Here is a 63,689-nt window from a genome sequence, read left to right as displayed (position 1 = left end):
ATTGACTCCGCCATCCCTTCGGGATGGCGCAGTCCAAAACCTTGATGTTCTAACCCTGACCCCGTGCATTGCCTTTGGCTCCCTATCCAAACTGTTTCGGTTATTTTGCTGATTCAGGGGGAGTCATCGAGAAAAGACGCCAATCCCTAACACCCCCCTTTTTTCACTAAACCTAACCCCAAGGGACCTAAATTACACTCACAAAAGGAAAAACAAACAGAAAAACAAAGGACAACAACAGAACTGAAACAGAAAAACAAAGGACAAGAACGGAACTGAAACAGAAAGAACACAAGGAAAACTTCAAAGAAAGAACATGGAGAGAAAAGAAAAAACAGTACAAAAATGTAAATGAACACAAGGAAAAATGGAAAATAACTGAAAAACTAAAATGGAAATACACACTCTGCCTTTGCCTGATGAAGGACAAATAGAATCCGAAACATTGCAACAATAGGCAAGAGTGTTAAACCAAAATTGGTATATAAAAACAAAAATTGATTCGGAATTGGGGTCACTTTGTTGGGACGTGAGAGCCCAATTTTCATAGGCCATAGAGCCCAAGTTCGGGACAGTGAGCCAATGTTGGAAGGCCAATCATGGCTCAGGGCGTGCTTGGTGGTGACTGGCCCCTCCCTAGGCTCAGAGCCAGTTTCGAGGACAGTGCACTACTCCTACCACCTTCTTGGTGGTGGGAGCTCTTTCCTCTTTCCCTTACCCCCCGAGCCTTACACATTTCCTCTCTCCCTAACATCTCACCATGACACTTGCTCTCTCCTATTGATCACTTACACTTGGTCACTCACATGACACTTGGTCGCTTGTATGACACTTGGTCACTTGTATGACACTTGGTCACTCACATGACACTTGGTCACTCATATGACACTTGGTCACTCACATGACACTTGGTCACTTGTATGACACTTGGTCACTCCCATGACACATGGTCACTCACACTGTCTCTCACAACTAGGATTCAAGTGCCTAGGGGTCAGGTGGTTAGGGGTGAAGCACTTAGGGTTCGAGGCCTTAGGTTTAGGCACTCAGGCCTATGGTTAGGTTTAGGGAAAGATAGAGGGTGAGGGTGCAATGCCATTGAGTGCAGAAGTGGGCGTTCCCTCCTCCATTTGGCCACTCCCACTTTGACTTTGGCCACTCCCCCTTACTCTTGGCCACTCCCACTTACTCATAGGCCACTCCCACTATGACTTTGGCCACTCCCACTGACTTTTTGCCACTCCCACTTACTTATAGGCCACTCCCACTTACTTATAGGCCACTCCCACTTACTCATAGGCCACTCCCACACACTCATAGGCCACTCCCACTTACCTTCTGGCCAAGACCGCCCCCAACCTCCCAACTGACCCCGCCCCAACAAGGCCGCCCCGCCCCTTTCGAATAAGCCCCGCCCCCGGGACCACACTCACTTCCGGGACAAAAGTTGCCCCCCCCATGTGTGGGGTGTCTATCAACTCGCCACCCCGCCCCCGACTCGCCCCGCCCACTTTCCCGGAGAGGCCACGCCCCCAAACACTAGCGATTTTTTCCAATCCCGGGAAATTTTTCCTCATCCTCTGTTGGGTGTCTGGAAGGACCGCCTCATCGCCCTGAACGCGGGGGTGCAGGTCCCGTGGCGATCGGATGCTCCTGTCCAGACTTATTCCCGTTTTTCCCGATCCTTTTTGCCCATTTTTGATGTATCTCGGGAACCCTATTATATCGACATGTGGAGAAACTTCAAACAGTGCTGTATGTCTGTATATAAATAACTCTGTAAATTTCATATTAATGTTATACAAGAATACCCTTGTTCTAGAATATAACAAACCACTACCATTACTATTATTATTATATATTTTTTTATATCCATGCTCTACTGAGGAGTGGGAGCGGATGTGATGGCTGCCCGGGCCCTGGATGGGGCTTACTGTGATGGAGCGTGCATTCCAAAACCTTGATGTTCTAACCCCTAACCCCCTTTGGCCACTCCCTTTACTTATAGGCCACTCCCACTTTGAATTTGGTCACTCCCCCTTACTTACTAGTCACTCCCACTTTGATGTTGGCCACTCCCACTTATCGGCAGGCCGCTCCCACCTGGCCCCGCCCCGGCCACTTTGCTAAAACCCTTTGAATTACAATTGATTTTAAGAACAAGAAAACACTGAAAAAAACTGTCACAAAGGGATTGCGAAGATCGGGAAGAAGAGGGGGGGGGCGGAGCAGAGTCCATAAAAGGGACTGACACAGGAGGGAGAGCTCATTCTAGCTCTGACACTTGTTGTGACAACATCTCCCATTTGTAAAAGCAGACAGCCAGCTTTTTTTCTTTTTTTTGTGCCTCACAGACCTGAGGAAGACCGTTTGCAGTCGAAACATTGCATGAGGCACGTATAAAGATTTGATTTGATTAAAACAATTACATTTTTTTATTTTTCAAAAAAACACAGCTTTATTTTGCTTTACTTTTCATTTTAATTTCATATTGATTTCATTTAACTTTAAAAACACTCAAACTTGATATACGTTCATACAACAAATACAATCACACTATACATAAATATTACTATAAATATAACAAAACTTACCTGATCTGAAGAATAAAAACAGCATGGGGGATCAGTGGCAGACGGTGCATTATGGGAGGAGACGCCAGCGTCCTACCTACCGTAACCAAGGTTGGGATGGTGGTTTGCGCCGAGGGACGGACCGTGCACAGCCCAACCTCTTCGGAGGAAGGGCCGGAACTCTTCGCCCCATCCTAATCAGTGTATCAACTCCTAATAAATGGAGACCCATTAACCGGTACATCTCATTAGGAGATTATTGAATTTCCAAAAATCAATTTATGGCATCCTCATCGATTTAAGCATAAATAAAAGATTAAACCAATGATTACAGTATATCAATTATTATATTTTTATTTTGGGATTCTTAACAAAATTTAAAATAAAAGTTTTTCATGTTGTAAAAAAGTGTGTCTGTATATTGATGGTTTCTTACCTGGATCCTGTTTTTAGATCTCGGCACTGCTGTGGAAAGGCTCTGTCACCTTTGGTTTTCAGCCATGTTTGCTTCACAACCAGCAGACTCTGCTCACGTGATCCCAGGGACCTGCTACAAACCTAAGACTGCAAAAGGTCACTTTTATAAACTGGTGCTTGATCATTTAAAGCTTTATATGTTAAAACCTCATTTTTAAACAACTCTGTAATGAACAGAGTGCCAGTGCAGCTGGATTAGTATAGGGGTGAAACATGACATGGAAGATTTTATTAGCCTTGCGCAGCGTTCTGGACAACCTGAAGACATTCCTGAGATTTTTTTTTTTACTTAAATGTGAAAGTAGTTACAAAAGTAAAGATGTGATAAAATGAAGGCATAGTCATATGTAGTCCCCGAAATACACTCACTAAAAAATATGGTTTCCCCACATTATCTTAAATCTAATGTAGTGCTACCATAGAACTAGATTAGGACTCTTATGTAGCAACCTTACATTACATTAGTAGCTGTATCTGAACAGGAACTAAATCTCCTCTGGAAATATGTAACGACGTGTCAGTATTTCTAAAAAAAATCAATAATTAGTAAATTTAGTTTACACTGCTGTAGTGATACTGGTGATCCATGCAGGTCTGGAAAGATGTTTGTTCTCTTCCAATGACTTGCTACTCAGGCCCCTCCTGTAGCTCTGCCCCAGAAGTGAAGCACGGTGGTGGCAGCATCATAGGACGGAGTGGATCTCAACAGCAGTAATGCGCAGATTGAAGGAAAAAGAGATGTAATGCTTAAATGTGATAAGAAATAAAATGAAGTTTCTGAAGCTACTGTTAATCGGGTCGTTCAAAGAACCCATGACTGCCATAAAAATGATCTGATTCAGTATTTATTAAAATGTATCACTGTTCTCAAATTCTTTAATCCATTAAAAAGATTCTAAATGATTTTCTCATGTGGATATTTAAAAAATAAATAGTTGTGGACATCAACAATTAAAGCACAACTGAACTTTTAATATCAACCATGAAGTCAGGGACAGAACAAACTTTAAAAGAAACAACCAAAACACATTTTATGAAAAAAAATGACAAAAATACATTAAATGTTTCGAAGAGTTGGGCTGTTACAAACGACCTTGTAGGACCACAGAATAGCATTTATCAGAGAAATTGGGAATAATGGAGCAGTCCTGAGGTGTACCCATTGGCATATTATTACATAATAGTCATCCTCTGAAAATAATGGCATTAGTCATTGCTGCAAGTTCTGGAAAAACAAAACTAAACCAAATATTTATAGATATGGTTTGATCTGTTTTGATAAAACCTTAGGAAAAAATCCTTAAGCAACTATTTTAAGTAGAAGACAAGAAAGTATATTTATTATTGGGAAAAGGATTTTCTGAAAAAGAAAGTTCTCTATTAAAAGGTTGTTAGTACATTTTCTGACTTCTATTTCTGAAGACATAAAAAGCAATAAAAGAAAAGCCACCAAGGAGCCTCTAGTGGATAATAGACATTTGGATTTCCATCATGACCAGATCAGTATTTCAGGTTCTGAAGGTGAAAGATTTTCCCTTTAACATTTTGCTTTAAATTTTATATGAACAGTTGAACTACTGCCCCACAGAAAATGACAGATTAATTAAAAGCCACTTAACCAAAGTACAACAGATTTTATTTCTTCAACCGTACATAGAGTATCATTAATATCATATGAAAATAAAACATTACAACTCTGAGGAAGAACAATAAAGGTTCAACTGCATGAACAATATTCTTTATGACCGGTTAGCTGAAGGTAGTGTTTATACATATTTTGACAGTTTGGCCCAAAAAAGAAAGAAGTAGAAACACCTGGACATCAGAGCTCACGTCAGTGACGACACCATCAGGTACGTCACAACATAAAACACATTAGGTTTTAGTTTCAGACACCGAAGAGGCTTCGCATACGTCTACCGAGCACTCAGCCAGTGTGACACATTTTACCTCCGTTAGTTTCCAATGAAACAGACTCGCCGCAGCCCACACGGACTGCTCGTGTAAATCTTCCCTGCTCGACAATTTTATTCATGTAGCAGTTTGTAAATGTTGGAAACATTTTTATTAGCAAATTTATCATTAAAAAAGACCCTTTTTAACCCTTCAACTTTATTCCAAATATACATTTTCTAAAAAGACATTTTTAATCAAATGATGTATTAGCCAACACAAATAACTTTATTAAACTTAACGCCGATTCCAAGCCTGCTCGCCAGACAGCTTCACAAAAATGTTCACACTTGAAGAAAATTTGACTTAAATCATATTTATTGAGACAAGATTGCAAGAAAATTTTATTTTTGTGAAGATGTTATTGACACATTTAATAAGTTCATTGACTGATAAAATTAAAAAATCCTGAGAATGACTTAATTCTGAGGCTAGCGTATGCTAAACAGTATTAGCATGTTCCTTGCTGGCAAGCATTTAGCCAGCAGGCTACGTTAGCACGTCAGGCAGCTCTACAAGCAGCTCTGTGATGTTTCTGATGTGTCCTGGCCTCCTTTCCACCCGACCTTCTTCTATCTGATTAAATTACTCTCGCTCACTTCACGCTCTCTTCTCCTGCCGTGCTATCGAGGAGATCTGTGTGTTTTATTGTGTTTTAAGTCTTGACAGCAATAAAAGAAACAGTTTATCTGCAGCTGTGGACACCTGGAGAGCAAACAGCTAGAACATGTAGAAACGTTGACACTGCTGTCAGCTCAAAGGAACTTGGCTTCACCTCTTTGTCAGGAAAACAGGAAACAGAATTCTACAAACATGCATTCCCCATGAAAATGAAACACTTTCCACAGATGCGGTAAAACCTGCAGCGAGGAGATTGTATACTTGGGTCGAGTTATGGGGGTTGTTATGGCATGACTTGAAGGTTATTTCTGGTTGTGTGTGTTCGGAGGACCACTCTACAGAGGGGATGAAGAGGAAAAGGAGTTTGTGTAAAACTGAAGCAAGATGTTGGGTCCCTCTTCAGAAGATTTTCCCTTTCTTCTTGTTCTTTTCCATCGTCCTGTAAGAAAAGAAAAACAGAATCGTTTACAGTTCCAACATCTATTCTGCCGTGTTGACGTCTCATATCTCCAGTTTCTGTGCACGCTGGTGTTATTTCGTGTTTTTGGTGTATGTCTGTGGCAGTGTTGCAGGTCTGCTGCATTTTTAGTTTCTATGTAGACACATTTCTTTATGGAAAGCTTTTTAAAAACTACATCTGCTCCGTTGCCTGAAACTCAGCTTCTGATTTCTGCTTTGGAGGAAGCAGCAAAAACCAAACGAGTTGTAGAAGCAGCTTTGAATAATTTCAAGTCATTTTCAGGTTGATTTTATGACAAGTCAGAACATAAATAAGTAAATTATGACTTTCTGCAACAGCAACATTCATAAAACTGGGTTTAATAAAAAAGAGATATATTTTAGCTTGTTGATACATTATTTAATCTGCCTTTAATCCATCATCATTAATTACTAATTTATGCAACTAATGGGTAAAACATATTGCTGTAAATACTGAATGAGACGTAAACTAATGCTTGACGAGTATCTTGCTGCAAAAACAATGCGTTTAAAGAATAACATGCTCATAATAATAAAAAGCACCAGCTTCAAATGTTGATAAAATATTTACCAAAAGCTCAATTTTGGTTAGGTTTAGTAGAAAATCTTGTGATTTCTGAGATTAACTTTGATAACGTTTTTCATTAGTTAAAACTGTGTTCAGATGAGCCGACAGCAGCAAAACGCGACGTTAAGCTTCAAGTTAATGTTACTGACTTGGAGGCGTCCAGTTTCTGCTGCTCCAGGATCCTCTGCTGAGCCTCCCAACTGTTTTTCTCCTCCTCAAACACCCGCCGCTTCTCCTCCAGCTCTTTATACTGCGCCTCCAAGTTTCTCTTCATCTGCTCGTGTCGTCGTTCAAGCTGAGGATCAAAATATCACAGTTACTCAAACTCATCAGAGCTGACCTCACCACAAGACTAACTGCCTATAACCCGCAGTTATCCGGTGGGATGTGCCCGGAACACCTCACCAGGGAGACGTCCAGGAGGCATCCTAACCAAATGCCTGAGCCACCTCATCTGGCTCCTCTCAATGTGGAGGAGCAGCGGCTCTACTCTGATCCCGTCCCGGATCACCGAGCTTCTCACCCTATCTCTAAGGGAGAGCTTTACCTTTTGGCTCAGCTCCTTCTTCACCACGACAGACCGATGCAGAGTCTGCATCACTGCAGACGCCGCACCGATCTGCAAAGAGCAGAGACCCAATCCTGAGGCCACCAAATCGGATCCCCTCAACACCTCGGCTGCACCTAGAAATTATGTCCATAAAAGTTAAGAACAGAATCGGTGACAAAGGGCAGCCTTGGCGGAGCCCAACCCTCACTGGAAATGATTCTGATTTACTGCTGGCAATGCAGACCAAGCTCTGACACTGGTCGTACAGGGACCGGACAGCTCGTACAAGTGGGTCTGGCACTCCATTCTCCCGGAGGGGGACACGGTCGAATGTGTCCACAATCTACATGTCCACAAAGCACATGTAGATTGGGTGGGCAAACTCCCATGCCCCCTCAAAGAACCTGAAGAGGGTGTGGAGCTGGTCCACTGTTCCACGACCGAGACGAAAACCACACTTCTCCTCCTCAATCCGAGGTTCGACTATCCGACAGACCCTCCTCTCCAGCACCCCCGAATAGACCTTACCGGGGAGGCTGAGGAGTGTGATCCCCCTGTAGTTGGAGCACACCCTCCGGTCCCCCTTTTTGAAGAGGGGGACCACCACCCCAGTCTGCCAGTCCAGAGGAACTGTCCCCAATGTCCACGCGATGCTGCAGAGGCTTGCCAACCAAGACAGCCCTACAGCATCTAGAGCCCTAAGGAACTCTAGGCGGACCTCATCCACCCCCGGGGCCTTGCCACCGAGGAGCTTTTTAACCACCTCAGCGACCTCAGCCCCAGAGATGGGAGGGCCAACACCAGCTACCCCAGACTCTGCTTCCTCATCGGAAGATGTGTTGGTGGGATTGAGAAGGTCTTCGAAGTATTCCCTCCACCGCCTCACAACGTCCCGAGTCGAGGTCAGCAGCACCCCATCCCAACTGTACACAGTGTTGACGGAGCACTGCTTTCCCCTCCTCAGCTGCCGGATGGTGGACCAGAATCTCCTTGAAGTTCTCCAGAAGTCATTCTCCATGGCTTCTCCAAACTCCTCCCACGCCGGAGTTTTTGCCTTAGCGACCGCCGAAGCCGTGCTCCACTTAGCTCGCCAATACCCATCAGCTGCCTCTGGAGTCCCACAGGCCAAAAAGGCCCGATAGGACTCCTTCAGTTGACGGCATCCCTTACTGCCGGTGTCCACCAACGAGTTTGGGGGTTACTGCCACAACAGGCACCGATGACCGATGACTTACGGACACAGCTGCAGCTGGCCGCCTCGACAATAGAGGCACGGAACACACCCCATTCGGACTCAATGTCCCCCGTCTCACCCGGGACATGGTTGAAGCTCTGCTGGAGATGGGAGTTGAAACTCTTTCAGATGGGATTCCGCCAGACGTTCCCAGCAGACCCTCACAACACGCTTGGGTTTGCCAGGCCTGACCGGCATCCTCTCCCATCCTCTGAGCCAACTCACCACCAGGTAGTGATCAGTTGACAGCTCTGCCCCTCTCTTCACCCGAGTGTCCAGGACATGCGGCCGTAAGCCTGACGACACGACTACAAAGTCGATTATCAAACTGCGGCCTAGAGTGTCCTGGTGCCAAGTGCACATGTGGGCACTCTTATGTCTGAACAAAGTGTTTGTTTTGGACAGTCCATAATGAGCACAGAAGTCCAACATCAAAACACCACTCGGATTTAGATTAGGGGGGCCGTTCCTCCCAACCACGTCCCTCGAGGTCTAGCTGTCATTGCCCACATGAGCATTGAAATGCCCCAGCAGAACGAGGGAGTCCCCGTAAGGAGTGCTCTCCAACACCCCCTCCAAGGACTCTAAAAAGGGTGGGTACTCTGAACTGCTATTTGGTGCATAAGCACAAACAACAGTCAGGACCCGTCCCCCCACCCGAAGGCGGAGGGAGGCTACCCTTTCGTCTACCAGGGTAAACCCCAACGTACAGGCGCCAAGTGGGGGGCAATGAGCATGCCCACACCTGCTCGGCGCCTCTCACCGGGAGCAACTCCTGAATGGAAGAGGGTCCAGCCCCTCTCAAGGACAGTGGTTCCAGAGCCCAAGCCGTGCGTCGAGGTGAGTCCAACTATATCTAGCCGGAACTGCTCAACCTCACGCACCAGCTCAGGCTCCTTTCCCCCCAGAGAGGTGACATTCCACGTCCCTAGAGCTAGCTTTTGCAGATGAGGATCAGACCGTCAGGGTACCCGCCTCTGGCAGCCGCCCAGCTCACACTGCAACCGACACCTATGGCCCCTCCTGCAGGTGGTGAGCCCACGTGAGGGGAGGCCCATGTCACCCTTTCGGGCTGAGCCAGACCGGGCCCCATGGGCAAAGGCCCGGCCACCAAGGGCTCGCCTGTGTGCCCCACCTCCTGGCCTGGCTCCAGAGGGGGGCCCCGGTGACCCACGTCCGGGCAAGGGAAACCTTGTTCCTTGTTTTTTTCATCATCATAAAGGTGATTTGAGCCCTAACCAGTTTCATCTGGTCCCTCCCATAGACACCTGTTTGCCATAAGTGACCCTACCAGGGGCATGAGCCCCCGACAACATAGCCGCTAGGATCATCAGGATGCACAAACTCTTCCACCACGATAAGGTGGCAGCTCAGGGAGGCGTAACCCGCCAATAACCCAACCTAACTGCCCAGAACCCACCCATAACCCACCCTAACCACCCATAACACTCCCTTAACCGCCTATAACCCACCCTAACCACTACCAGCGTTATTATGTGAAGCTCCAGGGATATGAAGCTGACTATCTGTTTTGAGCTGATGTTCCTTTATCTTTAATACTTTGATATAATTGAAAAATACTTAAGAAAAACATAATGGGGGGAAATGTGATACAAACAGCGTCAATAATTGCTCATTTTCTAAACAACCATTTAGTCCCTCCATGAGTCCGAGAAGCTCCTCCTGCTGCTGTCCATCACTTAGCATTTCCTCGTTTACGGAGATCTTTTCTCCGCCTAGTCTGCCACATCTCTGGTGATGTTTCATTTGTTGGCTTGTGTACAGCCTCATCAAACATGCCTCACACATTAATTTAACATTATTTCTTTACCTTAGAAATTTAAAATATTAGCTTTTGATAGAAGGGTGTTTAACTAAAACAGCAGATGTTGCTGACTTCCCGAAATCTGCATCAGTCATGCACCAACCTCGGCTTCTGAATCCTTCAGTTTCTGCTTCTTCTCTTTAACTTTCATTTCAAAGACTTGCTCCATTTCTGCCTCCATTTTCTTCATCTTCATCACATGCTCCCTGCGCTCCTCCTCCATCTGAGCCAGCGGACTCCTGCGGATCATGGAAACAAAGTTAAAGACCGGCATCAAACTGCTCTCATGCTGCATTCTGGCACAGAAACGCATGAAAATGCTAAAAGCTACGAGGACACAGGTTAGTTCTAGCTGAATGTCGGAAAACGGAGAAAACAAATGATTTACCATCAGTCTGATTGTGATCATTGAGGCCTTACTTGGTGAGTTGTCCCTTAGTCTTGGAGGTATCTACGCCATTGCAGGTGACGGCAGCAAGTTTCTTACTGCGGTAGTTCTCGTAGTGAACGTTGTTGGTGACGTCTTTTAGATCCTGCATGTGGGTGCTACGGTACAGGAACAAATGTTTTACACAACAAACCAGAACCGTGGTAAATATACACAGCAGGAGGATGACAGCAGAATTTAGGAATTTTGATTATTTCAGGGGTGTCCACGGTGGGTCCTGGAGGACCACAGCTGGACACCCCTGCTCTATATGCACCATCTGAACCAATGCTGAGGTTAAAGCAACTTTCACATGTAAGTCGCTTTGGATAAAAGCGTATGCTACATGACAGTAGAATAGTAGAACAGAATCAAATGCAGGAGAAAGAAGTTCAGCTTAGCTGTTACAGCTACGCCACCTGAGAAGTAATGATTGTAAAATATTACTGCGGCTGGAAGCATGAACTACTCTGAGTCCGTGGTTGGACTGGAAAACAAGCGTAGCTGGTGTGAAATGGCGCTGGCGGCGTCTCACCGGATCAACATGTTGCGTAACACGGTGAAGTCGCAGTGCTCTCCGTTCTCCACTGTAATAGGAGCAGAGGGAGACAAACATGCATCATGACAACTCATCGTCACAACGATTTAGTCTTGAAGGAAACTGAGCTACAAACTGAATGGACAGCATAACGCCTACAATTGCGTCTGTGGTGCAAAGGCAGCCCAGCAGAGAAGCAACACGACTTAGGGTGTTATTTACAGTATATAAAACACAACAATGTGTAAACGAACAACAGACAGACGTTATAAAAGGAAGGAGAATTTATTTTCAAGTGCTTAAACAAACAATCTGAGCCGTGGAAGCAGATTAATAGAAAACAAAGAGCAACGGACATGAGGCTTTGATCTGATAGGATCGTTTCAGTCCGAACTTTAACTTGCAGTGCTAACAGCAGAAACTAAATGTACGACTGCTGCGTTATTTATGCTGCTTAACTTCTATCAATACACTTTATGTACTTCTTGTTTAGCCAAATCAGTGAAGAGTCCCAATGAAATAAATCTGTCATGAACTGTCATCAGTAGTGCTGGACACGTAGGACATGGTGGATTTATTGAGAATAATTGGTAAAGAAAAAAAATCTGTTACACTGGCTGACAAACAGACTAAGCTGTATGATGAAAACTGAAAACAACTAAAAGATCATGAAACGCGTCACAGACATGAAGCTAATTCAGGAATGAACAACTTCAGTTCGGCCAGCAGGACCTGCAGCTTCAGCTAGCCGAGTCATACGGGAATAAATAACATCCCGTTAACAGTGAAACCTCCTATCCAATCACAGCCCTCTCTGCTGGACCTACAGATGCTAGAACAAAGAGGACATGGTACAGTTAGAAGCTTGTGAGTTTTCACTGAGACAACAAACACAAGGTTACGGGGTCAGATGGGATTCTGGAAAAGGACTGCAGATAAACTGCTGCTGAGGTTGCAGGTGGGAGATCTCCAGCCTTCTTCATCAAAAATGCTGTTCCTTTCAGATTAACCTCCGACCAACTCAGCAGTCAACCATCACCAGGGAACGAAGGAGGAGGACGGACACCTTACCATTGATGAAACTTAGGCTGTCCGGCCCCTTGGCATCCCAAGCCAGCCACTGACCTCCTGTCTCTTCTAGAGGAGGGAGCTCTGACGGGGGGAGGGTATGGTTTTTCAGTTACTGTCTGCACCCAGCAGAGGCTTAAATCTGGGTCTGGAGCAGCTGGGTTAGTCACGGCCCAGACTTGGCCCAGAACCGGACTGTCTTTGGCCCAGATTCAGCCTGGATCAACATTATAACCTGCATGTGTCCAAGCCGACTGACTAACAGCGCAGGGCTTGTAGAGGGATGGGTGGGGATGAGGGTTTATATCTATGCATGACCAGCTGGGGGCGCAAGCCTCGATGAGGGAAGAGGTGGAGGAGCTCGGTGGGGTCAGAGGTCAAAGGGAAAAAAAGATCAGGTTGGAACTAAGCTTACATCTTATGCTTTTATAAATGGCACAACACCTGATTCATTCCGATTTCTTATTTTTAATTTATCATGTTTTATTAATTTAAATATTTTTAATTAACAAATTACGGATCCATAAAGGTCAACTGTCTTAGCAAATCAGGTGTTTTGCTTCTATGTACTAGCAGAGTTTCTTTAGGCCGTGATGATGAACCTTTATTTAAACATGCATACGTGTTGTTGTGCAAGATGTTTGTCTAACAGGAAAATTCCACGTATGAGTGAGAATTCATGATTCAAGCCACCAAAACAACTTCAATGAGCTGCTACATGCCCTTCTGGAAAGTTCCAACTCACCATTAACTGTTTAATGAAGCTATGAGCAAAGCGTTAGGATGGTGGATCCCAGTCCTTGGTCCGGTGAGACCTGTGCATCGTCCTCGCCCTGCACCCCCATTCAGCCGAGCTTAGCTGCTTGGCGAAGTAGGGCGGACATTTTAACTGTGTTTTACACCACGGGAGCAAAGAAGGGAACCCCAGAGTTAGAGTGCAGCTTTTGCTGGAGCTCAGCCTCCAGTTCTCTCCATGACTATCAGACCTGGGACAAAACTTCTAATCTCTGAGCAGATTGTGGACGGAAATCTCTTAAAATGTCCTAAAAAAGAAACTCCTGCTTTTATAGGCTTGGTCTTACTTTTATCACCATGTTTTAATCGCTATTAAAGCTGACGGCTCAGATCTGGAAACACCAGAGTTGCACTGATTAAGATTAAAATCAGCGTTTCTCAAACGTTTTTTCTACACAAAGCGTTTATCTCCCCATTCCAGAAATAAAACCAACATGGAAATATGACTCATGATCTGGGTTAAACTCCAGATACGGACCCCTGGACTATCAGAATGAGCCGGCTCACGGCTCGGGTCTGAAATAAAACGTCCTGTTTCCAGATCTTACTGATAAAAGTAAAACTAAAGCTAAATTTTTATCACACTGATATAACGATTCTAGAAGTAATCCTTCATGTGAACCTAAAAGATCTTTGGCCCCAAGTTTCCTTTGAAAACTGAGAGAGTATAACCTGAACAAGCTGCATCATGTTGGTTTACCTGAACGAGAACTCCCACCTGGCGGTGCATCCTCTGTTTTAGCTCCACATAAACAACGTTTAAATTCGGACCTCCTCCATTTCTTTTGGGTTAGTTAATGAAGAAGTCGGCAATGATAAGAAACTTCAGGTTAGGGCTGGAGGCTACACCTGGGGCTACACCTGAGGCTACACCTGGGGCTACACCTGGGGCTACACCTGGGGCTACACCTGAGGCTACACCTGAGGCTGAGGTATATCAGGTTCACATGAAGGATTTAGGTTTATGTTTTTTTAAACACCTAAATAATGCTCCACATTGGCCCATTTTGGAGCCTGGGAGACTGGAAGCGAAGCCCAGGTCTGACTGGTTTGACCATCAGCCGAATGATGAGACAGCACAGCAACAAAAAGGTGAAGGGAAGGCGGGATGGGGGGTCCTGACAGGAGGGGCTGGATTAACCTCCGGGAGGGATGGAGTGGGGGAGAAAATGAGGTTGAAATAAAGTGAAAGATGGTTTTGTTTACCAAAAATGCCCTCTGTCAGTCATGGAACAGAATAAACAAAGAAAAATAAAGACAAAAGGAAAAAAGAGAGAAAAGAATGAAATAGTGAAAGACTGATAACCGGTCAACCACAGAGCAACAGAAAGGCTGTTTAGAGGACAGAAACAGTTTACCACCTTCCAAACGAACATCCTAAGAGCAGGAACGATGAAAATCATCCTTTTCCAGAATCCCGATCGGGATTAGACCCATGGCTCCAGAAGGAGGGGGTTCGGAAAGAAGGGGTGGGTGCATCACACGAGCAACCGGATAACATCATACTTGTCAAAATGCAAAAGCTCACCCGTCATCCGCCTGGCTTCATTAGGACACGTGGTTAGAATGACTTATAAACTGTATTATGCTGCATGGATACCGGTGGGAGGAACAGGATTCCATCAGAATGTGAGCACGCTCAAAAAAAGACTCACCAATAACACACAATGTCCACAGGGTCTCTCCAGTCTTATAAAAACTAAATCAATCACCAAAATCCACATAAAATGTCATGAAATGCATCTTTTTAAAAGGCCATATTTCATCTCAGATAATCCTATTCTGTAAGGACTTGCAGTCAGGAACAGCTCTCCTGTCGCCACCTTCCATCCAAAGTTCCCAGAACCTTTTGTTCAGCCCATGGTTAATGGTTTCCTCTGAAACAAGGCCTTATTGTGTTGTTTTTGGCTGATTTGAAGCAAAAGAAGAACAATCTCACCAACATCTACCGTACTTTTTCTGGCAGATTAAAAATGCTGCAGTTGTATTAACCCTTTCAGTCAAGTTAAGCCCCTTTTCCCTCTAAATACACCCCTGAGCAATTAGGAAGGTTCTTAAAAAGTCCTTAACAAGTTAACCTGAACTCTATTTCATCCTGAACCGGTTTGCATTTCATCTGATACTGACATATAAATGTTTCCCTACTTTACATTTTGACAAGTCCTTTTATTACCCGGCTGAAAACACACAGGGGATCACGGTGGTGGACAGGAAAAACCGAGCTCCGTCCAATCCAACACGGATGACGACGCTCCAACACATCACCCTTCAAACAGTAACATGCTCATCTTCTTTATCATACAGTCAGAATGCCGTGACGTGCACCAGGTAAAACCAGGACAACAGGACATCCCCTCAGAAACATTCTACCATCTTGCCGGCTTCTTGGCTGCTTTAACAGTGACAGCTGTCTCCTTGTCTGGTCCTGGACCAGGGTGGACCTACCTTCTGCCACGCCCCATGGATACTGCCGCCCTCGAACCTTCTTGCCGTTCACTTCAACCACCACGTTGCTGCCAACCACCGCCAGCGGCATCTTCTCCTGGAACAAGAACAACGGAGAACATAAGTGGACATCTTCTTCACAAGATCCAGAACAGACCCAAGGGCTTGATCTGGATCACCGAGTGGCGAACATCTTCACATCCTGGGCTGTACGTCTCATCTCGTGCAGAGATACTGGAAGGAGAAGAAGCTAACCAAATAGAAAATAAGATCACATTGTTGATTTATGACTGATTTGCATTTTGATGGGGAAAAAGTGACCTGTCCAGGTAATCTGTCCAAGAGACCTGTACGGGAGACATGTTCAGGAGACCTGTCCGGAAAACCGGTCCAACTAATCTGTCCGGGAGATCTGTCCAGGTAATCTGTCTTAGACACATGTTCGGGTGACCTGTCCAGGAGATCTGTCTGAAAGACCTGTCCCGGTGACCTGTCCTGGAAACATGTCTTGGTGACCTATCCAGGTAATATGTCCTGGAGACATGTCCAGTTGATCTGTCCAGGACACCTGTCCATGTGATCTGTCCAGGTGTACCATCCCTTTCACTTGCTGGGAAGGCCCCAGCTTCCGTGCAACCTGTGAGTTGAATAAGTGGCGTAGAAAATGAATGGATGGATGAGTTACTCTACATGTGAATGGATCATTACTATGCTATCAGCATGTGAGATTAATATGTTTAGGTTGCAATGCTGGGACAGGGAGTCATATGAACAACCAATAGTAGAGGTTATTTACTGAGCTCGTGAAAACAGCTGATAATCACATGCTGCCAGCGACGAGGTAACAGCTGAAGCTAATATGATGCTGGTATCAGTCAGACGTTTCATCTTCCTCTGCAGGGCATTACCTTGATCTTTCTAATGAGCTTGTTGTCTTCGTCATCCTCGGTGTCTGGGAATTCATAAATTTTTATTTTGTGCTCCTGTATCTCTTTCATTATCTGAAAGGCAGAGAAAGTAATCAACATGAAAACAATGCACAGAATTACTCTGGACTTTACAGCAAACTTTATTCTAAACTTTATCTCATTTCAATGTGGAAAGATATAAACTTCAGGAGTTTTACCTGCCAACATAAATGAACCATTACTTTTATTTAATCTCTGCAATAAGGAGCCAAACTTCCTGGTTTCCTCCCGAGACAGCAGCTTATCCATCTGCTGCTCACCAACATCAAACCACCTTAATGGAAGCTGTGCAGAATCAGTTAGAGCCTGTTCCCAATAAGCAAACACATAAATACCTGTTTCTTGAACAGCTGGCACTCCTCAGGGGTCAGAGTGTCGGCTTTCGCAATTAGAGGAATCACGTTGACTTTGTCATGGAGTCTCTTCATGAACTCGATGTCCAGCGGCTTCAGGCTGAAGATGCAAGAAAGAAAAACATGAGTTCAACATGATCTTGTTTATCTGACAGACAGGTGAGGAACACCTCCCCAGTAAGTTTTCCTTTAAGTTTTGATCTGAGCCTTTCACCCCTAACATGAGATAGTTTGCAGGATAGAAACAGGATACACAACCTTTTATTGTGCAGATGCACCCACAGAAATTTAATTAGACATCTCTTAAAATCAGCCCACTACTTCTGTCTGTGTGAGGACTGATCTGTGTCTGCTCTGGAACTCATCATGGGAATTAATTCATCAGAATGAATCTAAAGAAAAAGTGCTGCGCTTTGACTGCATGGCTTCACAAAGAAAATGCAGTTCAGTAGGCCACCAGCAGAGGGCCACAGAAAACTATGCATGAAATGCAGCTGATGGAAAAAGACGTAAAGAAGCAAACTGAGCAGAAGTGAATGTCCACCACAGGGTCTCCATCACTGGGTAAGAAGCGAGTCTTCTGTTCAATGAATCCTTTAGACTGTGTGGAGGACAGCAAGTAAATGCCTACATTAATGCAGTTATTTTCATTATGTGGATGCTAATGATGCACACTGTGGACATGACTGCCATGCTAGGAATGTAGAAAAACTAAGAGGGTAAAGAAACAGCTGTTGGGAGGTTCAGCAGGTCACAGAAGAACATCGAAAGAACACAAAGTATTAACAAGCAATGAGAATGAGGTTGGGGTTTGTGTACATCCAGCAGAGAGAAGTGCTGAAAGCAGCTTCAGATAAAACTGGAGTCAGGGAGTCTGAGTTGGGAGAGACTCATGGGCTGCAGAAATCCTGAATGTACAAGAACATCTGTGATCTCAAAGACAGTGGAGTGGTTTTACGAAGCAGCAGAAGGCACTTTGACTGGAGAAAGCTGGAAGTTCTTGGGCATCCGGGGGAATAAACTGTTGCAGTGGAGCTTAAGTCTGCAAACACGAGCATGCTTCCTACTTTCAACACAAGATTTCTAGGATTTCCGTTTTACAGCCACGTTTCAGCTACTTCTGGAGACGGCAGCTTTAAACCGTCCTGAGATAATTACAGACGATTTAAAGGTGGGGGGGGGGGGGGGGGGGGGGGGGGGGGTCCTGTAGTGTGATGATTAACGCCAATAACGCGATATATGCAGGAGGAGTAAACCAATAACTGACTTGTCTGTATCTCTGAACGTTTATCAGAAAACTAGATGCATGGAGCGTTACAGCAAACAGGACCTGTTGTGTATTTACTCATGCAGCCATAAGAAAGGCCAGATGAGACAAACTGCGGTTCAGATAAACATTAAGGTTGTTTTGCCACATTAAGATTATTAACACGGTCATGTAACTTTAAATAAAACCTCTCACGTCACCCGTCTCTGCAGATTCCCTTTCCAGGATGGTTCAGATTCACGGAATAAACTATGGGTTTTAGCTTTTATGGATCTGCTGACTGGGGATGAGAGAGGGCAGTGTCTGCCTCTCTGAACATTCAAGGCTGCTTTGATTGGCTCATTCAGTGATGAAGCAGAAGTCTACTGAGCATGAGCAGAACTGGGTTATATAACCTTTGTGGGTCACAAACACTGGCTGGCTGCCTCTCCGACATAGAGACATGCAAACACCCTCCATCCAGTTAGACCCAGACACACATTAGTTCCACATTTAGATGCGATTTTTTCCAAATCTTGCTCATGTTTCATCTCCAGCGTCCTTTATTCCCTTCGTCTGGTGCAGGACCCACCCGTGTCCAGATGGCGCGATGAAGTACAGGCAGCAGTGAACTCTGTTGTCTGGCATGGATCTACGGTTCACCCTCGACTCGGCGTTCAGGAAGTCCTCGCACTTACTGTCGATATAGTTTATGACTGGCTGCCAGCTGGGAAGATGGAGAAAAGACAGGATTGGTGGATCAAAAACCGTTTGATGAAGCTAAAGCATTGTCGATAGTGTCCCCCCACCAGTTGCTGTTGTCGACTGCATCTCCAAACCCTGGCGTGTCCACGATGGTGAGCGTCAGCTGGACCCCTCCCTCCTTGATCAACACCTTGGATTGCTCCACCTGAAACACACACACAAAAAAAACACTTATTTTACTACACTTGTGATCAGCTGTTGCTGTGTTGATAATATGATCCAGAAAGCAGTTTGGCAGTGTGAACGTGCACACACATGCACACTGACCTACACGGCTAATTACGCAACAGGTTTCTCTCCGACTCAGAACAACGATAATGCATCATCACACCGTGAGCACGTTTAGGCCAGGAACAGATTCATATTTAACTACCAGTATGTCAGCTACGGTCCGTCATCCATCTGTATGGCAACAAACGCCAAATTTGCCTCATGTTCTTATGCATGTCCTCATTTTTATTACGTGTTATGATGATAGTCAAAGCAGGTTTATTGTCACATTTCATGTACAACAGAATTCAAAGTGCTTTACATAAAACATGAAAAGCATCATAGCAGGAAGCAATAAAGAGTTCAATAAATACAGAAAGAAAAAAGTTAAATTAAAACCGAAAAATAGAAATAAAGTTCCAGTGTGAGTAATTAACAGTTGATCTGATAAAAGGCAACAAATAGAAAAGTTTTAACCCTGATGTAAAACTGCTGAGTCAGCAGACCTGCAGGTTTCTGGGAGTTTGTTCCACATGTGAGGAGCATAAAAGCTGAGTTCTAGGATCTACTTTCCTGGTTTTAGTGAGGACTGGAGGTCGAGGATCTACTTTCCTGGTCTTAGTGAGGACTGGAGGTCTAGGATCTACGTCCCTGGTCTTAGTGAGGACTGGAGTTCTAGGATCTACTTTCCTGGTCTTAGTGAGGACTGGAGTTCTAGGATCTACTTTCCTGGTCTTAGTGAGGACTGGAGTTTCTGGGTCTACTTTCCTGGTCTGAGTGAGGACTGGAGTTCTAGGATCTACTTTCCTGGTCTTAGTGAAGACTGGAAGTCTAGGATCTACTTTCCTGGTCTTAGTGAGGACTGGAGGTCTAGGATCTACTTTCCTGGTCTTAGTGAGGACTGGAGGTCTAGGATCTACTTTCCTGGTCTTAGTGAGGACTGGAGGTCTAGGATCTACTTTCCTGGTCTTAGTGAGGACTGGAGTTCCTGGGTCTACTTTCCTGGTCTGAGTGAGGACTGGAGTTCTAGGATCTACTTTCCTGGTCTTAGTGAAGACTGGAAGTCTAGGATCTACTTTCCTGGTCTTAGTGAGGACTGGAGTTCTAGGATCTACTTTCCTGGTCTTAGTGAGGACTGGAGGTCTAGGATCTACTTTCCTGGTCTTAGTGAGGACTGGAGGTCTAGGATCTACTTTCCTGGTCTTAGTGAGGACTGGAGGTCTAGGATCTACTTTCCTGGTCTTAGTGAGGACTGGAGGTCTAGGATCTACTTTCCTGGTCTTAGTGAGGACTGGAGCAGCAGCGTTCTGGACTAACTGCAGGTGTCTGATGGACTTTCTAGGGAGATCTGTGAGGACAGCATTACAGTAGTCCAGTCTACTAAAGATAAATACATGGACCAGTTTTTCTAAGTCCTGCTGAGACATCAGTCCTTTAATCCTCATGATCCAAGAGCCTCACAGACGTCCTACAGCACAGCACAGGGCAGTTCAGCAGTGTCAGCTAAGGTGCTGTGCGTTTTTATGCACTGGGATGTTAGTTTATATCTAACCATCATTTTTCTGAACAGGTACAGGTGGGAAATACCCTGATCGTACCCAGACTGATGAGCATGTTCCCATGGCAACCATGTCATTTTAATTGAGAATTAAAAATTTAATTTGAATTATTATACATTTGTCTGGTGCATGTTGGCAGCAGACTGTTCATCTTAGTGTAAATGTATTTCATAACCTACGCTTTGTTTCAGAATGACAGAACATATTTTAGTGGTTGAGCTTCTTAATAACATGCATCTCTGTTTCTCTAGTAAATTCAGATTTTTTTCTTTTTTGTGAGTGTGTAAGCGTGCATTCTCACTAGTATCAATATCAAATATGCCTCATTATTCATTTTTGCAAATAACTAATATATAACATGTGAAAGGTAATACTGGATTTTAAAGATTAAAAGGTTCAAGCTTTTTTATTTTCCAGTTTCTGCAGTATGTGATTACATACACAGGAATCAAAAAACATGTTTCTCTCCATCCTACGGTGCTAATATAAATCACAGTCAGCTGTAAATAGTAGAAAGGACGGCACTTTACGATCACAAACTCTGCCAGGGGTGAACAGTGTCTATATACCACCACATAATCCCGACTGTGTTGATGTAAACACATACTCCACCGCCGTGGGATTTCCCCCCCACAGACTTTGTCCGCTCGGTAGCGTGTTAGCCGCTCCAACTGCACGGCGAAGTCCGAGACGTTGTCATTCAGCCATGTTTCTGTAAAAATTAAAACACAGCTTCACCTCACGCTGGGTAGACCTCAGCAGTCGTAGTGATCTAGTTTGTCAGAGCCGTCCAGAGCGTCCTCTGAAAACATTTTCCCATTTAGATGAAAAGCTTGTGCTATGTTCTTAAAAATAGCTGCGTTTTTAATGTATAAATAGTCATTGTCATTTATATTTAACAAGTAGCCATGAAATGGTCAACCCGCCATGGTATGCTTCATGAGCTCCATAGCAAATGAAGGAAATTCAGAATATTTCTACTACAAAACAAAATAATCAGAGTTAAGCCACATGCAAATAAAATAGTCACAGTAATGTTCAGTCCATCATGTCCTACAGCTGCATACTTTCACCAGGCTATCCAGTTATATTAGGATAAGCCTTTAAAGTAAAACTACAGTCCTTTGACTCCAACACAAACATTCTCAAATTTCCACAAACCTTCCAGATAATCTGTCGGACTTTCCAGCTGACTACATACATCACGCACCAGTTATTGGACATATCTAAGCTTAGTTGCACACCTGGCATGTGTTCAAATGTGTGCTTGTGTTAAAAGTGTCTATGCATGAGATGTCAGCCATCGCCAAACCAAATCTGCTATTTCCACTGTTTCCAAAGAAACACAGATTGGAGAAAACCTCAAAAATGTCCCCTCAGGCTCAACACCATCATTTAAAAAGAAATCTGATCTGGGGGATGTGAACGAACATGAAAGATTTTTCTGCAATAAAAATACTCTGAGCCGGTCTCTCCCCCGAGTCTCAGACCACAGAACCCTTTTCCAACACTAACTGCTGCTTGCAGGACAGCAAACACTCATGTTGATCTCATGGGTTGCAGATGGAGATGGAGCAAGGAGGAAGGATAAAAATATCTTGAGGTTTTTAGTCTCATCTCATGGTCAATAAATCAATCAAAAATAATTTATGAAGCACTTTTCATCAGTAAAAAGTAGCACAAAGTGCTTTACAAGTTTTCAAAAGGATTAAAAAGAATAGCCCATCAAGCCCCTCTCCCACCATACACCCACCACCCCATCTCCTCCACCTCTCCTTCACCCCATTGCCACCAATCTCCACCACATCTCTATAACATCTCCTTCACCCCATCTCCTCCACCTCATCTACTTTACCACATCTCCTCCATAACATCTCCTCCACCCCATCTCCACCTCAACTCCACTCCATCTCCTCCACCACATTGATGATCCATCCATCCATCCATCCATCCAGGTCATTCTTCCTTTTTTTCGAGAGGATATGTCATATGAGGAATGTATGATGTCCAAGTGTTTGCTGATATAACTGGTGGTTTTCGTGGCTGTAGTTAGGTTCCATACCAACTGGGGAAATGTGAGAGTAGATCATAAGTTAAACCTACCTTTTCAACTAAATTAGACCATAATACCAAATAGGGCTGCCTCAAATGATTATTTTGATAATGGAGTAGTCACCAGTTATTTTGTCGATTAACGGGGTTAGATGTAAACTGTAGCTTAAAGCACCCGCAGGCAGCTGCTCTTACATAACCGCTTGAAGTGTGATCTCTAAGTGTTATGTGTACACGATGATAGCTCACATTTCATTGTAAAAGTTGCTCTGGTAGGTAGTTATCATAGTATTCTGGGTTGAACTACAACCATGGACAGGGGTCTCATCCATCACCAACATGTTCAAGATTCCTTTATTTAGGATATTTGCTTGCCAAGGTGCGCATGTTGTTGGCTTGGTAACATTTTCTTTTTATTTCTTTTTTATTTGAAGTATTTAATTCTCAACAAGAACTAAAAAAAAAAACAAAAACAATCAATACAACAAATATTCAAACAGCTGAATGAAAAGCAGCAGAAAAAGAACTTTTTATATAATCTGCCAAATACTTAAACCAATAATTCATCACATTTATGTAAAAATTTAACCAAAACATCTGCAGGCCAACATGCTGCTGATTTCTAACACATACTCACATTTTACACTTTATTACCTACAAAATACCACAGAAAAAAACAGAACACGGCAAATGGACCTCATTCATTATATTTTCTCATCACAGAGTGTTTAACAATCTTTTTTAACACCATTTACTTTCTTTGGTTTCTTTATCCAGATTGTTCCGTAGACTAACTCTATGCACTGAAACACTCCAACACTTTATTTCTACATTTTGGTGTTTGGTGTTTGAAATATTTCGTATCCTTTTAAATTATAATGACTTCATACATGAGCTGTTGTAGTCAACAGATCACCTGATTTCAGTAGTTGTAATTTACTAAATAATGGACTGGATGGATCTGTATCTGCTTCCACAGAGTACAGAGTACACAGATACAGAGTGAAAGACTGCTCAATTGGCTCATCTGATATTTCAGACCACAACATTATTTACATGTCTGTTCAATGGCTCAACAAACCTAAATCTACCCTTTGGTGCTTAAATGTTACTATTCTCAACAAAGAAAATATTTAAAAAAGAGATCAAGAAGAAATTACAGAAACTATAAATTATAACAGTGATGGGCAGGTGAATCCTACTATTCTATGGGACACAATTAAACAGGTTATTAGGGGAGCGCTTAATTTCGAGAACAGCTTATTTGAAGAGACAAAAAAGTAAAACATTTGATAACCTTCAAGAGTCCCTTAGAAATCTCGAACTTCAATCACACTACGATACTTCCAAAGTATTGTTAGAAGAAATAAAGAGGGTTAAGACAGAAATATGAAACATAGATTGGGAGGATATAGAGAAAAAAATTGAGATTGTTCAAAGGCGAAAAAAATCTTGGCAAGATGCATTCAAAAGCAACAATTAAAACATGTAATTACCAAAATTAGGGATCCTTCATCTGGTAATCTGACCTACGATATTGACCAAATTCACTCAATTTTTACAGATTACTATAGAAAACTATACTCAAGCCCACAACCAGTAGAGGAAAGCATTATAACTAACTACTTGTCACAATTAGACCTGCTGTCCCTGGGGACAACACAAAATAAAACTTTAAATGCTCCCATCACTAGAAAGGAATTGGATAGAGCAATCAATAACTTAAAAGCTAATAAAGCATTATGCATGGCCTTAATTAGCCTCGATGCAGAAAAGGCCTTTGACCGCGTAAGTTAGACCTTCTTATACAAGGTATTAGAGCGTCTGGGTTTCATTTGCTAGTTCATCTAAAAGAAAACCAATCGTTATATGGGAATCCTACGGCCAGAATAAAGATCAATGGCCAGCTGTCTAACAACTTCCATCTTTTCAGGGGCACTCACCAGGGCTGCTGCCTTAGCCCGACCCTGTTTGCTCTTTATAGTGCCCCTGGCCCAGGCCATAAGGCAAAACACTGAACTGGAAGGCTTTACAATAGCAAATACTGAACATTTCGTAGCTCTTTTCGCTAACGACATAATTTTCTACTTGCAGAATCCAGATGTAACCTTCCCTAAACTTATGCCAACCCTGAAGGATTTTGGTTGCCTGTCTGGTTATCTTTTAAATATCACTAAAACTCAAGTCCTAACTATTAATTAATCCCCTAATATAAAAACCCAAACAGATTTCAAAGCTAACTGGCAAGCCAAAAAGATGTCCTGTCCTGTGAACTAAAAGATGGACAACACAGATATTGGACTTTAGTTCAAGAATAGAATGTATCAAGATGAATCTACTCCCAAAGTTTCTCTTTCTTTTCTTGTCACTCCCTATCATAATTTCAGACACTCATTTTAATGCATGGGATAAGGTGGTTTCATGTTTCATCTGGGCGGGCGCTAAACCTAGGAAAAACATTTAAAACTCTTCATTTGGATAAAGATCAAGGTGGCTTGGCCCTGCCCAACCTGAAACTGCATTATTACGCAGCCCACGTCAGAAATCTAGTGTGCTGGTGCTCCTCTGATTTTACAGCCCGATGGAAAAAAATTGAGTTAAATGTGGGTAGACCCCCCCCCAAACACAACTGGGACAGAAAACATCCAGTTACTGTAGCAAGGAAAGTACCGTCGTGCACAACACATTATTGATTTGGAATAAATTTGTTCAGAATTACAATCTGTTGAATGACATAAAAATCTTGATCTGGCCCTCTTTCGCTCCAAATTTCTACCCGGGTAGACTGGATCCTGCGTTCCTAGGGTGGAATGCTAGGGGCCTGACAGCGATCTGCTTGTTTCTGGAAGGGAATATTTTTAAACCATTTGAGAAAATACAACCTAAAAAATACAGATTTCTACGAAACTTTTATAATACAGAAATAAAAAAAAGGGCTTTCTTGTATTAGGACCGACCTAATAAAATTTTTTACAGATTCTTAAAAAGCTCTACCTTCCAAAATGGTGTCTAAATTATATAAAGGGCTGCAGAAGTTGAACAAGAACAACACTTTTTATGTCAAATTAAAAAGAGAGCAAGAGCTGGGGACTGACTTATCAGAGGGTGATTGGTGTACAATGTGTGTCACACAACAAACCTCGACTAGCTCTAGAAGATGGAGGGAATTTGGTTTTGAGAGAGGGTTTTTGTGACAACTGACTGTATTCTGACATATTCTGTACCAAGGGATCCCAAGTACTTTTTGCTGGGTCTGCTGTCGGGAAATGTAATAGAGAATAAGGACAAGTACCTCTTTAAAATCCTAACAATTGCTTCTAAAAAGGCCATTACAAGGAACTGGCTCAAAACGGACACTCCTCAGGAAGATCAATGGATGGTAATAATTGAGGAAATTCATTCTATGGAGAAACTGACTTACTGCTTGCGAAACATGGATCACTCAGCATTGGGCAAAATGGCTGGACTATAATCGTAATAGACTTTAATGTCTTCTGTCTGTTTCATGATTGCTGTGTGTACCCCCCAGTGACCCCCCCCCCCCTTTTTTTTTTTAGTTTCCGGTTGTTTAATTTGCTCTGCTTTGTTTGTTAAAATGAATAAAAATAAAGTATATAAAAAAAGAAAGTATCATTGAATTAAATTAATTGAATGTACTTTGACAGCTTTGTTGGTCATTCTTGGCAGTAAACAGAAACAAGTCTTTACAAAATGATTAGGTTATCATTAAACCATAATTAGCATTTATTATTATTATTATTAATTATTACATAAGATTAGATATTTTTGGCTTTCCTGCATTTTTTAGATCTCTACATGATGTGCAGTTCATTAAATAAACAGTTAATTACTACACGACAGAGACTGATATATATTGTTTTATCTGTTTTAAAGTTAGAATTGGTTTGTTGCTATTTTCATTCCCGCTTTCTTGCTAGCATTCGTGCTAGCATTTACATCCAGAGGAATCTTTGCACCTCATTTCATCCTAAAATATCCCAAAATGGATTAATATCAGTGTCATTATAGAAAGAATTAAAACAAACAAAACATAAATGGGTAAACTTGACACTGAATTACGCTGACTGAGACGAGTTTCAGCCTCTATGGGCATTTCAGTGGTCAGGCTTAAAAACACAGACATACAAACAGTTTTTAAAACCTTTACAATTCTTTACAACTTGGATAAAAACAAAGTTTATTTGTTCCCAACACCCAACTTTGGGTATTTGTTATTGTAACAAGAATTTAGATAGTGAAAGAAATCTGCATCAATCAACAAACCCCAGAAGGAAACAGTATTTACCTGCACAAAGAGCTGGATGACATTTCTGTTGTAACCTGCCTAAACCACTGGAGGACATCAACACTTGATGATGATGATGGCCTTGGCAGGATGAAGTGGACTGAGTTTAAATAACAATCAACATCTGTAAAACGTCTGCACATCTCACTCGGGGTGAACTTACCTGTGATGCCGACTCTAACTGGGATAAATGCCGAGTAAGCTCACCTGCACAGTCTTCTTTATGCGCTGGGAGGGACCAGGGTAGTCCTTGGAGTACAGGTCGGTCAGGAAGAGAGAGTTGATGAGTGTCGACTTCCCGAGGCCTGACTCACCTGAGGACACAATTAAACAATGTTTAACATTACTGGTATTATAGTGGCCTTAATGTCCCTCCATAAAACCTATAGTATACCCCTCTGTACACACATATATCATGCACACAAATGCAGACACTGCAGATATAATTTTCTATGTACTCATGGCCTGGAGGGACTGGGTTGAAAATAAAATAAAAGCATTTTCATTGTCTGGTTTGGGAGGGAAAAGGTCAGAGGCTCATGTGCCAGCAAGAAAAGCTTTCCCATAGAGGGAATAAAACATTTCCTTTTTATTTCCAGCTCACTCCCTCCATAACATCCCCCATTCATCCACCCTTCCTCTGTCCCTCTCACTGAACACTTCTTTCCTGCAATAATCTCAATGTGTGCCAACTTTCCGTTTCCATGCGCCCATACGGATGCTAGCAGCACAGAAGCTGTCAGAGTAACGGTTCGTTCAAACGTCTGCATTCGCTTTGCACTGACAAGACGATTAATGATGAGCATCAGGCTCGTGTCTCATGGGGGGGTGTTTGGTTGGCGGGGAGGGCTGCCGGTCCCAATAAGACTCCTGACTGGTTACCATTGTCCAAATTTAGCCTTTGAAAATGTGAGGCCAGCACAGGTCTATGTACTTTCTGAGCAAACATCATCCTTGACTCAGTACACAGTAACTTAGGGTCTTCTTTTAACTCAAAGAAGGAGAAGAGAGACAAAGAAAAAGAAAAAAAAAAACAAAACCATGATTTTAAAAAAGTTGTCAATTACAATCTTTTTGTTTCTTTTCTTTAAAATCATCTTTTTCACATTTCCATTTCCGAACCATCATCGACCTCGCTCACTCTTTACAAACTTAACCTTGAGGATTTTCCATTTGTGTACTTGTTCTAGGAAAGCTGCTGTGTTAGGGATCTCCATCTGACAGCTGCATGCCCCCCTGACCTTTAGAGAAAGAGAGTAGATTATATGCAGAGAGAATCTGCTACAGAAACACAGTCCTGTATCGAATGAAGGAAGCTGAGCTGCTATCAGCATCTATGAAAAAGACATTTCATGCTGCCAACAATGTGAGGTTTGAAAGAAGAAAGCTGAAGGTTTTCCTGCTCCAAATGACCTACACATGTTGCTCCAGTGATTCTAGATCGATGAGCTACATGTCTGGTGTGCCATATCTGGAGTTGTGGTGATTTGATCCATCCATCCATCTTTTTCCGCTTATTCGGAGTCGGGTTGCAGGGGGAAACCCAGACTTCCCTCTCCCCGGCCACATTCACCAGCTCACCGATCTGCCTGTCCATCTTCCACTCCATCCATCCTTCCCTCCCTCCTGAACAAGACCCCGGGATAGGTGAACTCCTCCACTTGGAGCAGGACCTCATTCCCGACCCGGAAAAGGCACTCCACCCTCTTCTGGCTGAGGACCATGGTCTCAGACATGGAGATGCTTATTCTTGCAGAAAAATGCATCATGCATTGGTGATTCGATGTTAGCATTAAATTAAATTTAAAACAGGTATAGCTGTTTAACAAATGTTAAGCCATGATTGCTGCCCAAATATAAAACAAAACTTGAGTCAGATCAGTTTTCTCTGTAAAATGTTTGTCTTTTCAGCACTTTTTGATTGGGTATATTTTATTTGATGGATGGTAGTGCTCTTCTAATCTAAAACACCACCTGCAGGAATCCAACAGCGTTTCCATCCGGACTGTCCATCAGTCCAGGATGACTTGTAGGAAGAACCAGCAGATTTTTGTCTTTACTCCTTGTAACCCCTCAGGCGGTGTCCTGGATGTGTTTGCCCAGCTATGTATGATATTCTGTCCGCCGGTTCATGAAGAGACAGCACAGATGCATGAAGCCCTGGATCTACCTACTCCAAGCAACGTAGAGGGTTGAACTGTATTTGGGTGTGCACATGTTAACACATCTGTTTGTTCCGCTAGCTTTACTCTTTTGGGAGGATGACGCTACTTCTGATGCACATGTGACAAAAACAAACAGTAGGAAATGACCTATAACTGAAGTAGACCATTGAACCAACCAAAAAAGTATTTAGGAGGTTATGAATGAGCTAGAGCATGAAAGTGTGGCACAATGATAAGAGACGAGCTTCACTGTTAATCCCAGAAACAGCTATAAAACCACAGAAGCGAGATCCAAACAAAATTAGTATCCTGCTGCTCTGAAATGAATTTGCAATTGCAGATATTTTTGAAGGAAGTATAACTGCATCCAGATTGACTTGGTTTAATGAAACTTAAAACCACAGTTTTCTGCTGCTTTAACCACGGGGACGAAGCAGGATGTGAGCTTCTCTGGTGCAAGGCGTCGTGTACTTTATAAGCACGCCCGATGAGGTTTTAACACCCAAACTAAAGTCATTCCAAAAGACCGACTCCTATTAATTCTGACTGTGGCAACGAGCCATAAATTGCCTTGTAAACCTGTCAGCCACTAATACAAAATGAACAAAGCCTGATTTCACTCTGACTGTAGCTCAGCTCATCTTCTGTGTCCTGACCAGCAGTAAAAGGGGGTGACAGAGCTGAAAAGCTCTCCATGACGTCGTGAGGTCCCTCCAGATGGGCCTCAACGAAACAGGATCAAAACACATTCAAGCTGAGCACACGGTGGTTAGGCAGGGACTGAATAAATCTAATATTGTTTCTTCAACAACGCTGGAAGTAGCCAACATACGGCTGATATTTCAATGACACGGAGAAAGTACCACACCAAATTAATGAAATTAATAATGAGGGGGTTTAAAACATGCAAGCATCAACTACAGTAACTAAAAGCTGATTCATTATTGATATTATTGAACAACCAACATGGAGGACTGTGACCTGAAAACGACTCATTGATTCCTGGTTTTGGTCGGCTGGTTCAGGGCAACGGATGCTCCAATGAGTCTAATAGTATAACCTCCTTTGGGGAAGGTCTGTCCCAAGTACCCTCCCCCCATTCAACTTTAATTAAATATTGGTTCCACATGGCGAGAGGAAGCCATGCGCGCTCGCTGTAAATGACCCAACAACCTGACGGACTGCTGGCCCTCCATCTCTCTGCATCTCTGTCCTCTCTTTTGTATTCATTTTGTCTGCCTAATCCCATATCATTAAAAATATTAAACCCCCCCCATTTAATTTTTGCTACATGGACAGAAAAAACATCAACAACTTTGATTCTAACTAATCTGCAGGAAATAGTTATTTTTTGGTTTTGTGTTTTTACAGGAGCAGTATAATCGTCTAACCATGCAGAGTGTAAATGTTTATTTCTGCCCAATAAGGTCATTATGTCACAAAACGTCACTTTATATAAAAAAAATTTGAGTTTCCAGTCTTAGAATTCCAGCTTATTCATTAGAAATATCGTCTTTCTAAGCCCTGAACAGTTAGTTTACTAGGTCAGGGTGAAGTATAGGAATATAAAAAGCATGTTTTGTTACATCAGCTGAGCAACCAGACTGACTTCCTTTAAATCAACCATATCGTTTAGTGGAGACAAAGAAGTTGCCGGTGGGACTGTAACCCATGGCTAAGAATGTCCGGCTAACTACGTGGCACAAGGATGCAGACTGAAGTCCTTCCAGTCATCCTCACCAGCAGCAGCAGCCAGACGTTAATCTCTAATCAGTCTAGTGACAACTAGTAAAACGACCTACTGCACAGCATCCAGGGGCTGCAGCTCCAGCTCTGTACAACCGCTGGGTCAACAGACGATATCACCTGTTGCCAAAGGTTGAACGGCATCATGACACTGAGCCACGATGATACCACTGCTGTTGCTATGGTGACAGGACATGTGTATGTATGCTAATTAGCCACGTGGAGGCATTTAAACGGAGGATAATGCTTAGCTGTAGTTAATGGGCTTTTTTAATGCAAGACTATCGATGTACTACAACAACTACATCTGTGGATACTTCTGAATACTTCTGGTTCAAGAATCCTGAACATTAAAATGATGAAAACATTTATCCTTCAGCTGCATTTCCTGTATCTGAACCAGGGGCGTCGCCTGGCCTGGGCGTTCCCGGCTCTAGCCCCGAACATTTCACATCAAGCCCCGAATGTTTTTTCATCCCGGAAGAAATAAGTTTACATTCTCTTAGCCGCCTTATGACATTAAAGAAGAGGGTAGATTTGTAATTTCCTGGCGTATGTGAATGCAACACAGGTACAATATGACCAATCACAGAGGAATTTTATGGAAGCGGGAATCCTCCGTGTTGGCTAACAGCCCGGCGTTTTATCCCTGATCTGAACTGGTGTTATTTCGAGCGTCATTATTAGCGGTCAAAAATGGACATCAAATGGTTTTTTATTTAGAGAAGAGAGAAACTCTTCAGTTGTGGTCGCTGCCAATGGGCAGCAAGACTCTGGCCAACACATGAAACAGGTAAACCACAGATAATTTAAACCCTGTATGTCTTAAAATTAAATGAACATTAGGCAGATCATTCATGACAGTACTTGATACTTCGAAGGTTAAGCTAGCTGTACTAAACCGTTAGCCCTGCCCTTTTCTGTTCTACACATTTACATTAAATCCAGTGGTGAAGTTTACATGATTCGCTGGTTTACCTGCTGCAGTGTGTGTGTGCACACGCGTGAATGCGCTTGTGTTGTAGTAGATGGAAACGGCTATCCCAGTGTTGGATGTTTGGTTTCTAGATGCTGCTGTAGTTTAAATATAGATAAATAAAGAACAGCTTTATTATAAATTTATTTACTGATGTTTTTGTTCACCTCCAGGTCACTGGCTGGTCAGTAGTTAAAGAGTTTTAAAGAGTGTTTTACATTTTATGTTGTTCTCAATACACTTATATTTGTAATACAAAACCAGGCTTTCATGGTCTCACCTTTGTGTGTGGGTGTTTACTTTATGTATTAATGAGGTTGGTGGTTGTTGTATGTGTGTGTTGCTCCAGGACAGGCGTGTTCGAGACTGGGAAGGAAAAATCAGAGTTTACCACTAGTTTAAACTCGGCTATACTACTGAAAAAGTAGTAATGGTAAAGATGGAAAACAGCAAGTGAAAGAAGGAAAGAAGGGAAATGATGAAGGAAAACAAATGAAGTCTGTAGGGAAAAAAGGAAGAGACAGATGAGATGATAGAGAGGTACAGTAAATACAAAAAAGCATGATCTTTATTCTAAATTCTATTTCTAAATTGCAAGTGACTGAAAACAGTTCACGTTCATCCTTTTGTTGCAGAAGATGTGCACTAAAGAGCAGGTTGTGGAGATACACAGCAGATGTCTGGAAAAGTAAAAGTTTACCTCTGATTTTAGAGATCTTGTTTACATTGTCACGTTTAAGATTGAAAATAAATACATAATGAAGCACATGTTACAGTATTTGGCTTTAAACAAGCTGACACAATGCTCAAGAAAGCTTAAATCAAAAGCCATTTTTTACTGTGTTGGTTCTTTACGAGGGTGTGGGCTCAGCCCCTAATGTTCCCAGGTCCAGGAAATGCCCCTGATCTGAACGTTATGGTCAGAGTTCAAATTAATAATTACTTTCAAGATAAATAAATAAAGCTGCTGAGGTTTTCTCATACGGAGCTCCACTGTCCAGTTGAGCACTCTGCCCTTTAACTTGTCCGGGCCGGCTGGTTTACGAGGGTTTCCAAGGGACATGATGCTGACCACCTTAACTTCCTCAACTTTGACTGGACTGTGAGGGGGCTGGGACTGCTGGAGGTCCAGTCTCTCAGTGGTTGTTGTCGGTTGTCAAATCGGCTGAGAAAAGTGTTTAACTGATCTGCAAATGAGGCGGGGTCGGGCTTCTGCTTTCTGCCCATCACAGTGTTGAGCCCTCGCCAAGCCTCCCTTGCATTCCCTGCTATGCAGAGAAACTTGGCTAGCGTCAGTTCAAGCTTTTCATTTCCCAGGTACATGCCGCAGCCGAGGTCATGTGGACGTCCAGTAGCATGCTGGAAGATAAATGTATAGAAAGAAAACCGTGCATATTAAATCTGAATATGTCCAAAAGGTTTTGACTAGCTGGACTGAGAGAGAGAATAACAAACATACAAATGGTCAGAGTGGGATTCCCATGGAATTCCTGACATTCCTTCCTCAGCAGCTGGCCCCCTCACATCCCGACGGACCGGGGCCCAACACAAACACACCTCTAACAGGAGTGTGTGAGGCCACAACCAGATAGGGTGAAATGGGGCATCTGGGGAACAGGCGGGGGGTTGTTTGCTGGACACCAGACTGTTGGAGAAGATAATTCTCCATTGTTTAGGCTAAATGGGCCTGGCTGAAATAGGGGTCAAAGGTAATTGTTTTGGTAAAAGATAAGGATCGGTGTGTCTGGCAGACTGAAGGGACCCAGAAATCATACTGAACTCTGATGGCTGAGGTATGTCTGTTACAGAAAGCCACTTTCATCTGATTTTAGGATTCAGCTTTTTAATTAGAGGGCGAGCACCCAAGACTAAATCTGACAGCGCGTGCTGGGTCAGAGCAAACATGTGCATCTGAAAATAGAGACTGAACGGGAGCACCGCAAAGAGAAACCAGAGAAACCAGAGAGACTTGTCTGCAGTAATTTCACTGAGCATGCATGAACATGCAGATGTGCACAACCCTTTTCCAACACACACTGAAATAGCCTGGGCCTTTGGACCAGAGGCAATGGACAGACTTTAATGAAGCAGCTTTGGAAACAGGCTGCTGTCCTGTTTTCTGGCTAAAGGCAAAATGACCTGACCATAGACAGTAAAATTAACTTGACACTGACTTTGCTCTGCAACTTTCAGCTCGCTCAGAGACCAGAAAGTGACATTTCAGGGTAGAAAAATGTATTTTTGGAGCCAAACGACATTTCTGTGTTATTTATGATCAGCCACAGATCAACAGGTAAAATCTGAAAAGGTAAATTAAAGAAGTTCAAGAGCGGTAATGGAAACACAAGATGTGAAAAACTGTGAAGAACTGTATTTATTCTTTTTTGGTGACGTGAATGTAATTTTGCCAAGAAACACCAGAAGCATGTAGCCTATGACGTATGACGCTACAGAATATAAAGGTTCCTTCATTTTCATTTCAGTTGGGCTCCTAATTCCCGCTCCTGACACATTCCCAGGTCTAATGGGACATACAACAACCACCTGAGCCAAGTTGTGACAGCTGCTGATAGCTAGGTGAAGTTCATTTGTACCTACTGACACAAGTCAAGGCCTCGCTTGTCTCTCAGACATCCTCAGATGTTGTTGGTAATGACTTAACAATACCTTGGAAATTTTCCTTGGAATTTGGCTGCATAAATCCTTCAAATTTGTCATATGAGGGTAAATGCTGGCCAACTCCCCGTACTGCATTCAGATCTGGTGACTGGAGAGACTCATTGATTGTCTCTGGTGCAAATCCAGGAAGATCGGCATTTCCAGAAGCTGTCTTAGTGGTCCGTTCGCCACCAACCAGATCACTGACGGCACATTTTCCTCCCATTGTGATGTTTGAAGTATGAACTTAACCTGAAGCTGCTGACATGTATCTGCAGAATTTTCTGCACAACACTACTGCCTCATGATTGGCCGACTACAGTTTCATATGGACATGAGAGCACATCATCCAGAGCCTATAAGGCGGGAATTTAAGACGGGAATAAGTGTGATTAAGTAGTTACACACTGGCATGAGAAACAGCTTGCATAGTAAATGTGTGTATGAGTGCATCTGGTTAAAGGCGGATTTATACTCCCGTGGGTTCTGCGTCACCGCCATAGTCTCTGGACGTGCACCCCTGCTATGCAGATGGTAATGAGGAAGTTCTCCCTTATGATTGGTCAATTTGGGATTATGAGTTTCCAGATTTCTGGATCTTCTTGCTGAATCTGTGTAGTAACTGCCATTTTTAAAAACACCACCCAGTGAATCAAGTTGATGAGAGGCTGATCAAATTATTTCTTCCTTTTTATCCACAAGCTAATAAAGACACTGAACCACACTGGACGCCTTTTTTTTTTTAAAAACAGGAAATACCTACCGAACTGAAGTGACTTCCAGTAATTGACGCACTTGTTGCTGAATTTTGCTGCTCTAAGTTGGGACCTCCAAGTTTGGATTTTGACTCCGAATCTGTATTTTTGAAAGACTAACATTAGAGGACAACATTACTGACAAGCTGTCGCAGAGCTCAAGTGGCTAAGCTAACTGCTAACAGCTGTCTGGACACAAACAGCTGTTTGAGCTGCATTGCTGGCGCAATGGGACTGAAGAAATCAGAGAAATTCCCGAAGTCTGATGAAGTCGAGATCACCAAAAAGTCGCTCGATTTCCTCACTGAGGAAATATCTACCATTAACAAACAACAACAAAGTATCCTCGAGCTGGTTGAGGAGGTGAAGATACTACAGATTCAAAATGAAGGGAAGGATAAGAAGCTGGAGTTTTTGGAGACCTGAGTGGCGGAGCTGGAGCAATACACCAGGCTGAATGACGTGATCGTTACGGGCTACGGCTAAAGCCACGTTCATACGTCCAGGCGTACTGGCGGAGAGGAGCCAAACGAGGAGGATGTCAAATCAGCCGAGGAGCAAGTGGCAGCGCTCCTGGAGACCAAAGCGATAGAGCTTGACTGCAACAACATCGAGGCATGTCCTCCATTGCCCAAGAAAAGCGCAACAGATAAACCAGCCATAATTCTGAGATTTACAAACAGGAAGCACAAGGTTGCGCTTCTGAGGCAGAGAAGAAAGCTAAAAGGATCAGATGTCTTCATGAACGACCATCTTACTAAACAAAAAGCTGAAATAGCCAGAAAGGCACACCAATTGAAAAAGCAGGAGAAAATGTTGAGCACGTGGACAACAAATTGTAAAGTCTTTATCAAGTTGAAAGAGCCACAAGAGAAAGTTCTGGTCATCAGAAAGTTGGAGGAGCTGCAAAAATATCAGTGAACGACCTGGTCTGGCCTTGAGGTAAACATCTACACACCAACATGATGCACAATTATAAAGCTGACTTATCCAACACATTTGAGAGTTCAACTGAAAGGAACAATCACTACCATGACTGTCAAATGAGGACTTGTGAAGTCACTGATTATAATGAACATAAGTTGGAATAAAACATAGACCTGATATGAATTTTTTTCATAGTATTCAGGATGATTGTTATTATAGTGAAGACGACTTCAATAAGAACATTAAAACATCAAATAAGCTATCAATTATACATTTTAATGCCAGAAGCCTCTACGCTAACTTTCACAGTGTTAAGGACTATTTACAGACCTTCTCAGAGCCGTTTAGCATCATAGCTATTACAAAATCCTGGATTAAATCTGAAGAAGGACTTTGATGTGGAGGGTTATGAATGTAAGAACATTAACAGGAATAATAAGGCAGGTGGAGGTGTAGCCCTCTTCGTGGACAAAAACTTAAAACTATAATCTTGTGAAAAATATGACATCGTTATTGATAATTTGTTAGAATGCTTAACCATTGAAATTTGTAATGAAAGGAAAATAATGATTGTAAGCTGCATAAGCAGAGCACCAGGAACAGACTTCTTCAGAGAACGGATGGAGGGTACATTCTCCAATATGAAGAACAAGAACAAGTTGATTTCAACATTGATTTATTAAACCCTCATAAATACAAACCAACAGAAGATTTTTTAAATACAATGTTTAGTATGTGTTTGTTCCCAAAGATGACTAGACGCACAAGAATTACTACCACCTGTGGCACTCTGATTGATAATACTAATATCATTGAAAGTAAAACAATAGGTGGTATACTTATCAAATACATCAGTGATCATTTACCTGTTTTTATTAACAATGACTACAAGGCAAAAAAAAAAAAACAACTATACATAGGCCACAAACAAGAATAAGAACAGAGGACTTAATAAACTAATTTAAGGTGGAATTACTGGCACAGAACTGGGAAGCAATTTTTGAAGAAAATAATGTGTATGATGCTTATGAGTTATTTTTGGAAGTGTTTATAAAAATATATATGACAAATACTGTCCAATCAAAGAATACACTAAGAAACTGAAACATAGTAACTGTTCATGGATAACAAAAGGATCAAAAAACGCCTGTAAAAAGAATTGTCTTTATAAAGAATACATACGAGGTAGAAGTAAAGAGAATTAAAACAGGAATAAGAAGTATAAAAATAAGTTAACTCATAAGGATCAGCAAAAGTGAGTATTACAGAAAGATACTTGAGGATAATAAATATATTATTAAAGGTACATGGGACATTTTAAATAGTATTACCAGAAACAACTCAAAACATACTGACATACCAGAGTACTTTATTGATAAGGAGAAGGTGGTGTCTCACAGATGTGATATGGCTGACAAATCATTTTTTTATCAATGTTGGACTGGACATGGCAAAAAAAAAGATCCCAACAAGACATAATAGAAGACAATTTGAATTAATATATAGAAATGGTAACTCAATGTTTTGAAAACCTGTAGCGGAAAACAAGATATTAGAAATTGTTAAAAATTGTAAAAACAAGACATCAACGGAGTATAATGATATTGATATCAAAGTTGTCAAAGAGGTTATTGAAGGGATTACAAAACCATTCAAATTTATTTTTAATCTATCATTTCTAACTGGTTCTTTTCCAAATTTAATGAAAATAGCAAAGGCCCTACCACTGCAGAAAAAAACGGGGAGCAAACACTATTATACCAACTATCGACCTGTCTCCCTACTTCCACAATTTTCCAAAATACTTGAAAAATTGTTCAATAATAGAATGGACACTTATAGCAAAACACAATTTACTTTCAAATAGCCAATATGGTTTCAGATCTAATATGTTTTATAGATATAAAAAAAAACCTTTGATACAATCAATCATAATTTACTACTTCAGAAACCTGAAACATATGAAATTAGAGGTTTAGTACTAGAATGAATTAAAAGCTACTTAACTGATAGCTGGCAATATGTTAAGCTGGGTGATGTTTGTTCTTCTAAGTTGGACATGGTTTGTGGAGACTCACAAGAGTCGGTCTTAGGACCAAAATAGTTTATTTTGTATATTAATGATATTTGTTCTGTATCTCAAGTAATAAAGATGGTGTTGTTTGTGGATGACACTAGCATTTTTTGTTCTGGTTAAAAAATAAAGGCAGGTAAGTGACGCTAATGCTGTAGGTGACGTAGTTCCGGGGAGACGGCACATTCAAACTAGGCGCGCCCAAACATTTATACTTTTATTCAATTGTATTTTGTGCCAGCCTAATCAAAATATTCTTTAAAGTAGGAAAACAGTGTCTTTAAAAGGTACACTCTGGAGCACAGCGGGGAGGATTTGGCCAGCCTGACAGATGTTATAGATCGTTGTTACGACAGAATCGTCAGGGGAAACCAAACAACACATCCACCCCCTCCACCTCATCCAAGTCCAAGAGACAGCGAAATGAGGATTCACCTGGAGCTATTTCACCACTGGGGAACGATTCAAAGGATGTTCTGATCTCTATAGATAAGAAACTCAGTAGTTTTGATGAGCGTTTGAGCCTGGTAGAAATTCTCCACAAGGAGTTCCAGGCGCTACGTGAATCACTAGAATTCAGCCAGAAGCAGGTGGAAACTCTGGCTGTAGAAAATGCTGGTCTCAGAGAATCGGTAAAATCCCTCACCGAGGGCTTGACCCGTCTCTCGGAGGAAAATAAGAAGATGAAGGAAACGGTGATCGATCTGCAGGTGCGGAGCATGAGAGAGAACCTGGTATTTGCAGGGAATCCAGAGCAGACGGAGGAGGACCCCGAGACCACGGTGAAAAACTTCATCAAAACCCACCTGAAGCTCCCGGAGGAAATGGTGAAAAACATCTCCTTTCACAGAGTCCATCGGCTCGGCGGGAGGAAACCTGGGTCCAGCAGACCAAGACCCATTGTAGCGAAGTTCATCAGCTTCAAACAGAAGGAGCAGGTGAAGAACCAGGGCCACGAACTGAAGGAAACAAACTTCGGAGTAAACGACCAATATCCGAGAGAGATTCTGGACCGACAGAGAGTCCTGTTTCCCATCAGGAGGAAATTTATCGCTGAAGGAGCTCGCGCTGTCATCGCGGAGGATAAATTATTTATTAATGGACAGCTGTACCGCGACCCGGACATCACTCCGTGGCTCTACTGACTTGGTATGTGCTTTAATTTTCCTGTTTTCTCACTATATCATGTTACATCCATAAAACTGCCATAAAAGATAATTTAGTTAACAGTAAATCCACTGCCCGTCTCCACTACACTGCTCTCAGCACAGATGCGTTTTTTAAATTACTTTTTTCCTTTGGCACTGTCGCTCTTTTCACTCTTTACACTTCTTCTCTCCGACCCTTTAACGGTTAACGGTAACACTTGTCATTGTATTATATACACATCAGCACTTTTCATGATTCACAGATACGCACACAGAACAGCACAAGCGCACATACATCCCTGTCACAACCAGCTGGCAGACACACATGCACGCGGAGAAGCAGTGGGATGCATTGACACAGGCTTCAGTAATATGCATATAGCCTCATCTCTGTGGTTGGTTCATGAACGAACTCACATTTGTCACTTGGAATGTGCGTGGAGCTGGCACAAGGGAAAAGAGGTTAAAAATTTTTAATCGTTTGCAAGAAATGAAAGCAGATATAATATTACTCCAAGAGACTCATTTATCAAACTCAACAATAGATCTTCTCTCAACAACCCAGTTTCCACACGTGTATTCAGCTTGTTATAATTCTAGGCAGAGAGGAGCAGCAACTCTTATTAATAGAAGGTTAAATTTTGACATAGGTGAGGGTAGGAAAGTAGATCGACCGGTAAATCCAGAGCTTTGCCTTTTGGCTCAGCTCCTTCTTCACAACGATAGACCGATGCAGAGTCCGCATCACTACAGATGCCGCACCGACCCACCTGTCCATCTCCTGCTCCATCCTTCCCTCACTCATGAACAAGACCCCGAGATACCTGAACTCCTCCACTTGGGGCAGGACCCTATTGCAGACCCAAAGAGAGCACTCCACCCTTTTCCGGCTGAGGACCATGGTCTCGGACTTGGAGGTGCTGATTCTCATCCCAGCCCCTTCACACTCGGCTGCGAATCGCTCCAGTGAGAGCTGAAGATCACGGCCCGATGAAGCCAACAGAACCACATCATCCGCAAAGAGCAGAGACCCAATCCTGAGACCACCAAACCGGATCCCCTCAAAACCTTGGCTGCACCTAGAAATTCTGTCCATAAAAGTTATGAACAGAATCGTGACAAAGGGCAGCCTTGGCGGGGTCCAACCCTCACTGGAAACGATTCTGATTTACTGCCGGCAATGCGGACCAAGCTCTGACACCGGTCGTACAGGGACCGGACAGCTCGTACAAGGGGGTCCGGCACTCCATACTGCCGGAGTACCCCCCACAGGAGTCCTCGGGGAACACGGTCGGATGCCTTTTCCAAGTCCACAATGTACACTTAGACTGGTTGAGCAAACTCCTATGCCCCCTCCAAGACACTGAAGAGGGTGTAGAGCTGGTCCACTGTTCCATGACCTGAACGAAAACCACACTGCTCCTCCTCAATCCGAGTTTCGACTATCTGACGGATCCTCCTCTCCAGCACCCCTGAATAGATCTTACCAGGGAGGCTGAGGAGTGTGATCCCCCTATAGTTGGAGCACACCCTCCGGTCCCCCTTTTTGAAGAGGGGGACCACCACCCCAGTCTGCCAGTCCAGAGGAACTGTCCTCAATGTCCACGCGATGCTGCAGAGGCGTGCCAACCATCACAGACAGAAGGAAACGATCCTTCAATCCACACCGCTGTGCGTCGAGGTGAGTCCAACTATATCTAGCCGGAACCGTTCAACCTCGAGCACCAGCTCAGGCTCCTTCCCTGCCACAGAGGTGACATTCCACGTCCCTAGAGCTAGCTTTTGTAGCCGAGGATCAGATCACCGGGGTCCCCGCCTCTGGCAGCCGTCCAGCTCACACTGCACCCGACCCCTATGGCCCTTCTTGCAGGTGGTGAGCCCATGGGAGGGGGGCCCATGTCACCCTTTCGGGCTCAGCCTGACTGGGCCCCATGGGCAAAGGCCCGGCCACCAACCGCTTGCCTCCGTGCCCCACCTCCAGGCCTGGCTCCAGAGGGGGGCCCCGATGACCCACGTCCAGGCAAGGGAAACCTGGGTCCTTGCTTTCTCATCATCATAGGGGTGTTTTGAAAATTAAACAGTTCAAACTTAAGTATAGAGCACACATTTACAATGAATATAAAAACTGTGCAACAGAAAATTAATTTGTATATAATGTTTTGTATTATGTGCAATAATATTGTTTATATTGTACAATATTGTACATATGATGATTTTGTTGTATCAAAGTGAACAGGAATGAAGCAAAATTAATTGTTTGGAGCAAAGCGGGTGAGATTCAATAAGTTTTTTGTAACTTCTTCCCACTCCTTTTTGAACAGTATTTTCTTTTGTTTTTTTCATTTGTTGTAATCACTGTTCTAATGTTCAAAATAAAATGAAAAAAAAAGAATGAACCACCAACAGAACTCCGACCTGGTGAGTTTTTTGGCCGATACCACCCTTGCTGCCACCTTCAGGTTAGGAGGAGAAACTGCAACACGACACCAAAACGACGTGTTCTACCTACGCTCGAGTGAAGAGCAAACTCTCCAGCGTCCGCTACGCTGTGGCTGACCGTACTAAGACGGCGCATGTCCGCTACGCTGTGGCCAACTGCATGAAGACGCCGCACGTCCGCTACGCTGTGGCCGACCGTACGCAGACGGCTCATGTCCGCTACGCTGTGGTCGACTGCATGAAGACGCTGCACGTCCGCTACGCTGTGGCCGACCGTACGCAGACGCCGCACGTCCGCTACGCTGTGGCCGACCGTACGCAGACAGCGCATGTCCGCTACGCTGTGGCCGACCGTACGCAGACGCCGCACGTCCGCTACGCTGTGGCTGACCGTATGCAGACGGCGCACGTCCGCTACGCTGTGGCCGACTGTACGCAGACGCCGCACGTCCGCTACGATGTGGCCGACCGCACAAAGACGCCGCACGTCCGCTACGCTGTGGCCGACCGTACGCAGACGCCGCACGTCCGCTATGCTGTGGACGACCGTACGCAGACGCCGCACGTCCGCTACGCTGTGGACGACCGTACGCAGACGCCGCACGTCCGCTACGCTGTGGCCGACCGCATGAAGACGCCGCACGTCCGCTACGCTGTGGCCGACCGCACACAGACGCCGCACGTCCGCTACGCTGTGGCCGACCATACGCAGACGCCGCACGTCCGCTATGCTGTGGCCGACCGCACACAGGCGAGTATAAATCCAGCTTAAGCCAACAAAGCCCTCCTTCACTCACTCTGCATGGTGAGTCGGCAAGATGGTCGATCCTAAGCCTGTCAGACCGTCTTATCTGGACACACACACACACACACACACACACATATCTCACAAGCTTGAAGAAGTACCAGCAGCAGCAGCAGGATAGACGGCTTTACAGACAAGCACACAGTCAAACGCAGATCAGTGAGGCAGATAAACACATTCTGCCTTATGCTGGGCTCACACCTAACGATTTTCACTGTCGCAGACTAAAAATGGAAGTCTTTAAGAAGTCGTAGGAGTCTTACTGGAGTCACAGCGCGCTCGGCCATTAGGTGTAATGCTGGGCTTACACCAGAAGACTTTTAAAAGGTTTGCAAAAGACTCTAGACAACTACCAGCTCACATCTAAAGACAAATGTTTAGAGTTTTAAATCTCAGCCTAGTCTCAGACTGAGATTTGACAAAGACTATTAATCTTTTGGGGTCACTATTTACAAGATTACAACTAGATTCTTCTAGCGTTTTTTGTGATATGTTGGACAGTTGATCTCAAACAGGGCTGATCTGCGCACAGTAAAGAAAACAAGGGGAGAATTTCAATCCAGGAAGGAATTACATATCATCATCATCATTAAGTGTGGCTTTGCATCTCCACCAGGTGTTACACCGACTCATCAGAATCTGGAGGATGAATGAGTTTCTATTCTTCTCTCATTTGTTAGATCATTATACTGTAACACATAAATAATCCACAGCAGACGTTTACTTCTTAATAACCATCCGCTCCTCTTTCTGGATGCTCCACCGACAACGTTTCATCACCGCTTGTTTGTCTTTTTATATATATATATATATATATATATATATATATATATATATATATATATATATACACACACACGTCTGTTTTTGTCAGTGTTCTGACTGTCGGGATTCTTGTTTCTGCTTTTGTCAGAGCTCATCTGTTGGTTGTTGATCGTGTTTCGTCACTGCGACTTGCAATAATATCATGTTTGATATTGTCGCAGATCCAAGACTAGGGAAAGATTGAGGTTAAACAGCGCAGATTACCAGCTTACAACTAACGACCGAGATGACGGGAGCGCGCTGTGACTCCAGTAAAACTCCTAAGATGTCCTAAAGACTTCCGTTTTTAGTCTGCGAGCGTGAAAATCGTTTAGTGTGAGCCCAGCATTACTGTGGGCAGATCAACCCTGTTCCATATCAGCTTGTCTTATAAATAGTGACCCCAAAAGATTCACAGCCTTTGTCAAATCTCAGTCTGAGACTTAAAACTCTAAACATTTGTCTTAAGATGTGAGCTGGTAGTTTTTTAGTCTTTTGCAAATCTTTTAAAAGTCTTCTGGTGTAAGCCCAGCCTTAGTAGGTTAACTACTACTACTAACCTTGAAAAGCAATTCAGGGCTCAGCTGCTTCATCCACAAGCAACACTGGTTAACTTCACAGATGCAGTTTATATTTCCACAAAACCTTTGATATTCAGCATTTATCATTAGCTGCAGTTTTATTTTGACGTAAGTTCTAGCATTAGTCTCAGCCACCCTGGTAAGACTTTAATGCTTCTCCTGAAATTTCTTTTACTTTTTAAAATTCCATCTGTATTTGTTGACATGTACATTGCAGCTCTGACAGTTAGGTCAGCCTCCTGCACAGCTCTGAACAGAGGCAACGGAGCTGTGAAGAACTGGTCTTGTCCCACATCAGAAGCAGTTTGAAGCTGGCATCACTTCCCTTTCCCTCCCAGCTCTGATCTTAGCCCGGTTCAGATCTCAATAATCTTTCCAAGAGTTTCTATACAAACTGCCAGCTGGACAAAAGAGGCCGGAAGCAGCCCCCCCTCTCCCCCTCAGAGAGCGGTAGGATTAAGAGGTCTGAACAGAGGGGAGGGAAGAAGAACGCCTGAGAATTCACCAGACGAACAGTTTTAAGAACAGAGTTAACAGCATGTGTTGTCAGATGCCATGACAACACATGCTGTTATGCTTTGGTTTATTTTGATACAGATGGTATCAAGATGTCTTCTGTAAAATACTTCATCAGAAAAGTCCCATTTTCTTTTGTTCAACAGCAGCTGCACGAGCTCAGAGGTGTTATCCCAGCTTTAGACACATCAGCATCCACTTAGTGCTGTCAAGTGACCTGCTTGCTGTCCCCCTTCGATAAAGATGCGTGAGGTTGTTTATGAATGCATGTGGCTTCTCTAATTTTATTGCTAGTAAATGAGAAGTAAGCTGTCATTACGACGACTTTGCCTTCATACCAAAATGACCTCTCTCCCATCTGTGTTGCTGGAATACGAGTGAGTGACCAGCAGTAGCAAAGCCAAGGTTGAGCTCTTTCTTTCACATTCTGCATCTACTGCAGCTCCAGCTGGATGCACGACAAAGCCAACACATTAAGTCTCAAACTGGTATTTCCTTTTTCACTTCTCCATCACAGTGCACTGTTCTGTGTTTGTGGGCATATTTATGAACTTTGTGCAGCTTTTATTTTGTCTGGTTCTATGATGCAACATCTGAACTGGTGTATAATTCATTAAGTAAATTGTTGATAACGTTAATTAAAAGGACAGTCGTGTGGTGGTAAAACGGAGCTAACTAGTCTAAAATGTAGGAAGATCATAACTCAAGGTTTGGATTGCTTTTTAAAAACTAGAGGCTGACCGATTGATCAGCCGACCGATTGATCGGCCGGCCGATTGAATCGGCTGATTAAAATGTTTTTCAAAACAACCATCTGCCGGAGTTTTGCTGATAAATTCTTAATTTCTCATGAAAAGGTAAATGTTGTCGAGTGCCGGAGTCGTGCATAATGATGTCGTTGTGGTGTTTGTCCACTAGATGGAGCTCTGACTCCATTCAATCCTCAGTCCTCACTGCTAACTACTACAGCCAGGCAGCACTACAGGGGTGGGCAGGGCGGAGCCTGACGACAGGTACGTTTATAATGACTTTGTGAAATTAGGAACGACTCAGCATGTCTGCAGTTTAACGCTGTTTACATGTGTCATGATAGCGACCCGTCCTTCATCGGTCATGCTTTATATTTACGTTGCATTGCTAAAGCTGTGCTAACCTAGCTTAAGTTACTTCCTGTCCGTTTATGTTAGCAAATAACATTGCTGTGGTTATGCTAAGCTAACATAGCGATAGCTAGCAGCTTAAAGCCGGTAAGGAACTGCAGAAATAAGGTAAGTGTAGAAAATATCTGAGTCCAGAACGAGGTCCATCCCTCCGTCAGCTGCGTGGTGAGACGGATGTCAGAAGGATGGATGTGAAGCAGAGAGCATGGAAGTTAAAATAAAGAACATTACTCCGTCTGCAGCTACGTCAGGAAGTCCCTCCTAGTTTTACTGGTCAGGAAATCCTAGAACGGGACTCAGGTTGCAGCAGCTCACTGTGGTGTTGTGGAGGAACATGCGTTCCAGACTATTTGGGACCGTCATATGTTTAAAATGCAGTTCTTTAAAGGGCATCAGAGGTAGGGATCCACCAATCTACTTTCTTCACTTCCGATACTGAAATCTGAGATTTAGTATCAGCCGATACCGATCACACACAATACAGAAAAACAGCACTGAGTTACCAACAAATTGTCTCATTGTGTGGAAAAGGATCTTTTGTGCCAATGTGTGCTGCTGCAACCCCTAATTTCTATCTGTCTGTCTGTCCGTCCGTCTATCTGTCCATCTATCTATCTATCTATCTACCAACAGAACTTTCTTTTGTAGAAGGCAACATCAGACTTGAAGGAAACACTTCCTTCCTTATTTTTAAAAACTAATAAAAATTGAATTTCTTATTTATTTTGACAACTATGCACCAGCACAACAATCTTAAATAAGCTTTACAAGCTCGGTCAACACGTAAAATAGAAGAAAACTTCTCTTGGTTCAGTAGGAGGCAGCAGGAGTTGAACACCCCATGTAGAATAATAAAGACCTGAAACTGTAAATAAACAGTAGCTTGACTACCTTGATTAAACAAGCAAAATAAACAAGAACAAAATCTTATTGAATGGTTAGTTCAATTAGGAATTACAATCAATGTAAAATAAGTAATAAGGGAGCTATAACTGAGGGAAAAAAACAAAACAAAATAAAACAAAACAAACAGAAACCAGCTCTTTACAATGCTTTAGTACAATTATTTGATTATAGTATTTTTGGCTGCACGGTGGTGTAGGGTTAGGTCGCTGGTTCGAGCCTCGGGGCGGGGGTTCGAACAGCAGCCTTTCTGTGTGGAGTCTGCATGTTCTCCCCATGTATGCGTGGGTTCTCTCCCGGTTCTCCAGCTTCCTCCCACCATTCAAAGATATGTTGTTAGGTTACCTCCATCCTGCCGATGAAACGGATGTAGACGCACCGATCTGAGGTCTATGCATCGATCTGAGGTCTACCCACCGATCTGAGGTCTATGCACCGATCTGTGATCTACCTACCGATCTGTGGTCTACCTACCTACAGATCTACGTACCGATCTGAGGTCTACCTATCAATCTGAAGTGTACGTACCGATCTGAGGTCTACATACCGATCTGAGGTCTACGTACCGATCTGAGGTCTACCTATCGATCTGAGGTCTACGTACCAATCTGAGGTCTACGTACCAATCTGAGGTCTACGCACCGATCAGAGGTCTACGCACCGATCTGAGGTCTACGCACCGATCTGAGGTCTACATACCAATCTGAAGTCTACGCACCGATCTGAGGTCTACGCACCGATCTGTGGTCTACGCACCGATCAGAGGTCTACGCACCGATTTGAAGTTTACGCACAGATCTGCGGTCTACGCACCGATCTGAGGTCTTCGTACCGATCTGAGGTCTATGCACCGATCTGTGATCTACCTACCGATCTGTGGTCTACCTACCTACAGATCTGAAGTCTACGCACCAATCTGGGGTCTACGTACCGATCTGTGGTCTACCTACCGATCTGTGATCTACCTACCGATCTGTGGTCTACCTACCGATCTGAGGCCTACGTAACGATCTGTGGTCTACGGATCGATCTGTGGTCTAGATACTGATCTATGGTCTATGCAACGATCTGTGGTCTATGCAACGATCTGTGGCCTACGCAACGATCTGTGGCCTACGCACCAATCTACATACCAATCTGGGGTCTTCGTACCGATCTGGGGTCTATGTACCGATCTGGGCTCTACGCACAAATCTCGGGTCTTTGCACTGATCTGTGGCCTATGCACCGATCTGGGGTCTATGCACCGATCCGGGGTGTACGTAAGGGATAATGCCTGACGAGGTGTCTATTATCATAAATTATTGGACGACGCGGAGGCGTTAACCATCCGACGCGAAGTGGAGGATTCAAGCCTCCATGAAGTCTATTAAATCATGATAATGGACACCTCAAGGGCATTATCCCGCTTATACCATGTTCCATTAAGAAATTATTAATGCATTAATGTTTAATGTCTACGCATCGATCTGAGGTCTACGCACCGATCTGAAGTCTACGCACCGATCTGAAGTCTACGTACCGATCTAAGGTCTACGCACCGATCTGAAGTCTACGCACCGATCTGAGGTCTACACACCGATCTGAGGTCTACGCACCGATCTGAAGTCTACGTACCGATCTGAGGTCTACTTACCGATCTGAAGTCTACATACCGATCTGAGGTCTACCTATTGATCTGAAGTCTACGCACCGGTCTGAGGTCTACGCACCGATCTGAAGTCTACGTACCGATCTGAGGTCTACGCACCGATCTGAGGTCTACCTATCAATCTGAAGTCTACGCACCGATCTGAGGTCTACGTATCGATCTGAAGTCTACTTACCGATCTGAAGTCTAGGAACCGATCTGAGGTCTACGCACCAATCTGAGGTCTATGCACCGAGCTGAAGTTTACGCACCGATCTGCGGTCTACGCACCGATCTGAGGTCTACGCACCGATCTGAGGTCTACATACCAATCTGAAGTCTACGTACCGATCTGAGGTCTACGCACCGATCTGAGGTCTACGCACCAATCTGAGGTCTATGCACCGATTTGAAGTTTACGCACCGATCTGCGGTCTACGCACCGATCTGAGGTCTTCGTACCGATCTGAGGTCTACGCACCGATCTGAGGTCTATGCACCGATCTGTGATCTACCTACCGATCTGTGGTCTACCTACCTACAGATCTACGTACCGATCTGAGGTCTACCTATCAATCTGAAGTGTACGTACCGATCTGAGGTCTACATACCGATCTGAGGTCTACGTACCGATCTGAGGTCTACCTATCGATCTGAGGTCTACGTACCGATCTGAGGTCTACGCACCGATCTGAGGTCTACGCACCGATCTGAGGTCTACATACCAATCTGAAGTCTACGTACCAATCTGAGGTCTACGCACCGATCTGAGGTCTACGCACCGATCTGTGGTCTACGCACCGATCAGAGGTCTACGCACCGATTTGAAGTTTACGCACCGATCTGCGGTCTACGCACCGATCTGAGGTCTTTGTACCGATCTGAGGTCTACACACCGATCTGAGGTCTACACACCCATCAGAGGTCTACGCACCGATTTGAAGTTTACGCACCGATCTGCGGTCTACGCACCGATCTGAGGTCTTCGTACCGATCTGAGGTCTACACACCGATCTGAGGTCTATGCACCGATCTGTGATCTACCTACCGATCTGTGGTCTACCTACCTACAGATCTGAAGTCTACGCACCAATCTGGGGTCTACGTACCGATCTGTGGTCTACCTACCGATCTGTGATCTACCTACCGATCTGTGGTCTACCTACCGATCTGAGGCCTACGTAACGATCTGTGGTCTACGGACCGATCTGTGGTCTAGATACTGATCTATGGTCTATGCAACGATCTGTGGTCTATGCAACGATCTGTGGCCTACGCAACGATCTGTGGCCTACGCACCAATCTACATACCAATCTGGGGTCTTCGTACCGATCTGGGGTCTATGTACCGATCTGGGCTCTACGCACAAATCTCGGGTCTTTGCACTGATCTGTGGCCTATGCACCGATCTGGGGTCTATGCACCGATCCGGGGTGTACGTAAGGGATAATGCCTGACGAGGTGTCTATTATCATAAATTATTGGACGACGCGGAGGCGTTAACCATCCGACGCGAAGTGGAGGATTCAAGCCTCCATGAAGTCTATTAAATCATGATAATGGACACCTCAAGGGCATTATCCCGCTTATACCATGTTCCATTAAGAAATTATTAATGCATTAATGTTGTTTTTTACCGTTAAAATCGTAAGTTTTTCATAAGAAGCGGACTATTTCGTTGTGACGAGTTGCCATGGTAACCGGCTCTGACACAGAACCTGCGGCTCGGTCGGTTGCAGTTATGTTACATGACACAAACATTTCAGAGGGCGGGTGAAGCTCCTACAGCTGGTGTGTGTCCAGAGGATGATGCAACGTTTTGTTTCAGTCAAAGTCCACAGATCGTTTCCTATATCGTTTTTATTGCAAGAAATATTATCCACCATTCACTCTGATCATTAATGTGTATCAAGCAAGTAAGTCTGTCCTAAATCGTTTTTATAATGTTATCCACCATTCACTCTGTATCAAGTATGTAAGTAAGGTAATCAAGACAGGAAGACAGGAAGACAGAAAGTCAGAAAGACAGAAAGACAGAAAGTCAGAAAGACAGGAAGACAGGCGATGACCTTTTTAAAATTAAATGCAACATTGTCGTTGATCGTGACATTTCATAAAGACACTAGCATGTCCACAGTGGCGTTTGAAGGATGGAGAATTAACGTATGTGGACTCTGACCGCTGCTGGTTTAACGTCTGTGGACTCTGACCCCTGCTGGTTTAACGTCTGTGGACCCTGACCGCTGCTGGTTTAACGTTTCTGGACTCTGACCGCTGCTGGTTTAACGTCATATATATATATATTTATGACAAATTCCGGAAATGTATAAAAAATATTCATATTGGTTGAATAGTTGAAAGTTGATAGTTGAAAAGTGATGATTAAGTCTTGCGGTTCTTTGCCAAGAAAAACATTAGTTTAGATTTAAATATTAAACCCGACTGAATTATAAAGTGCTGAAGAAACAGAACTGATTTCTGGTGGAGTCCTGTAAAGACAAGCACAAACATTTCATATACATACTTAATTCCATGTTAATTCCATGTTTAGGACCCGAATCAGGCAGAGCTTCCAGACATTCCTTCAGAGTCCTTCAGAAATGGGACAAGAACCTTTCCACCAAACAAACTTTAGTTTTGTGTAAAATCGGGTCGAGTCGTGGTAAACAGGGCTGGAAACCAAAGATAAAAAAGATCTGGGAAGCTAGACTGAGGGGCCCATGTCAGTTCGCACCTAAACCATCAGCTTAGTCCACAGAGCTTACGGTCACCACCAACTACGCAGATTGGTGTTAGACATTTTAATGGCAGCTGAGTTTATGACCAATGCAAAACAAGACGAGCTGAATAAATACAGCCACATCTAAAATATTTCTAATGTACAGAGAAATGTTTAAGGTTCCAACACCAAAATGATGTTAATTACTGAAGCCCTTTCAGGACTTTTTATTAACACAGTAAGATGAGAAGTTGGAAACTGTAGAACCCCCAACCTTTTTAATAAAGACCAAGTCTCAGTTTAGTGTTATTATAAAAGAAAAAACAGGACCAGATGTTTAAAATCCGTATTAAACTACGTATTACTCATTAAATCCCAAGCACACACAGAGAAAAGGTCAACGTTGAAGCATGCTTCACGTCCAGATAGCGTTCCAAAACCTCCTATCACCCCTCCCAGCTGTTTTTACTGCATTAAACTGTGTTTCCACATGTTCCCACCTCCCGACTACATGCTGAACGGCAAAGCCATTCAGGTCATCCCCGACCGGCACGTCCTCCTGAGCGTGCTGGATATCATACCTCACACACAAACAGAAGCATATTTACACACTTACCAACAACCATTAATGTAAACTCAAATCCTCGTTTGACGGACTTCCGATACACCTGGTTGGGAAGATTGGCGAAGCCCACATAGCCCTCCAGGTTTCGCTGCTGAAAGAAAACACAGACACCACTTCTGTTAATGTGTTCGTGAAACGGCTTCGAGGATGAATCATATAGCACCTGGAGGGCAGAAACAAGCCATGACCAGCATGCAGATGCACATAAACAAACAGAAAGGAAAAAACGTCCCAACGCTGTTTTTTCCTGAACCTACGATGAGCATTTCTCTTCCTGTAGTGACAGAGTCCTGCTGAAGTGCAGCTGGGAATATAGGAGGGGGTGTCTTGATGAACCAGAGACAAATAACAAAACTTCGCGACACAGGATGGAAATACGAGGTTAGTTAACCCCACCAAACAACATGTCCAACAAACAAGACATCAGATTCTTTAGAAGTCACCAGACAGGAAAGAAAATTGGTGTTCAGTTGTATCCATCATGTCCCTCATTTTCTAAGGAGTAGTTGTACGGTACGTCTTCACCTCTTTCCCTCCAGTCACCCTGCCCTGTGTGGCACACTACACGAGGCAAGCTACTGATTTCTGGCCTCTCAGACTCTGTTCACTCTGCAGGTCTTAAAGCGATTTGAGCTTTGGATACAGAGGCATGCAGGATACAGACCAGCTGTGTCAGCTGAGTTCGTCTGCAGAGTCCTGCACAGGTCCAGTTTTACCAACCCGCACCCGTCCGAAGCTGTTAGGATGATTACCAAACCCGACCCCTGGATATCTTCCAGAGAAATCTGGACCTGACCCCACAAAGTAGAATATAAGACGCGACCTGCACGCTAACACATGCTAACTGTAAAAACAGCCCCTCCCTCCCTTCACTGCGTTACTTTGCTTCATTCGGTCATATCTTTAAAGTGATGCTGGTGTTTATTCATCGTTTTCATTTGCAAAAAAAGGAAAAGACAACACCGTAAACACGGTGAAACAGCAGAACCAAGATGTTTGTCTGACTTCTGTGACGTCAAAGTTGGATGAAACGCAGCATGACCCTTCAGACCGAGGTTGCTTCCACCCCGATCAGATACGTATCCGATCTAGGGTCGCTTAGGAAAGTGGTCTGAGTCGCATTTAAAAAAACAAAAAAATCCAAAGGGATTCGCACCGTTCAAAAAAAAAAAAAAAAAAAAGATATGAGTCATATATAGAAAGATAAGCAGAAGTGAGCTGCAGTGTGAACAGAGCGTCACACATGGCACAGATGGAGGCGAAGCTGCCCACGACAGATCCAGACTGGCTCAAAGTCCCACAGCGCACAGGGACTGCTGGCAGAAGCAGCTGTATCCAGTTGGTTTCAGCAGGCATGCCTCTCAATAGCACCTTCTCACCACTATACACAGACCTGTGCTGGCCTGATACACTTCGAGGACCTTTGTCGCCATGTTAAATCATTTTAAACCAATGTTTGGGTCATGTGATACAAAACCAAAATGTGGTCAGTTCTACGTTAAGTTTCATAAACTTTAATCTCTGGTACTGGACCCTCCAGCAGAGCCAAGGCCTGCAAGAACAAGTCTAAAGAAAGCAGCTTTTCCAGTTTTTGGAATCTTAAAATATTGTCTGATGCAAAAAAAAAAAAAAAAAAAAAAAAAACGACTTTGTCGGGTGAACTTTTGCAGGTGATGCGATCGTGGTGGGTCTCATCTCAAACAACGATGAGACAAACCACAGGAAGGAGGTCAGTTCTCTCCATTGGATTTTTATCCACTATTTGTCTTCTGTTTAAGCTATTCTTTGTATCGTCGCACTGTGGGACTAGGCTAAAATAGTTTGAATCTTGAACCTTGAACACCTGAACGTGGCATCACCTCGGAGAGAGAATCTCATTTTGGACGAAAGCGACACAGGAAACCTTTCAGTTGTGGATAATGGATGTTTTAAAACCCCAGCTCTAGGAACTACCAAAAACCGGTGGCTGGTAAAAGTCTAACACCACATTTCTGTTGCTTGAATGTGACACTCAGAAATCAGCATGCAGACAGGAACTAACTGGAAGAGGAAGAATCTATTCAGCTCGTCAATATTCTGATGCACACAGCTCAACAGCAGGCAGAACCACACTGAACAAGCCTGAAGCACTTTCCACTGTTTCCATGTTTGATCCACCCACATTCCAGCTCTGTGTGTTACATAAGGGGCCACCTCGTTTGGTCAGCACATATTCCTGCACAGGTAACCTGCCAGGTAGGCCCCCTGGCTTAATGAGAAGAAACCATTACCGTGTTTAGCTAAAGCAAAGCTATGTGGGTGCAAATGTGGAGGAAGTGGAAGTACAAGTGCATCATATACACACAACTAAAGCATTTACAAGGAATTTGTGTCTGGGGGGGTTAGGGGTTGCTAACTAACCACACTTAAATGATCCCATTTCCAGGTTTATGATGCTGAATATTCACACTGCTGAAAAAGCAGTTCACTCCTCAGAAACTCTGATTTAAAATGTTTTTTTCCAAAACAAAGAGGCTAACAGGGACAGCAGCAGGCCCTGGACATAAAAGATGGCAGTAATGGGGGAGGAAGAAAAGCCAGTCAGTCTATTCATCTGGACCCCTCCCCCCTCGTCCACCCAGTGGTGATAGTAGCTGACGTCATGTATGTTACCAAGCCCCTCACCCCTCCATGCTGCAGCAGCTGATCCTTTACAAGCTGAATATGAATCCAGCATTAAACATTGCATCACTCCGTACTGCAGAGGAAGGCAGAAAAATGTTACTCGGGTTATTTTTAGCACCGCCTCGTCTCTCCGAGGGCCAGTGCATCGTTACGCCGGAGCAAGTCACTGCCAATCACTTCTGATTTTCTCAGACAGACGCAGCTTGACCACAATGTGAGGTGTGGTGAGTAATCCCTCGCTGCTGAATGCGAGTGACAGCATGAAAAGCCCGAAACAAAGCCGGCGACTTACATGGAAGCATCACTCAACGCGCCTGCAGCTAGTAATGTCTGTACCATGAAATGTCCTCAAAACGACGTGCAAAGCCACCAAAGAAGCTAAATTACCAATAACAGATAGAGAGAAAAAAACTGAACCAAAAACATTTTTACACCAGAATTTCCAGTTTAAAACAAGCTTTTGAAACAAGAACATATTTAGCAGCATCGTAATCAGAACCGGTCCCCATGCGGGGTAAGCCTGCAGGGCTGGGTGGCCGGACTCTGGATCAGGTGACATAATCAAAGAAAGTTAGTTCATCGTTTTGATTGGACTGCAGACGTCAACCCAACACGCCATGACTGGCGGAGACGAGACAGTCGGTAGATAAGTGCAAAATAAAAGCTGTGCCCACTCTTTTAGCCCTGAGTGCAGCGCCGTCATTGGCAGTGTGGAGCGAAGCGGTGATTTCCATCCATGCCAAGCAGATGTTTTTACCTCAGACAGCAGCAAAATGCTCAAAAAGTGTCAAAACATTACACAGGAAAAGTAAAATACAGATAAAGCTGCATTTCTGAAGGGGTACAGCTGTGTTTAGAGGCCCTGCTGTCCTGCAGCCAGGCCAGAGCTAAAAAAAAATGACAAAGTGCTTCTTATTCTGAGACATGAGGCAAGAAAAACGGTCTCACTGCATCGTTGTCTTGTGGATGTCGTTTTGCCAAAGTAAAAATGGCAAATAGGTAAATTTTCATTTAGATTTGGGAAAGCTGAGCCAGTCTTATCCAGACCCTATGAAAACAATTAGAATCAGTGGCTTCAATGATGCTTTCTGTTTTCCACTGCAGAGCTCGAAATTAAACCAGATCAAGTCCCTGCTGGACCCCTCCAACTTAGCAGCTTCCACCACAGGGTTGACCAGATAGTAAAATCAGCCTGAAGTCCACCTTTATTTGTCAAAAACTACGTCCAGATCTGCATAACAAGCTTCCTGGAAACAACGTTACTGGTCTCCTTTCGAAGGAAAAGGACTTACAGCAATGCTGGGAACCGCAGTTTCTGGTCGCTCGATCATCGTGCTTGGCTGCAGCGCGCGCTCACCGCGGCGGACACCGACAACCGTCCGGGAGGATCACGAAGCGGAAACAAACGCGCTGTTTCCCCCAAACAACCGCTAACTGTCAGCTAAATATAACGGATGAATGAGGCTATATGGCCGCTATGAGACTGACGAAAAGTAACGGATGTTAACCGTGTTAACAGCTCTGCCGGAACTCATACAATACTGCATCCGGTGGGCCATTTCAAAATAAGACGAAACGTATTCATCGCCTTTAAATCGCGTTTCAACCAGGAGTTCAGGTCTTTGTGAAAATACTAACCAAACATTTAGTGCAGGGCTACTCAATTCGGTCCTACGAGGGCTGCAATCCAGCAGGTTTTCCATGTATCCCTGCACCAACACACCTGAGTCAAATTAGGTGGCTCTAACAGCCAATCAGGTTCTACACAATGACTCATTAATTTGACTCAGGTGTGTTGGTGCAGGGATACATGGAAAACCTGCTGGATTGCAGCCCTCGTAGGACCGAATTGAGTAGCCCTGATTTAGTGTATAGACATTATATTGGTAGATTATACCAAAGGTCATAGGTAGACATTATAAAAGATTATTATTGTCATTGAAACAATAGTTTTATTAATCTGTGAGCATTTAACAAATCAACTTATGGGAGTTTAATTTGTATTGATATTCTTTGTGGTTCCTTGAAATGTACACAAACATCTTCCAGCATTCAGTAATAATAGGATGATATGGAGAAAGACTTAGGTTATCATATTATTATTAAACCAAGATATGCTTTGGGGAAATTTCTCAGGGCCTTACAGATGTTTAATTTTCAGACATACATAACAGCATCCTTGTGGCAGCTTTACACAGACAAATGGGGAAAAAAAGTTTAAAAGATTACACCTCTCTCCGTCCACACAATGTAATAATTTTGTATAATGAACCTAAAAAGTACAATAACCTTTACAGGTGAGCTTAATCTGACTTTTTCTGAACATTTTAATGCACATGTACAACTGTTCATTTACTGCATGACGTGATGTTTTCTAACAAGGTAAATAAGCACATAAAAAAGTGACCAAACCACAACTCAATCACTAAATTTCTGGTCTAATGACAACTTCTATCTAAACAGTCCTCTTCATCATACTAGTCACATGTCGACATCATCGGACCAAGGCCACACCTTACACTATTGCAACGACCTTTACATTGGCGTAAACCGGGCCTTTCTGCACCGTCTACAGCTGATGGAGAATACAGCTGCTCGGCTCCTCAACAACAGTCCTGGACTTTCAAACTGGCTCCCAGTTCAGTTCAGAATTCACTTCAAAATCCTACTGTTTGTCTTTGCTTCCATCCACGGCCTTACACCTCTTTATCTATGTGACATGCTGACCAGCCCAGTAGAGCCCTGCACTCCTCTGAACACTTGCGGGTGGCCCCAAGGTCCAGGTGCAGACAGTGGGGTCATTGTGCCTTTACAGTGGCCTACACTCTTTTTCCTCTGGAGTTACGCTCCATCATGGACCTGCCCGTTAAAGGCTGAAGACTGGTTCATTCAGATCAGCCTGTGACACTTGAGAGTTGTGTCACTGACATGCATAATTTCATGTGTGCTATATTTTTATTCCTGTTTTTAGCTCTGTCCATTGGGGGGTATCTTACAGACCTCAGTTTGTTCTGCTGGGGAACGTCCTGTCAGGGATCCCGTTAGGATCAATAAAATGATCCATAAGGGTTCTGAACAAACTGGTCTCCATCATAGAAAACTCACCCTTTCAGTACACTGGAGGGACATCAGAGGTCTTTTACAAACATACCACTGCAGCTCGTCAGTCACAAACAAGAGTTAAAAAAATTATTTCTTCTGTTCACAATAACTGTACAATAAATTTTCCATTTGTGGGAGGTGACCTCATCTCTGCACTGCATTCATATCTTAATATGTACATATTATTGTTGTATATATTGGTGTTTATTTATTGGGTTTTTTCTTGTACATAAACTGTTTAATTGTGTTTACAATTGTCCTATATTTAATTCTGTTTGTTTTGCTGTTATTCTGCTCCTGTGACCACGAAATTCCCCTGACAGGATTTAAAAAGTACATATCCATTTACCTCTATGTGATATCACTGTAATATTAATCATATTTCCTAAAAATTCCAATGTTTTGTGAGTACTGTAAAGTAAAAAAAGTTTAAAAAAAAGCAAAAAAAAAAACCACACATAAAAGAAATATAGATAAATAAATAAAGTCTTATTCTCTAAAGAAAATAGTGTCGGTATCATTCTGTTACTGACTTATTCTTTTCAGCATTATATAACTGTAAGGCCTGTAAGGCAGCCTAGATCTTCCATTCCAAAGTTCAAAGTTCAAAGTTCTTTATTTGCCATTTGTACATAAAACCAAAAAGTCAAGGTACATTGGAATTCTTGTGCAGGGCTCTTTCAGAGTCACAGTTTTAAGTAGTAGGAGAGAAAAGATGATTGGTGGAACAGAAGTGGGATGGCCAGATTGTGCTCACGGAACATTCAAGTACTGGAGGATAAAATATGTTGCTTTCAAACACTGTTGTGAAACATCATGACTTAACAAACAGTGAGAAATAAGACAAATGGGTTGTGGTTGCTCTGGTAAACCCTAAAAACAGGAGGAAATAAATTGTATGTAGACATAAAAAGACCACAAACAGCTGGCAGATAAACAGAATGACACAGGCCTGGACAGGCTGTCGGGAGCAGCGGGACTATCCCTGGTGGCCTGGGCTCTTAAGTGGCCTATCTGGGGGAGAAAAAAAAAGAATAAAAAGTAAAAAAGAATAACTGCAAACTACATCGGTGCAGCTGATTGGTCTGCAGACACTGGCACCTGCCCACCAATAAAATGATTTGTGTTCGTCAGTTTTGACCTTCACCAATTGGCAATTGATTAAAAATATCAGTAGTCAGGTTTTATTTTCAATACGAGAGTGCGTGGAGGTGGAACAGCAGAGAGACAGGAGAACGTGGTGCTGGTAGCCTACTGATGGACTTGGGGAAAAAAGAGGAAAGGGGGAGCAGAAAGAGAACTTATAAAAAAAGAAAAAAGAAAAAACAGAAGGCGCTTGAAGAGGAGGCAGGAAATGCCGGAAAATTTCCAATATTTTCAAATCCTCCACCAGCAGTGGTGTCCAGTCACCCGCGACGTCACGTGAGTTAATGCTTAATAAATGACAGATGCAGGAGGGGGAATAGCATGTTGTTGGGGGCAAACATTTATCTGAAGATAACATAATAACATGGGGCAGCATGGCTCAATGGGTAGAGGGGTTGTCCTGTAACCTAAGGGCTGCCGGTTCGATCCCGGCCCAGAGAGCTCTTGTCGAGGTGTCCCTGAGCAAGACACCGAACCCCTACTTGCTCCTGATGGGTCGTGGTTAGCACCTTGCATGGCAGCTTCCGCCATCAGTGTGTGAATGTGTGTGTGAATGGGTGAATGTGACGTATATGTAAAGCGCTTTGGGTAAAAGCGCTATATAAGTACAGACCATTTATTTACCATTTACATGATGATCAGTGGTTGAGATTCTCCATGAGCCTTTTATGTAGCTGTAATAATGAACTGATAAGCTGCTACCTCCTGTCTCAACTTCATTCTGCTGAAAATGTTGCACTGGTCGGTTGTTTTATTATTAAACCACATCAGCCCAAACACAGGCTACACATGGATATGCTACCATTTATATACACTAGCTCATATTTGGGGTTTCCTGGTATAACCTGGATAAAACAAAATAATTAGTTATTTATTTGCGTTGTATTAAACTGACAGGTGGATATTTTATTATTTTGACTGCTTGGCTATAACAGTCTGTCCACATCTGTCCTTATTCACATCTGTCCTTGTTCACATATACTGTCCACATCTGTCTCTGTCCACATCTGTTCTTGTTTACATATACTGTCCACATCTGCCCCTGTTCACATCTGTCCTTGTTCACATATACTGTCCACATCTGTCTCTGTCCACATCTGTCCTTGTTCACATCTGTCCTTGTTCACATATACTGTCCACATCTGTCTCTGTCCACATCTGTTCTTGTTTACATATACTGTCCACATCTGCCCCTGTCCACATCTGTCCTTGTTCACATATACTGTCCACATCTGTCTATGTCCACATCTGTCCTTGTCCACATCTGTCCTTGTTCACATATACTGTCCACATCTGTCACTGTCCACATATACTGTCCACATCTGTCCCTGTTCACATATACTGTCCACATCTGTCCCTGTCCACATCTGTCCTTGTTTACATATACTGTCCACATCTGCCCCTGTTCACATCTGTCCTTGTTCACATATACTGTCCACATCTGTCTCTGTCCACATCTGTCCTTGTTCACATCTGTCCTTGTTCACATATACTGTCCACATCTGTCTCTGTCCACATCTGTTCTTGTTTACATATACTGTCCACATCTGCCCCTGTCCACATCTGTCCTTGTTCACATATACTGTCCACATCTGTCTCTGTCCACATCTGTCCTTGTCCACATCTGTCCTTGTTCACATATACTGTCCACATCTGTCACTGTCCACATATACTGTCCACATCTGTCCCTGTTCACATATACTGTCCACATCTGTCCCTGTCCACATCTGTCCTTGTTCACATATACTGTCCACATCTGTCCTTGTTCACATATACTGTCCACATCCTTCTGTCCACATCTGTCCTTTTTCACATATACTGTCCACATCTGTCCATATACACATCTGCCCTTGTTCACATATACGGTCCACATCTGTCCCTGTCCACAGCTGTCCCTGTCCACATATACTGTCCACAGCTGTCCATGTACATATCTGTACTTGTTCACATATACTGTCCACATCTGTCCATGTACACATCTTTCCTTGTTTACATATACTGTCCACATCTGTCCCTGTCCACAGCTGTCCCTGTCCACATATACTGTCCACATCCTTCTGTCCACATCTGTCCTTGTTCACATATACTGTCCACATCTGTCCCTGTTCACATATACTGTCCACATCTGTCCCTGTCCACATCTGTCCTTGTTCACATATACTGTCCACATCTGTCCCTTTCTAGGGCAGACGATTAGTCTAATAAAAATAGTCATTGGATTTAGCCTTCGACTATTGTCAGAAAAAAAGAACTATAGAGTGAGACATCGTCTTCTACTCTCTCTGCGGAGAGTTGCACAATGCACATGCACAAAGAGGGGAAAAATATACAGAGTGAGACATTGTCGTCTTTTTTTTAAAAATCTCTGCTGAGAGTTGCACATGAACAATAAAGTCCACCAGGGGAAAAATATGGTGGTGGACAAAGGCGGAAAACAGTGGCGGAAAACATTAAAAGACTAAAGAAGGAATAACTTCACGTTAAACAAAATAAATTAAATACATGTGAGATTTGTAAAGCGGACCTTGTGTACCACAGAAGTAAGTCTGCAATGCTCAAACATTTAAAGAGGAGGAACGTCTGACTTACTTAACAACCTCATTCAAGATTTCAAGGCTGAAAGTAAAATAAGAGCCATCTATAATAATCATGAGATACATAATCCAATTGGTCGACTAGTCGTTTTAATAGTCGATCACTAATCGACCATCAGAATAGTCATTAGTTGCTGCCCTGTCCCCGTCCAACAGACAAGTAGTTGCACAGCAATGTATCTGCATTAGACAGTATGGCAAAGGATTATGGGTAATTCTCAGCGAGGATACCGCACCAAGATAATGGGTGTGTCCCAATCCGTGCACTTCTATACTTCGAACACTACATTTACGTGCTTAATGCGCTGACACAGAAATTTCAGTAAAAACTGAAAGTACCTGGATGCTGCCCTAAACTTGACCAAAAATCTAGTGCGAAACAATGAACAGTATGTGCACTAAATGGACGCCATCCAGGCAGCATGTAGGAGGGTCATATATTTTAAAATAAATAAATAGGCATATGTTCTAACTCATGTTCAGCCCGAGAAGGATTCTGCGTTGAGGTTTGATGTGACAAAGTTTACAAGTGGGGTTAAGTAAGGAGTAAACAAAAGAAAGTAAAATCAAGAGTTGGAAATTCATCCTGTAAATTAAAGCAGGCAGAAGAATTGCCGCCAAATGCTTGTATGTCACTACTGGAAAGTGCAAAACGTTAGTGCTCCATCCAGATCAGCACTTATCCACGCTAGTGTGCCCAACAGAAGGTAGGGCTTAGTGCGCACTACGCTCTACCTTCACGTAAGTGTGTGGTTTGAGACACACCCAATGTGTCTAAGCATGTCTGTGGATACAAAGCATGAAATCATTATCAAAGCACTTTGAAAGTAGAACTGGCCTGGTTTGGTTTGATGTGTTGTAGAATGAACTCTGCCATATATGTATTAAATTGATTTTAATATGTTTTAATGTTGTTAAAAAACTTTGGAGCCTAGCTAGCTAACTAAAATGTGCTAACGTCTATCAGAAAGACAAAAGTGTAAAAGTTCTGTTGCTTGTGTTTCTTTCCTGAGCCTTTAGTGGGGCAGAGCAGGTTTCAGGAGGCTTTGGGTGGAGTCCGGTCTGCTCCTGCTATCACAAATGTTTTCCATCTGCCCTCGTCAAGCCTTCCTTTATGAGGACTGCACGAGCAACCAGACCTCACCAGATTGTCTCACTGTTTCTGTGGTAAATCAGGCTCTCAACACTTGTTTCTTGTGCTTCCAGTTGATTAGCTTGCCTTGCATCTTTCTCCCTCCTAGTGTTGCCTTGCCACTCCAGGATGGCTAGACTCTGGCTGTGACAATAGATGATCCTCTTTTGCCCTGTTGTCATGAATATAGGTGTAGCGGCTGTATACTCTTTTGCATTGTGTTATGAATAACTCATGGAACTTCTTTATTTGGCGTCTCTTTTGCCATTCATTCCAAATCTGGCAAAGAAAACACCTTAGTTTTCGCTCGCAGCTCTTACAGCAAGAAGCTCCAAAAATTAGAATTTAAAAAACAAAACAAAACAAAACAAAAATAGGGTAAATTAGCTTAACAAGCTACTCGCTGTTTGTTCTCTATACAGGTTGAGTGTTATATTAGCTCAATCAACTTGGCAGTTTCATTAACAAGCTTATTAGGAAAAAGATTTTTTACCATACAATTAAACTGTTCAACCTTTAACAAGTGACCAGATTTAAAGGCAATTTTGTTTTCATTTCCATAGGAAAATTGAACTTTATACTAGCCTTGTAACAGAGCTTCATGCAGCACAACTTACCATGAGGACAGCGCTTACCAGACTGAGGGAGGGGAATTCCCATGATCTGCAGGAGCCCCGCTTAGGCACCCATGCCACACTCAAAGCGGTCCCCATGGAAACCCACACTAAAGTGGAACCATGAACACAGTCACAAAATAAAACAGTGGACACATAAATGGCAAGTGGAATCTCTGTCTTTGCTACACAAGTATGTTATAAAATGCAGCATATGCAACAAACATGATGTGGACCCAAATGCAACACAAGTAGACTGGGGAAAAAGGAAGAACAAACTTTATATTTTCAGGAAGAGTCAGGTGGACAGGTCTGTAACTGCTGCGGAAACACGGGTGGAATCGAACCCCAGGTAAAATAGCTTCCTCTGGACCAACAGGACTGACTGTGAGGAGACAGAACTGGTGAGTAAGCAGAAGTCCAGGAGATACCAACATGGTGAAATGTTGTTATAAGCAAGTGAAGACTCACTGTGATTACTTGTCCTTCCAGGACATGGTGCAGGTAAATCCACATACTGAACAGGGCTGAGACAAAAGGCAAGGTCAGGAACAGGCAGGATCGAAGCCAGGGAATCAGAGGCGAATTCAGACACAGATCCAGAACAGGGCTGAAATGCGAGACAATGGTCAGGAACAGGCAGGGTCGGTACCATTCTGGGAACAAACGCTGGAGAGTCAGGCATGTAAGCAAAGACAATGTGGCAGAGCATGAGTGGAACAAGACCTCTAGTGGAGGTGATGAGATGACTAGCAACTAGGTGTTGTCAGCCGGTGTAAGCAGTTGGACTAA

The 63,689-nt window shown here is 43.3% G+C and overlaps 1 protein-coding gene across 4 annotated transcripts; it reads right to left on the bottom strand.

Annotated features, from left to right (window-relative positions):
* Positions 1 to 4,001: 4,001 nt before the first annotated feature.
* LOC121647360 (septin-7-like) lies at positions 4,002 to 55,829 on the bottom strand. Of its 4 annotated transcripts, none has more exons than XM_041996707.1 (14): positions 55,602 to 55,829; positions 51,637 to 51,736; positions 27,221 to 27,327; positions 18,931 to 19,031; positions 18,714 to 18,848; positions 16,858 to 16,975; positions 16,463 to 16,555; positions 15,555 to 15,651; positions 14,316 to 14,327; positions 11,244 to 11,295; positions 10,702 to 10,827; positions 10,385 to 10,520; positions 6,822 to 6,967; positions 4,002 to 6,063 (listed from the first exon to the last, which is right to left on the bottom strand). In XM_041996707.1, exons 1-14 carry the CDS (start codon positions 55,638 to 55,640, stop codon positions 6,024 to 6,026), a joined length of 1,302 nt encoding a protein of 433 aa, XP_041852641.1. In that variant the 5' UTR covers positions 55,641 to 55,829; the 3' UTR covers positions 4,002 to 6,023. The 4 variants fall into 4 exon arrangements, with proteins under 4 accessions (XP_041852641.1, XP_041852642.1, XP_041852643.1 ...); XM_041996708.1 differs by having other exon boundaries at positions 51,637 to 51,733; XM_041996709.1 differs by lacking the exon at positions 14,316 to 14,327.
* Between the last annotated feature and the right edge of the window lie 7,860 nt (positions 55,830 to 63,689).

Source organism: Melanotaenia boesemani, chromosome 10, assembly GCF_017639745.1.
Source record: "Melanotaenia boesemani isolate fMelBoe1 chromosome 10, fMelBoe1.pri, whole genome shotgun sequence".
Lineage (NCBI taxonomy): Eukaryota > Metazoa > Chordata > Actinopteri > Atheriniformes > Melanotaeniidae > Melanotaenia > Melanotaenia boesemani.
The sequence above is the reverse complement of the archived record's forward strand: the minus strand, read 5'-3'. Positions and strand labels throughout refer to the sequence as shown.

Excerpts from the sequence above, each read along its gene's own strand:
- LOC121647360 (XM_041996707.1), bottom strand. The coding sequence starts at position 55,640 with ATGATCGAGCGACCAGAAACTGCGGTTCCCAGCATTGCT. Across the intron at positions 18,849-18,930 it reads GCAGTCGACAACAGCAACTG|CTGGCAGCCAGTCATAAACT; the intron begins GTGGGGGGACAC and ends CCATCTTCCCAG. Across the intron at positions 10,828-11,243 it reads TTACGCAACATGTTGATCCG|CACCCACATGCAGGATCTAA; the intron begins GTGAGACGCCGC and ends CCTGTACCGTAG.